General features: G+C 42.7%; 2 protein-coding genes across 2 annotated transcripts in view; both read left to right on the forward strand.

Moving 5' to 3' along the window:
• The first annotated feature begins 3,254 nt into the window (after positions 1-3,254).
• FGF5 (fibroblast growth factor 5) lies at positions 3,255-31,699 on the forward strand. Its single transcript, XM_034772482.1, has 3 exons — positions 3,255-3,567; positions 19,564-19,667; positions 31,316-31,699. The coding sequence occupies exons 1-3, from the start codon at positions 3,255-3,257 to the stop codon at positions 31,667-31,669; spliced, it is 771 nt and encodes a 256-aa protein (XP_034628373.1). The 3' UTR covers positions 31,670-31,699.
• A 27,115-nt stretch (positions 31,700-58,814) lies between these two features.
• Positions 58,815-72,089, forward strand: part of CFAP299 (cilia and flagella associated protein 299) — a 399,775-nt gene continuing 386,500 nt past the window's right edge. Inside the window, exons 1-2 of the mRNA XM_034772927.1 lie at positions 58,815-58,948; positions 65,777-65,907. Coding sequence (XP_034628818.1) covers positions 58,829-58,948; positions 65,777-65,907 — 251 coding nt within the window. The 5' untranslated portion in view covers positions 58,815-58,828. The remainder of the gene's footprint in view (positions 58,949-65,776; positions 65,908-72,089) is intronic.

Below are 72,089 nucleotides of genomic sequence, written 5' to 3' on the forward strand. Positions count from 1 at the left end.
ACAGTTATTTTGCCACCACTTACAAGCACAACAGCTGTGTTATCAAAAAGTTAACACGGCGCTGAAAAATCACCTTCCAGCGCTCTATGCCTGATCTGACTTTTCAAAAGGAACTTCTATTCTTTGCACCAGATTTACTGTTGCAAAATGGGATTCAGAAGTGTCCATTCAGAAATGGGTCTGATTTACTTACCACTGCATCCTATGCACATCCAGCTTGTTTATTTTTTGTAAAGCAGACCACGCAGGTTGAGTTTGCATTGACGTGTGCTGCATGTGAACTGTGGGAATGAAAGTGTTTGGGCTTCCCTTTGCCCTTCCCAAGGGGAAATAAGACTTTGCAAAACTTTGGCGTTTCATTGTGTCGCTGCTAAGTGGTATCCCTGGAGGGTGGCACTCTGGGCCCCATTAAAATCGAAGATAAAGATCCCATTGGCTCCACTGTGGGGCTGGGAGGGGTTGTGGAACTAATCCAAACTGCAGTCTCCTGGCTTGTGACACCTGGTGTCTCTGTAAGTAGGAGCTTCCATGACAGACAACGTTAACCTTGGTCAATGCGCCCCATCTCGCAGTCCTCAGTCGGCTAGTTGGTCAGGGCTTGCAGAACGGGCTGCAAGGTACGGAGGGCTTGATCTTGCAGTCCTTACTCAGGCAAAACTCCCGCTGCAGTCGATGGGAGACTGGTCTGGGTCAAGATTTCGGATCGGGGCCTCTAGGACTAATTCAGTTGTATCAACTACATTAGCTGACTTAAAATCAGGGAAGTGGGAATAGAAGAAACTAAACGACTCTGCCTTACAAAACGGCTCGTCCTGGCCCTTCCCCAGGCGATGGGCCTTGATTCCAATTAATAAACACACCTGAAGCAACCCTTGGCGGGGGGTCCGGGGTGGTGGTGGTTACACTTTCCTGGATCGACTGTGCAAAAATCCCTTTCAAGCGCTGCATAAACAATAGACACGAGAACACTCCTCCCGGGGGCATACTTTCATTGCAAGGAGCTTTGTGTTTATTTTATTTGCATGAGCGTTTCTGAGCTGCTTAAAGCCGTAATATTCAGACCATACCTGTTGTTCAGAAGGACACAAAATCGGAAACAGACTGCAATGGAAAAACGCAGACTTTTTTCTAGGGGGGTAATTTTGTAGAGGGGTGTGTGTAGGCATATATATCATGTGTGTGTGTATATATACACACATATTATACATACATATATCTGTATACAGTATATTATATATACAGACACCATACATACATGCATATATACTATTTATATTGTATTTTAATCTATCTATACTTCATATGAAATAATAATATATACATATATACATATATACTTCATACATCTGTGTATATATACATATGCATGCATATATACACACACACACATATGCATACATATATATATATATATATATATATGTATACTTACATATGCATAAATAAATATATAAAATAATATAAATATAAAATAAATACATATATAAAATAAAATAGAAATAATATATATGTATGTATGTATGTATGTATGTATATGCATGCATATAGAATATATATATAACTATAACCTTTGTGAGAGTTTGGTGTGAGAAACGTGGCGTGGTATAGATGTTCAGGTATAAATTATTACATATGAATTATATTACACCTATAACACGCCACGTTCCTCACAGCAAACTCTCACGAAGGTTGGGATCCTGCATTATTTCACACTGAAATACCCACTGATATCCGTGAGTGCAGGACTGGGTTTCTCCTTTTCTCTAGCTACACACAAACGAACACACACACGTATTCTCCGCCCCCCCGCCCCTCGCTTTCCGACAGCAGCTTTGGCGCTTCGCAAGTACAGGAATGTCTTTTTATAGCTTGGTTTACGTCAAGCACTCTGCCAACAGGAGAATTTCGGCTCTAGAACATCGGTATGTCTTTTATATGCTTTTCTTTATTGAAATGGGAAGCTTTAAATCCGTGCTTAATAATGCATCAGGCCGTATCTGAGTATCAGCCATGGCTTCTGTGCATTGGCGTATTCCGTCAAGAGCATGCCCTTTTCACTACCGTGCCAGAGGAATAATGGTTCAGAAGTACGGCTTCAAACTTTCAGCGTGTTTCCAGGCAGAGCCATTCCCAGCGTGCCAGGAAGGTATATTTCTCCGGTAAATGACAGGCGGGCGTTGCATACAGAGAAACGCGCTATTCTCAGGTTTCTTAAGGTTGAATCCCATGTGCGCATTGTCATCAATCATTCAGTGTGGTCCCCGGAACTGCAGAGCCGCAGGGAGAGACAGCTCCCACATGCCTGCTGCCAAGGGGCAGCGGGACCAGGCCACGCACCGGAGTGGGGCTGTATGCCACGCACGCCCACGGGGGATGCCTGGACGCCTGCCTCTCCGGATGGGCACGCGCTGAATAACCACTTGCACGGATCTGTGACACGGAAGGTGAGCAAGGAGCACTTTCCCCCGGGAGACGCACCAGTGGCGTATCTAAGTGCCCCTTGCCTTTTGCAGGCCACCCCCAATTCCGAAGTTAGCCCCCCCTTTCCCATTCAGGCCCCCCCCTCCCAGCCCCAGGCAGCTTGGTAGAGCATCGCCCGCCGGAGTGGAAGCTCTCCCTTGGGTCCCTAATGCACAGCCCGCCCGAGCATCGGGAAAGCCCCATGGGACCCCCACTCCGCCGCGGGTCTCTAGGAATCATTTGGGGCCGGTGCTTAAAATCCGAGCCGGCATCTTTAAGGGGGAGGAGGGGAATGAATCCCCCCCTTCACCTCCCAGCCCTATGGCAGCGACACAATCCGCCGCCGCCTCTCCGGGGAGCCCATTTTGCCGTCCCCGTTATGAATTATTTGCAGCCTTTGCCCTTGGATAGGAATTAGCCCGCTGGTGCGTGAAGAGCCGCTGGCGCAGCCGGGCCTCTGGTGCGATCCGCACCCCCCGCCCCTAGGGCCCATGGGTGCTGCTTCCCCTCCGCCCTTCGCCTCTTCCTCGCGGGGCCACGCAGAGCTCCCCCAGCCCCGCAGCCGGGAAGCGGCGGATGGAGGAGAGAGCCTCCTTTCGGCTCCAGGCGTGCACCGACCAGTGAGATCACCCGGGTTATAAATATCTCCGTGTGCCAGCGCTGCGCTCCGGATCTCCCTCGCGCGCTGCAGCCAGGGGAGCGATGCCTGCCCAGCGCAGCTAGCCCGTGCCGCGGCGCAGAGCGAGCAGGAGCCTGGCTCGCAAGATGCGCTGGGCACCCTCCCGGCTGGAAGAATGAGCTTGTCCTTCCGCTGCCTCCTCTCCCTCAGCCACCTGATCCTCACCAGCGCCCTGGCGCAACTGCCCCCCGGAGCGCAACGCGGGCAGGCGGCCAGTGCCAGCAGCACCAGCAACACCTCCTCCGCTTCATCACCTTCCTCCCCCTCCTCCTCCTCCTCCCAAGGAAGCGGGCCGGAGAGAAGCAGCTTCCAGTGGAGCCCATCCGGGCGCAGGACGGGCAGCCTCTATTGCAGGGTGGGCATTGGCTTCCATCTGCAGATCCACCCGGATGGCAAAGTCAACGGCTCCCATGAAGCCAATCTCTTAAGTAAGTTCAGTTCTCTGCCCTGGGACGGCCACTGGGCCACGGGGGGACCGACAGCACCAGGGGAGCAAGGAAATCCTTCCCGGCGCCTGGGTCTTGGGTAGGATTCCCAAACCCTCCCCATGCGTGTAGCTGGATCTATCCCTCCCCGTGCGTGTAGCTGGATCTATCCCACCCCATGCGTGTAGCTGGATCTGTAGCGTGGTTTGGGCTGGGTGGGGGCAGAGGCCATGTTCTGCCTTTATGGCCTCCTAAAGATCAGCTAAACCTGAGCCCAGCAACTGGAGCGAGCAAAGGTAAACATGCCAGATTGTCTTCCCCGAGCTGGGGGCTCTTTTCTGTCCTCATGTGAGCCTTTTTTTTTTCACTCCGGGCTAGAGATTAAGCAAAACAACAGAAATCTGCGTCAAATAAATGGTAATTAGAAGAAGTTGTAAACATACAACTATTTGATGGGACAAATACCAGCAGTGATGGTAATTTAAACCAGGTTGAACGTTCTAACGAACAGGGATGCGAGTGCAGCTAGAGAGAAGCTAAGTGCAGTTACCTTGGGATGGCAGCAGTGTGTGTGTGTGTGTGTGTGCGCGCGCGCGCTTTCCTGTGCGGGAAAGTTGTGTGTGTGTGTGTGTGTGCTTTCCTGTGAGGGAAAGTGTGTGTGCGCGCGCGCGCTCTTTCCTGTGAGGGAAAGAGTTATAAGAAAAGTTCAGAGAAAGGCCAGGCAATAGAGAGAAGCAAAAACGTGTATTTGAACTCCTGAGGCATAATGCTATTTGCATGCAATAAGGCTGGTATGTCATGTTGCAAAGTTGGGCAGAACTATAAGTACTATTAAAAAAAACCCAATAGAATGGATTTCACCCTAATTTCTCATCCTCACCGAGTGCATTGCCCCAGGCGGATACGCTCATTGATATGTACTGTGGGTAAAGGCACAGGGTCTGGCCCTGCAACTAGCCTTGAACAAGTGAGCCTGGGTTTCATGTCTCCGTTTCACTCTATATTTAACGTTGTGACTTTACCTTTGCCACCGCAGTGTGTCTCATTTCATTCATTTTGACTCGTTAATAATGGATTTGCTGCGCAGAGGCCGGATCCCATTCCCCCGGAAATCACTGAGATACACCTATGACTGTGCGAAGCGATGGGTCGGGCCCCAGCCTCTTTGCCTCTGTGGGGAAGAACTTACTCATGTAGCCAACCAGGAAGGTTTATTCTACTGTTGCTAGCTGAACTGCACATGTGTGTGTATTTTATACGTGCAAACTTTAATTCCATAGCTTCATCTAATCTATCTTCACACACACACACACACACACACACACACACACACACACACACACACACACACACACACACACACTTATATATATGTATATTACATGGATATAAATGAGATTAGTGGCTATAAATATACATAGATTAGGTGTGTTTATATAAAATATTCTCAGGCCTGTGATATGCAGGAGATCAGGCTCGGTGATCACACTGGTCCTTTCTGGCCTCGGAATCTGGAATCTAGATGATGTGGTTATAATGTAGATAGACACTGCGGGATTAGATTATATGGGTGTGAATTTGGCTTGTTGCAGACTATGTGAGTATAAAGAGCTAAAGACGACTGAGATGCAGGCCGTGGGAATAGGTTCTGTGCCCCTACATCAGCTCGAGACTAGGTGGCTCTAGATGATTGATGTCCATGTCACTCGGATCGAGACTCGGTGGCTGTAGTGAAGCTTTGCACTGGTCACTAGCGCGCTGTCTGTATGGCCTGGTCCTTCGGGCCTCCTGCTCTCCGAGCGGGTTGCTCCCCCGAGGGGCAGGGAGTCGAAGAGAGCTCGGGACAGTAGCTATTGTAGCTACTCTGTGAGCGGCCGGGGCAGCGGGATACAAGGAGGAGAGCCGAGGAAATGCAGCGGGAGGACAGGACTGGGGGAGCCCGCCCGCTGCCTCTGTGAATAAAGCAGCGTTACCGCGCGGTAATTTCAGAGCTCAGCCCCTGCGGTGGGCTCCACATCAGAGAGCACCCGGTGACCGCGGGCCCCAGGGTGGCTTTCAGCCGCGGGAGGATCGGGCCCGGGGCCCCAGGGTGGAGCGAGCCTGCGATCGCTGGGCAGGGAGCCGCTGCGAGGTTGGGGCGGTTGAAGCGGACACGGCCCCGGACAGGTGCAGCCCCTGTAGGAAGCCAGGGGCGCAGAGTCCTTCCGTCCGCCAGAGGCCTAGTGCAACTTTGTTTGGGTTCAAGGCTCTTCCAAATGGAGCAGGGGGACGCCTGATGGGTGGCTGGGGGGGAGGGAGCCCCGTTCCCTCCCCACGAAAGCACCCACCCACCCAGCTGTCTGCCTTGCGCTAGCTCAGCTATGACATCCCTCCAGTCCTCCCTCCGCCGGTGCCTCGCCCTATTGCCACCGGCCCTTGTCTCAGCCCCCTATTCCCCCGCCCCCAACACACGGAGAGAGGCCCCTGGGCTCCTTGTAGCCTAGAGATCCCTATGAGGAGAGACCCCAGAGTTGTAGATCTAAGCCAGGGCTCCCCGCGGTGAAAGGCTCTGGCAAAGCAAGTTTAAGAGGAGGAGGAGGGAGCAGACCATGGGGAGAAAGGGTATATAATTGGAGTGAGTCCCGCAGAACAGCTGGAGAGTCACCCGGCCCCTTTACCAGCCTATTGAAATAAGGGGGCGTGCAGGAAGGTGTCAGCTGGCCCAGAATTTGACCCACAAAGAAGAAAACGGTCTAGGACTACGGGGCAGGATTTTCAAAATAACTCAGTGTTGGCTTAACTGCTCCCACTGAAATCACTGGTGAAACTTCCCTTGATTTTAATGGGAGTAGAGTTAAGGCATGGTGGACCGCGTTTGAAAAGGCCACCCACGGGAGTTAATTTATTTCCTGATAATGCAGCGTTTTCACCTATTGTCCAAGTCCGAATAATACTCGACTAAGCCTTGTTTTAAAATCTGTCACGCAATGGGGCTCCCATCACTTTTCCTGAGACTTTCCTACAGTCGAATACGTTTCATGGTCAGCATTTCATTTATTTATTTGCTGTTACTCATTCTAAATTTTTCAGTTTCTTGTTTTCATTTTATGTCTCTCTCCAACTGAGTGCCTATTTTGGATTCTTTCCCCTCAGCTGTAACAGTTTACCTTTTCCCAAGATGAATCTCTGCATGTCTCTTGGGATTATTATCTCCCCTGTCTTTACTGGTGTTCACAGTTTCACCCAATTCATCTGTTATTGTCATAAACCCACTGTTTATTCCTTCATCCATATCATTAAAGAAGAAACTAGATAATATAGGATTTAGTAATACCTAGCACATGTAGATAGTGCTTTGAAAATGTAAAGGACTATAGGGTATTCAAAATGTCCTTTAAAAAATGTGACTAGGTAAAATATTACCTTACTCAACAGATCTGCTCTCCTCCAGTATTCAAAATCATAACTAATTATTACTCCACAAAAATAAGTGTGTACTACTTGTTAGCTTTGGACAGCCAATACAGCTAAACCAGCAGGAATTGTGTTCTATTTCTACAAGTGCATCAGCAACAGAATTTTGCTCTAGGTTCCAATCAGTTACATCTATGCAACCCCAGTGAAAGCAATGGTGTTACACACTTGTCACCAGAGGCAGAACTGGCAGACAACCTGGCTGCACAGGTATCACTGAGGGAAGAATTTTGCTGCCAGAACCTCTATTACAGATGATTGTGCACAAGAGGGAAAGAAACCAGTTTGATTTTTGGTTCCCAGGTTCCATCTGCAAGGCTGGTAGTAAGAGAAAACATCATTTTAATAGTAAATAGTACACATTTGATATGGAAATAATGAAGCGACAACAAACCTGGTACCCTTCATATTGTCTTTATAGTCACTTTTCAGAACAGAACCCCATTTCAACTAATTAATCCTCTGAGCAGCCATGTGATGAAGCAAATATTATTAGCCGCATGTTAGATCTGAGAAAATTGAGGTAGAACGTTTAATAGCTGAGCAACTCCAGTTGATGTCAGTAGCAATTGTGAGTGCTCAGGACGTCTGAAAATGAAGCTACAAGCAAGAGATTTTCAAAAGCACTCTGCACTGGCTTAGCTCGGCTCCCATTGAAGGAAATGAAAACTGAACACTTTTGAACATCACACCCCAGATGACTCACCCACCCCTACGTCACAAGCCAGTGGCAGTCACTATTAGACTTTAGGAGTTCCTGATGTCTATTTCCATGCTCGAACCACTAGACCATACTGCCACTTAAAATCTGAACAGATGAGTCATGTTTTGTCCTGTCTTTCATAACTTCCTACTTATAACTTCGTCATTCTTTCCTTTTTTATGTTTCGTATTGTTTGAGTGAAGCAACAAGATACTTTTGTTTAAACCTAAATCTCAGGAGAAATGCGAATACCCATCTCCTCCTGGAGGAGCTCCTGTCTTGCTGTTATTGGCTTTGACTACTGTTCAGGTCTTACTATTACTGCGCAAAAGTCCTATTATTGGAAATCAAAATGGCAGAAAGAGCTGGTGGTGCTTTAAAAAGAACATTAAAAACATAGGGTGTGGTTCTGTATCACCTCTGGATGTGGAATGCTGGTTGATTCAAGTGGGAGTTCTGCTCAAAGAGCACTTACAGAATCTGGCCCATAGTAAATAATTTAGGCCCTGATCATGCAATCAGTTCTATTCAGGCACAGGGCTGCACCTGGGCATAGCTGAGTGCCTCGCATTCTATCCACATTCAGTGTAATTCTTCCTAAAAGAAAGGATAATTTTGCATTAATTAATAGCAGAACTGTACTAAAAACTGTGATACCATCTCATATTCTGTCCTTAACTCATCACATTTTCTGTCCTTAACTCATCACATTTTTTTATAGCTATTGCACCTTACAGAGGGCTCCATTTGGCCATTTTTGAGGCTCATTCACAAAACCTAGAAGGTTGTATGCATGGCCAGGAAAGCCAAACTTATACTAGATTCTGTCCCTTTAATCTTTTCTAGGCATTGGTGTGTGGATCTGCCGGTGGGTGAAGTTATTAGGTCTCTGTTTCAACTCATAGAGTTTCCAGCTAATGAACCGCTTGAGGAGACAGTGTTGGGGATTCCAGAGGAGGTGGCTGGGGACGTCAGGCATCTGAACCCATTGATTCTCAGAATCAGTGGGGAAAGACGCACTCAGCCAGCAAAGGAGCGAACTGTCCACTGTTCTCTCCAACCTTCCTGTCCTCCTGGGAACATAGGTACTCCAGGAGTCATGCTGTCATTGGCTGTCCTGCCTACAGTTGCGCAAAATCACCAAAAGGGGTGCAGGTGCAGAGTGGAAATTAATGCTGCCAGGCTCAGCATTAATTCCATGTGGATAGCCACATGGATAACCAGCTGCTCTTTAGCACCCTCCTAAACATGTTTCTCTTCCTCCCTTTCTCTTGATTCACAGACCCACCATCCTGGTGGCCAAGTTGCTTCCCCAGGCTCTTGTGTGTGGCAGCGAGCATGTAGAAGTGTGAATCCTTCTCCTTCCTGTCATCATCCACTCTTCCTCTGCAATCCCCTCCTTCTGCACAGGTGGAAAAGGGGAACCAGCGTCAGTGTTTGACCCATACATACATATACAACCCCTCTATAGCCCCGGCAATACATCTTAGATTGATGCTTAGACAAACAGAATCTCTAATTTCCTTCACTGGACATAATAGACCAACTGTGAATAGTATTCTCTGGAGTTCAGCCTTGTTTGTTCTGTTGCTTCTTACTTAGACAGGAACATCTTTAAAATGATTTGATTAAGACTTGGAACACGTTCTCTTGCCCTGTACCCACAAATAAGGCTAAGATTTTGTCGTGGTTATTTTTAGGAAAAGTCACGGACAAGTCACAGGCAATAAACAAAAATTCACAGAAGCCGTGACCTGTCTGTGACTTTTGCTGCTGTGGCTCCATGGTTTCCCCCCACCACCGTGGTGGCTGGGAGCTGTGGGGTTCCCCCTCTGCCTATGGCAGCTGGAATCTTGGGGGGAGGAGGGGCTCTCCGCCAATGGTGGCTGGGAGCTGCAGGGTGGCCATATTTCCCAAAGAGCAAAGGGGACACCCCCAGTCGCTTGCCCGATGCATCCACTCCCCTGTGTGAGGGTGTTGCCCATCGCTGGAACCCTGAGGAGGGCCCCCTCAGGAGTCTGTCACCTGTCCCTGGAACCTTGCAGGGGGCCCCCTGTTGCCTGTCACTGCTGTTGCTTGTCACTGGGACCCTGCCAGGGCCCTGCTGGCTGCCAGCTCCAGTCCTGCAGCCCCTGGGGCTGAAGCAAAGAATGTCATGGAGGTCTCTGGAAGTCACGGATTCATTGACTTCCATAACCTCTGTGACATAAACATAGCCTTACCCATAACTGAGGCTTCATCACACAAGCTGCAACATAGGAGAGCATCTGAGATACTCATGGCCAAAGGGATATTTTGAGTGACTGAAGCTCATCATCAGAATTCTTCATCAGGGAAGTTCCAAGATCCAGTGTTTTTTCCTGAAGCCTTCTGGGGAGATTTGAGAAGAGGGTCATGAATTTCAGAGGCATTACACAGTCAGGGTTGTTCACACAAAAAGTAAAGGTCCGTAGACTTGACAAATAACTGTGAAGGATCCAGGAGCAGAGGAGGGCCCCTGTGCAGAGATCACACTGTTCTCAGGTGGAAAAGGGGCCGTAAGCTACTTCCACAGCCACATTCCCACCTTCTCAGTGACCCGGGGAAGGAGGGTTCAAAGTTCTACAAGTGGGGAAGGTCTGAGCCAAGGGAGTGAAGTCAAGAAAACTCAATAGACATGGGGTGTGAGGAAAAGTACTGCCATGCATTAAAAACTGGTTAAGAGACAAGAAATAGGGATCAGTTCTGAACATGGCAAAAGGTTAATAGAGGGGACCCCAAGGGTGTTGTTTAATATATTCATTAGGGAACTGGAAGAGGGGTGGACCAGCAGAGTGGCATGTTTTTCAGCTGACCCTAAATTATTTGAGTATATCAAGATTAGAGAAGATTCTGAGGAACTTCAGCAGGACCGTATGCATCTAGATTAATGGGACATATGAAAGATGGTGTTGACAAAGGCAAGAAAATGCACATTGCAAGGAATGGGTTGAGCATTTCTGGGTTCTGAATTCAGTGTAACCACTCCAGAAAAGAGACCTGGGTGTTATTGGGGGAAATAACCTCAGCTGAATGTGCAGCAGCATTCTAAAAAGGAAACAAAACATACAAATGGATGAAGAATGGGATAGAAAATAATACTAAAAATATTATAATGACATTTTATAAATTGATGTTCTGCCCTCACTTGGAATATTGTGTTCAGTTCTGGTCACACCATATTAAAAAAGGAGTAATGGAAACAGAAAGGGTTCAGAGAGAAACAACAAATGATCAGAGACTTTTTTATGAGGAGAGATTGAAAAGACTGATATCATTAATCTAGGGCGGAGATCAGAAGGACCTTAGTCTCAAAAGCTTTTCCCTATAGGTGGACCTTAGGGCTCCCCAGGGACACAGGGGTTCACTCACATAGAGCAGTTTTTAGGATGAGGGCCTAAGAGGTAGCATTATAGAGGTACACAGAATAACCTATGATCAGGTGCTCTTAACTATCTCTTTGGAGAATTCAAGAACAAGGCAATATTCAATGAAACAGAAAGGTGACAAATGTACAGTTGGTGAACAGAATTTGTTTTAAAAACAGCGACTAATTAATGGGTTGAGTTCATTGCCACAACACATCACTGAGGCCAAAAGTTTCAAAAGTGACAAGTGATATTGAGTGCCCAACTTGAGACACTTGAAAGAGGTCAGATTTTCAATAAATGCTGAACACTCACCCCTCTCTGAGGTGTCTCCAGGTGGGCACCCAAAACTTGAGGTACACAATATCACTAGTGACTTCTGAAAATCTCCACCTAAGAGTTTAGTAGGATTCAGGAGAGGGTAAGATGCTTATATGGATAATGAGCACATGCACAGTGACCGCCGATAGGTTAAATACATTTTTTTTAATAAGCAAAATACCACATCAGGTATAAATCACCCACTAACTCATGAGATTTAGGAAGCAGATTCCCAAATGAGCAGGTAAATCCATAACTGTCCATTGATGGGTTGTTTCAACTTCATCGGAAGCACTTGGTATTGGCTAATGTCAGAGACAGAATATCAAACCACTGGTTTGATCTAACTCCTGTGTTCCTAGGCATTGGCTGGGCGGGACCGGGTGGCTTGAGGGGAAGTGCACCTTGTTAACCCACATACCCTGCACAAACACAAGGGGAAGGGGTTGCATTTACTTCCCAAACCTCTCCATGTAAGCGAGGCCCAAGAACAGATGTAGTAGAGGAGCCTCCTGCAAAGAGGCTCCAACAGAGCTGTGTGGCCAGGAAGTGGTGGGGCAGCACTGGGGACCCACACCTAGATCCTCAAAAGTATTTAGGCTCCTAACTTCCATTGATATCAATAGAAATTAGGAGCCTAAATACCGTTGAGGATCTGAGGCCCAGACCCAAAGGCAGGCACAGAGTCTCAGTGTCAATGCTGCCTGTGGACCATGAGGCTTGAGAGGTAGAACCACTGCTTGTTCTATGCACCTTGCAAAGAGTTTATTTCCCCTCTGAACCTTCTTCTGCGGGTTTTGGACATGGGAAGTGGTGCCCTGGTCCTGTCTCCAGTGCGTTTCATTATGGCTACAAATCTGTGCTGGTTGTCACCCATGAGATTGGCAACTGCTTCCATGTCACTAGGCTACACGCTATCTCTGATCCACAGCACAGCTCCTACATAGAGTAAAAAAACGGACTGAAGGCAGCAGATGGCCTGTTATATTGGCTCAAAAACTGTCTGTTTCAAACAGCAGCATGCAAATCACTTCTCATGTTAGGTTATCTGTGCCTTTTTGGGTCACATAAACCATAAAAGCTGAGAATATGCAGCACTGGGAGGATGGAAGAACCCAAGTGAATCAACAATTCTGTGGTCTACTCTTCTAATGCAGAAGTTATGCTAAAGATAGGAGAGCTGCAGTGTGACTGTGAGGTCAGAAGAGAAAATACAGGGCCCCCTTCTAGCCAGAAATATGCTTGTGTCTCTCCTATTGAAATCTGTGGAAGGATGTTCTAGTCCAGGGGTCAGCAACCTTTGGCATGCGCCTCGCAAGGGTAAGCACTGTGGCGGGCCAGGCTGGTTTGTTCACCTGCCACGTCCGCAGGTTAAGCCGATTGCGGTGCCCACTGGCTGCGGTTCGCCGCTCCAGGCCAATGGGGGATGCGAGAAGTGGCGGCCAGCACATCCCTCGGCCCGCACTGCTTCCCGCAACCCCCATTGGCTTGGGACTGCGAACCGCGGCCAGTGGGAGCCGCGATTGGCCAAACCTGTGGATGCAGCAGGTAAACAAACTGTTTTAGTCAGAGAGAGCATTGGACTGGTTCAGTTCTTGGCATAACTATAGACTTCCTGTGTGAACTTGGGCAAATCACTTCAGCTACCATCTGCCCCAGTTTTCCTTCTGAAAAATGGGCATAATATTTCCCCAACTCATAGTGGGGTTGTGAAGATAAAATCCATTAATGATCATGAGGTGCTCAGATGCTACAGTAATGAGGCTATAGAAGTACTTAGATAGACACATCATATATCTGAAGTTGGAATTGGGCCCTTGCTATATAAGATATCTACATTTCTAGATCATACAGGTTGCAATTCTTAGGCTGAAAAAGGTTAAGGATGGGACAGGTACTGTCTGAACGTGCTTCTGATACAGAACTACTCTGTCCTTAAATCTGAATATCCTTGCTGATGTGGGTTCAATCAAATCTCAAAGGCCCGATCTTGTATTTTTCTTGTATACCAGAGCTCCCCCTGAAATAAAAAAGAGATGTGTATGCTCAGGGATTGCAGGATCAGATGGGAACATTTATGATATTCCAAAATAGCTTTATAAAAGTGGGTTTATTTTATTCATTTTTCAAAGCATATTGTAACCCGAATATTTCCATGGGCAAAGTTCTCTCTTAATCAGAAAGGCGTAGCACAGGGGTTCTCAAACTGGGGGTCGGGACCCCTCAGGGGGTTGCGAGGTTATTACATGGAGGGTCGTGAGCTGTCAACCTCCACCCCAAATCCCACTTTGCCTCCAGCATTTATAATGGTGTTAAATATATAAACAAGTGTTTTTAATTTATAAGGGGGGGTCGCACTTAGAGGCTTGTTATGTGAAAGGGATCACCAGTACAATAGTTTGAGAACCACTGGCGTAGAAGCAAGCATAGCACGTTCCTCACATATATTTATGTACGATACTATACACTATTATGCAGTATTGCACCATTATGTAGTTTATATAATTTCTTCCGGTACAAATTATAGTGGGATCAACAGTGCTGCTGATCAATTCATTCAGTGGCTCTTTGCACAGTGAAACTATTGATTAGGCTTTTAGAAAATGATGATCTTATATAAAATGAATTGTCAAGCAGGCCTGTATTTTGGGGTTCAGATTCTGATTATTTATGCCAGTTTGAAACTGAAGTAACTTTATTGACTCAGTGGAGTCACTCCTGATTTAGACCAGTGTAAGTGACATCAGAATAAGGCCCTCCGTGTAGTGGGTCAAATTCTGATTCAATTAATTGAATTAAGGATAGCAAGATTTGGCTCAACTGGAGTGACCTTTGAAGGTAGAAGTTGTACGGGGGACTCTGGCCTCATATGCCTTTAAAGTGAAGTATCCTAATCATTTTAAGAATAATTGGCATAGTTGAATTAATATACAGTTAGGATCAAATTAATCCCTTAACTGATAAACAGAACTCCCATTGTCATTAGGCATTGAAATCATGGATGCAGGCCAAATATGGTCTTAATTTTGCGTCATATTGCATGAAAAACTCGTAAGAATAATATATTTTCCCGGTCTTTTTTAATAATATTTTTTGTTCTTAAAAATTTGGCATAAAAATGTCAACTGACATCAAGAACTAATCTCCCATTTTTTTCTCTGAGTTTTGGGAAGGGAAAAGAAAATCTGAAAAAACAATTTTTTTTACCAGCTCAGTAAATGTCTTTATAGATTACATTTTTTTCATGTGCGTGTATGAAAAATCTGTGTACAGCAAGCTGAAAAGTTACAGTCTCATAAACTGTCAACAGCCAAAATAAGATAGCCCCTGCCCAAATGAGGGTGTATGGATGTAGAACAGAAAAAAGGAAATATTATTGATGAAAATAAAGGGCCTGATTCTCCTCCAACTTACACCGCATTTACACAGTTGTATGTCCATTGACATCAATTATGTTATTCTTGATTTACACTAGAGTTAATAAGTGCAGAATTATTTCCAAATTGTATATATACCCATTTGCTTTTATACATACATATGTATTTTGGTTTGTTAATATATAAACAGCTCAATTCACTTGCAGGGAAACCTGGGCTGTAGTTCCTTACTTGTGGAAAGTCCACCTGAAGAGGAGAATGGGGAGATTGCAGAAATGCATGGTGACTAAAACCTCCATTCTCCAGGGGACCCAGAGCTGGTTGTCCCAAGCAAATAGTGGATGGTGCTGGGCAGAGAGGGAACATGGATAGGATGCTCAGGACAACTGATCCAGTCCATTTCCAGGGCAGCTGGGGGGTTCCTATGGAGACATGGCTCCAGGATTTCATAACCGGAAGAGGTGGGGCCTTTAAATCCCTGGGTCCTTTAAATCAAGATTTAAAGGGCCCGGGGCTCCAGCTGCAGTAGTGGCGGCTAGGAGCCCCTGTCCTTTAAATCATCTCTGGAGCTACCAGCTGCAGAGGCGGCCGGGAGCGCCGGGGCTCAGGTGCAATTTAAAGGGCCCGGGGCTCTGGCCACCGCTACCTCCCCGGGCCCTTTAAATCACTGCTGGAGCCCCCGGCTGCCGCTGCTACCCCGGGGCTCCAGTGGTGATTTAAAGGCCCCGAGGTTCCCCGCAGTGGCCGGAGCCCTGGGCCCTTTAAATCACCGCCCGAGCCGCTTCCGCTAGCCAGGGGCTCTGGCAGTGGGGATCTGGTGGCAATTTAAAGGGCCCAAGGCTCCGGCCATAGCTGGGAGCCCCAGGCCCTTTAAATCGCTGGCCTGGGGAAGCCAGTTCTGGTATGGCACGGCGTACCAGCTCTTGCCGGTATGCCGTACTGGACCGTACCAGCTTACTTTCACCTCTGCATGGCTCTGAATTAAAACTGCCTTCCCCTGCCAGATTCCAGCACCTTGCTTTGGAGATAACTTCTCCATCTAAAATGAACTGGCCAGACCTGGCACAGAAGGAATCAAATTGCAACCTCACGACCCAGCAGGAGTGACCCAAGTCCATTGTAATTAAAATAACAAAAAGCACCAATGCACAAAAATTGTTGTATGCTTATAAGTATTTTAAAGCAATCCCTTTTTTAAAATCTGGAGCTGGGCAAACAAAAAAAGAGCACCAACAATTCATAATAAAAAAAACCTCACTGAGGTCAGTATATCTACTTTTGACATTCTATAACAGTGATCTTCTCTTTGCAGAGCACTTAGTCAGCCTAGAAAGCCACAACGTCCTCCGAGGGCATCCTGACCTCTCTTTGTTTGGTCTGTGACATTGCATCCTCACAACACAATGTCATCACCTATTCAGGCAAAGCAATGAAGCAAACATTGCAATGCAATGTCAAGTGCCTACTTCATGGTTACTTTGTGGCTCTCTGGGATGCCATTCCAAATAATATCTCCTATAGTTCTCCACTCTCCAGATGCTTGAAGGGACAATGAATGACCCCATCCATTACTCAGTATGCATTACACTGTTTCAGTGTCTCAAGCGGCACTAGTAGCACTCTGTGGTAAGTACTCTGCTAATTCTGGCTAAGGTCAGTCTTGCAACTTTCATATGCGCTCCAGTGGTCCAATCCAACTCCCATTTAAATCTTCCATTGACTTCAGTGAGAGTTGGCAAGGGCTCTCCCTGGGCTAGACACAATGCCCTGAACAACCACATGGTGCTCTAGAGCTATAGGGGAGGGTTGCTTTTTTATGTTTTTAAAACCATTTCCCCACCTACTGTTTTGCAAAGGTGTGTCTAAATTATTCCATCTCAGTGAAAAGAGGATGCAGGGAAGGATTGTTTCAGGTTTGGGGTGTATACTTTACAGATGAGTCACAATCCAAACACCAGATCTGAACATCCCCCAAGTTTGCAGTATTCAACATTTGGATCCAAATTGTGAGTCCCGAGCACGTAATTTATGTATTTATAGAGCGAGAGCTAGAGGTGTCATATTATTGTTGTTATTGTTTTAACCTCAGAAATAAAACAGAATTTACAATTAAACTGATTGCTCTGTATACATCAGGTAATAAACTCACTCAGGGCCCAACCCTGCCCTTTAATGAAATTGCAGGGATCTCTACCCTGTACAGGAAAATCCCTGGCTGGGGTGGAAAGCTCAAAGCCTATCCTAGTACATTAAAAAATGTGAGGACCGTGGGAAGACTGCAGGAAGCTAGATCAGTCACAGATCTGGAGTTATTAATTTCCTTTGTATGACATCCTATGCTGCCTAACCATATTCATATCGCTGATTTCTGGGGGGTGGGAGTGGAATGGGCAGCAATCCCATAATTCCTTAGCAGAGGATTGGGTGACATGCACACAGAGTGGCATCAACATTGGGTGATGCACTCTGGGATGTCCTACCACATCTAGGAGGAAAGAGAACAAGTTCACAGTCAGGGGAGTCTTGTCCCAAGTGAAAAAGCAGGGTGCCAGCCTGGTCACAGGATGCCAAATGTGCCAATCTAGGACAAACACTGTTATAGCTGCCATGGTTACTAGCCATGTGGACACAAATAATATTTAAAGCCAGTTATGTCAATACCTGGTTACAAACTCAAGGTATGTCTATACTGCAATCAGGTGGTGTGTTTACAGCTCATGTATAGATACCTGAGCTTGCTTTGATATAGCTAGATTTAGCTGGCTCAAAGCTAGCTTGAGTAACAATAACAGGGAAGCTATGGCAGTGCAGACATTGGCTGCTCGAATGTGTACTCAGGGTCCTCAGCGGGTGGGTGCCACCGCGGCTTTGCTGCTACTGTTACTTGTGCTAGTTTCACTCTAGCTAGCTTGGGGATGTTTACATGTGCTGCAATCACATCTCTTGATTGCAGTGTAGATATACTCTACCTCAGTTAAAAGTTCTAGTGGGTCACGACCTAAGGGCTGAGACTTCCACCCCAGGAAGTAGTTCTAATAGTTTGTAAGCCTATTAGGAGTCCGAGGGTCAGTGCCCGCAATTCCGAGTGAAGTTGTTAGATCAGCGATGTCCTGAAGCTTTGCAAAGAAGTAGATCCATTTCTTGGCACAAACAAATCTGAATAGGTCTGAAACTTTACACTTGTCTGCCCTGGAGACATCCAATTTTATGAATAGGATGAACAGAACACCAATCTGTACATCTCATTGGCTTCAATGGGATATGAGCACATGCTTAATGGCTTTGCTGAATTAGTGATGGGATTCCCTATGTGCTCAGGTGCCCAAGTCCTCAAGCATGAGATTTCAGTAAATAAAGAATTGAGCCCAGCGTATCTCTGAGCATTCAAAGGCCCAAATATGGCCACAAACATTGATCCCTTACTCAAAGAAGGAATTCAGATACCCTGGTAACAGACGGAGTAGTTCCATGGAAGTCAATAGGGAAAAGGAAAAATAAATTTTATTCCCTTACGGCCAGATTCTGCTATTCTCAGTCAAACTAAATAGTGTATTATTCCACAAAAAGTCCCACTGAAATCAGTGGGAATGCTTGCTGAGTAGGATTCTACTCAATGTGAGTAAGTGTATTAAAATCTGACCCATGGGAATCTTAAGAAGACATGGAATTTAATCCTTTAGCATAAATTATATTTGCTGTAACTTTATTTCCATAATGCAATATACCAGTGAGTAAGGAGACCTGGTTTCATTTTGGATAAAATGGGGCAAAATTTAAAATGCTTTATTTTCCCTTCTTTTCCCCTTTGCCAAATTTAATCTGCCCTAGTTTTGCATATGTTAAAATTAGAGACATACCCAAATAGCGTGTCTTGAATGGACACAGTAATACTCGCGGATGTTATCCAGCTAGATAAACCCTGCCAAAGGAAAAAAAAAAAAAGATTTTGAACTTGTGAATGCTTCTCCAGATCTGAAGTAGTTAAATTTCATCTGAATCAGAATGTGTCATCCAAACTTCAGATCAGCTCTACTCCTGTATTTCTGGTGCAAATCCTTTATAACAATAAATGTGAGAGACTAAATTTGTGTGAACTGGTGGGAAATTTGGGTCTGAAATAAGGGACATCACTGAAAAACAGGGACAGTTGAGATGTATTTGTCGAAGAGGTCTCCTAACTGTATAAAAATAATTGCTGTAATGGCAGTGGCACAGTGTCAAGGAGCCATATGGTTGAAATTATTGTCTTTTGCTGATTTGTGTTATAGTCTACTTTGAACAGAGCATAGGATTTTTTTGTTTGTTTGTTTTGTTTTTTGGATGTGTTCATAGGAAAAGAGGTCTGTTAAGTTTAATAGAGAAATAGGTTATTGTATGGGCATTTAGCCCTGATCCTACAAAGACCTATGCATGTACTTAACAATATGTACATGACTAGTCCCAGTCACATCAGTGGACTACTCATATGTTAAAGGTTATGTACATGCGTAAGTTTTCGTGGGATCGGGGCCCAACAAAAGGCATCCTCTGCATTTCTAAAGATCATGTGTCAGTCCTTTGAAAGATGACTTAAGGTTTTAAGACATATATAAATAAATGCACATTTCCAATAAGCAAAGCAGTAAACAATCAAACGTGAAATTATTGCGAAAACCAAGGAAGATGAGAATCGGGGTTTTTCAAAAGGAAACTACAATTTCTTTTTGTCACAGTGATCTGAAAAGTATTGTGATTTATTCTGGGATTTCTGTCATCCTAGGTATTTTGGAAATATTTGCTGTGTCTCAGGGGATTGTAGGAATACGAGGAGTTTTCAGCAACAAATTTTTAGCGATGTCAAAAAAAGGAAAACTCCATGCAAGTGTAAGTAAAAATTGAATTACTAGTATATATTGTTTATTAACGGTATTGTGGCAACTTCACATGTACACTGTAGCAAAAGCAGTTTTCCTGGGGCTCAATCCTGTAAGGTACTAAGCACTTACATACTGTGCTGAGTTTCTTCAACCTCCATGACGTCAATGAGGAGTGCCTTTCAGGATGGAGCCACAGGTAGGTAAAAAGACAGACAGACAATTAGATGACAGGTAGATATAAAAACTTGACGCTCCAGATAATATTTATTATATTTTTACCAAAGAAAGATTTTTTTTTTTTTGCAATCAGATTTCGGTCTTCAAAACAGTAAGGCTCTTTGTTCTCATTAGACAAAGGAAATAGATTTTCACAGAAAGTTTTATCTGTGTGTTTCCTTAAGAAAAAGATGAGGAGACACAGAACTGGGGTCTGATCTGTGTTTATTGAAACAGATGGAAATTAAGATGCAGACTTGGCACTTGGGTTCAGTTTGCTCTGATGGCATATGATGGAATGGAGACATCCCAGTTGTAATAACACGTAATACCACTCAGAGAGAGAGAGAAAAGGAAAAAAGAGAAAATTCCAAGTCCCCAGTTCAAGTAGGTATCTCTATTCAGAAAAGCTAAGTCACTGAGGGGCCTGTATTTTAACCTGGAGTATGTGCTTGACCTTAAGCACACACTTTAATTTATCCACATGCTTAGATGCTTTCTTTAACTGGGGTCAGCATGCACGAATCCCCTTACCATTAGCCTCTGATTTGGGGGCTGGTGATTGGCGCAGAATACAGCACACAAGTGCGCATAGCCCTTCCTTCCACCACCTTCCCAAATTCCTCATACAGCCACGTAAGTATTAAGTGGGCCCCTCTTGCCCCACTGAATATAATGGCAAAACTCCTACTGATTTCAATGGGAGCAGGAGTAGGTCTGTGCTGATTGCCTGTTTGCAATGTGTCATGTGACCTTAATTTCCATCGACTTCAGGTGAAAACCATGAGAGTTGAGGGCACTCGGCACCTTACAGGATCATGCCCCAGTAATGTAAGCTGTGAGATTTCAACAAAATACAGGCTCCCAACGTGGGAGCATTATTTCTATTTTTTAAATCGGTAACATTTGACTATTTCATTTCATGTTAAAAAATATTTTCCCCTTTTGTTTTTCTACATATTGGTTATACTGTGGGTTCCAATATGCTTTTCCAGATACCTATAGCTTTTTTTAAAATCAAGGATATTCTGTTCTTTTTGCTTTTGCTGTTATTGGGGACAAGGAAATGTTTGTTAAAGTATAGAGAAATCATAACATTTACTATGCTGATGTAAAAAGAACTCTTCCTAAAATGTATATATCCTAATGGGTAAGTCCCGAAAAAAGAAAATTTCTTTAACACAGAGGTGTCATACAAACAACCCGGGATCTGGATTCAGCCTAGATGATGCATTTATGTGACCCTCATAGTACATCCAAGATCTGCAGAATCTAAGTTTTTATTTTAACAAAAAGCAAGTTGCTAGCTCTCAAGGTTGTGAAGAAAATCTCCCAAATAAGAAGCAAGTGTTACAGAACCAATTACACTGCCTGAATCTGCAGACAGCCTGAAACTTTTAGAGGTTTGAACCCCCCCCCAACCTTCCATTAATGTCCCTGGTTTGTTAACTCAAACCTAATGCGGGTCTAAGCATTTCATTGCTTATTTGGGGTTGGGAGTATAACTTACAAGTGAAGAGTGAGGAAATGGGAGTTAGTGCAGGGAGGGAAATACAGAGGGAAGAAAGAAGGAGAGACACAAAGTCAGGGAAGAGGAAGAGAAGCATACAGAAGAAGATAGGGAAGGAAGAGACACTTAGAGCAGAAGTAGTGGTGATCTTAAAGGGAGCAGATTTTCCCTTTGAGTGATACTGACTGCAAGGATAAGGTATCGAACAAATAATAAAGAACAATAATGACTACAAGTGTAGTTTTTTACCTAAAGGACACATTGCATGTACAAATCTCCCATCACAATCAGTGGGAAATTCATAGTGGATTGAAAGGAGTCTTCAAGTTTTACCCCATTCAACTGACCATTATTTAAAAAAATGAAATTCATAGATTCCAAGGCCAGAAGGGATCACTGTGATAATCTAGTCTGACCTCCTGTATAACCCAGGCCAGAGAACTTGCTCCAAATAATTCTTAGAAAAATATCCCATCTTGATTTAAAAATTGTCAGAGATGGAGAATCCACAACAACCCTTCGTAAATTGTTCCAATGGTTATTTACTCTCACTGTTAAAAATTTACGCCTTATTTTCAGTCTGAATTTGTCTAGCATCAGCTTCCAGCCATTGGATCATGTTATACCTTTCTCTGCTAGATTGACGAGCCCATTATTAAATATCTGTTCCCCATATAGGTACTTACAGACTATAATCAAATCACCCCATAACCTTCTCTTTGTTAAACTAAATAGATTGAACTCCTTGAGTCTATCACTATAAGACAGGGTTTTGAATCCTTTCATCCTCATGGCTCTTCTCAGAACCCTCCCTCTCCAATTTTTCAACATCCTTCTTGAATTGTGACCACCAGCACTGGACACAGGATTCCAGCAGCAGTCGCACCAGTGCCAAATACAGAGGTAAAATAACTTCTCAGCTCCTTCTCGCGCTTCCCCTGTTTATGCATCCAAGGATTGCATAATCCTTTTGGCTGCAGCGTTGCATTGGAAGCTCGTGTTTAGCTGATTATCCACCACGATACCCAAATCTTTTTCAGAGTTACAGCTTCCCAAGATAGAGTCCCCCATCATATAAGTGTGGCCTACATTCTTTGTTCCTAGATGTATACATTTACATTTAGCCATATTAAAATGTATATTATATGCTTGTGCCCAGTTTACCAAGCGATCCAGATCACTCTGCACTGGTGACCTGTCCTCTTCATTATTTACCACTCCCCATATTTTTGTGTCATCTGCAAACTTTATCAGGAATGAGTTTATGTTTTCTCCCAGGTCACTGATAAAAATGTTAAATAGCATAGGACCAAGAACCAATCCCTGCAGGACCCCACTAGAAACACACCCGCTCAATCGAGTCCCCATTTACGATTATATTTTGAGACTGATCAGTTAGCCAGTTTTTAATCCATTTAATGTGTGCCATGTTAAGTTTATAGCCTTCTGTTTTTTTAATCAAAATGTCATGTCGTGCCAAGTCAAACGCCTTATAGAAATCTATGTGTATGACATCAACACTAGTACCTTTGTCAACCAAACTTGTAATCTCATCAGATTTGACCCTCTTCCCGAAAGGAGTCTGACACATCTGCCGTAAGGAGACCAAATCCACTGGTTTCTAGCAAGGTAACAAGGTGGTGCTCACAGCAGCAGAGCTTCTTCATTTAAGCCTGATGGGGATATCGAGTGAAACAGATGTTTTGTATCTGACTCTTTGTCAGTGTGTTCTCTGAACTGAATGAAAAGGCAAAGATTAGTAACTGAATGCTGGGGGCTGATTCACCACTGGCTTCTGCAGACAATAGCAAGAGAGTGCAGCCGTGCCTAGAACTTGCCATTGCATTTTACAAAGGACTACAGTATATCATAGGTATTTATACGGTTCTCGTCACGGTAGTGTTTGAGCACCTCACCATCGTTAATGTATTTATTCTCCCACTACCCCTGTGAGGTCAAGAAGTGTGATTATCCCCATTTTATAGATAGGGAGCTGAGGCACAAGGAAGTTAAATGACTTGTTCAAGGCTGCACAGGAAGTCTGTGGCACAGGAGTGACTTAGCCCCAGGTCTCCGAAGTCCTTCGTTAGTGCCATACTCCCTGGAGCATCCTTCTCCTCTGTTCTGCCACCCTTACTCCCACTGAGAAGTCTTTTACTGCATGGGGAGATGTATTGATTTCGGCAAGACTACAGAGCCAGGTATTACTTAACATGAGAAGAGTGACCAAAGTGTGTCAGGCCAGCCAGGGTCTGCCCAGAGCCAGAATACCCTGGAGTTCTCCTAATCCAGGGTTCAGAATTTAAAGCTTGTCCTCCCCTAGTAGATGGCAATGGTATCACCTCTTGGCCTCACAAGGTGGGGCAAACCCTTGGTTGAGCGCCGTTGCCTCCAGGGGAATACCAATTGCATGCATGCCACACTCCATGACGCAGAAATCAAGCCCTGTTTTTTTTTTTATTTGTAAGATAGGCTGCCTAGTACCTGCCAGGCATAAACATGAGTATTCTCTCCTTTTATTTAATCATCATGCAATAGGAAAATTCAGCATGCCTAGGAAACATATGCTAAATAGAACCATTCCTCTCTATAAGGGGGATGGCCTTTTGCTTTAAGTAAAACACAGGTGCTTTGTAAAAAGAAGAGTCTTCAGAAAAGAAAGATAAAGGCACCTACAATTACCATAATAGGTTTTCCTTAACTGTAGCTTCAATGTTAAGAGGATGTGGAGAATAACACTTTTGTATAAATCTCAGGACAGTCAAGTAACCACTGGCTAGATTATGCTTAAGAATCTGTTCTTTTTAGTGGCATCCAATACCTTCATTATTCCGTTTTAAGTTTTGATTTATGTCCCGGCATTAGCAGAAATTAAATTAAACCCTTGTCAGCATATGGTTAATTGTCACTAAAAAAACCACCACAGTGTTATAAATGGACACCAATTAGACAGGTCAGACTGAAAGGTTAGGACACATGAGTCCTCAGTCAGATGAAAGCAACAAATTTGTAGAAACTTGACCCAAATGTCTAAAGATTGCTGGGCTAAATAATGCAGATAATGCAAAAACAGCATCTGTTGTTCTTTCCTGTCTTGGCAGGATAAAGTTATTTCATGGCCTAATGAGTTTTAACCAGTACAAAGCAAATCCTGCGCCTGTCACTCACTGCACCTCTTTGATATAAAAGTCATTCTGATGACTCTGAGCGAACTGTAGATAAAAGTAATTCCTACAATTATTTGGGGTCCTTCTAAACCAATTCTCTGGGACCTGTTTTCTCTTATCTGAGCTTAGTGCTTTAAATTAGCCCTCTTGCTTTAGATGGCAACTTAATTAAATTATAAAGTGGTTCATTTTTAAGGAAACTGAATTCAGAAATAATATTAAAACTAGCAATTATCAGTTCCGTGCACAGATGGGTTCTTTCTCATTTTTAAGCCCTCAGTTAGATGTTTAAACATTATTATCATTAAATGGCTGAGCTCGAAAGAGGGTTTGGTATTAGCATAAATGCCGAAATATTTTCCTACAGGGTTTAAGGTAATTTTCCTTTGTTAAGAATTGTTCTAAATTAATAATTATGGGCTAAGTGCTTCAGTCCTCACTCAGGCAAATCTCCTATTGAATTTCATTTTAAAATGTAATTGACTTTAGGATTTGTCCCTATAGTTCTATTTGTATTTCCAGTTTCCGAACACGTGACAACATTCAGTGACCAAATGATATGTAGAGTTGAATAGAGTTGGTTGCGGTTTTTTAGATGGAAAGTGTTTTAGTTAAATATATTACTTTTCAAAATTGAAAACTTCTGGTTTTGAAAATGCAAAATGTTTTATTTTTGAAATTTCAATTTTTGAAAAAGAGAATTGGAGGTGGGGCGAAATCATGAAAAATAATTATAATAAAAAAAAGAAAAACCAGTGAATTGTGAACCCTGCAAAATGAAAACAATGTCAACATTTTTCAGAAAATTGGGTTTTCCTTTTTTTGACCTGATTTAAAGTTGTAAGCAAATCTACTTGGATAAAGCCCCTCCCTCAGGAACATTTTTGTTATTCTTTGTTGAGATCCTCATTGTACTCCCATAAATTTATTTATGGAATCTACTTAGAATCTAAACTTCAGTTCGTGAAACCTGACATATTAGGTAGTGATCTAAAAGTCATTTCCATTCAAAAGCCTTTCTGAAATGCATTGGTGGCCACAGACTAGTTCTTAGGAGGCAAGCATTACTATATATTAAAAAGAAAAAGCCACTACAATTGGCAGTAGCTGGCACCCTTGTTAGCATCTCAGAAGAGAAGATTAAACTGACAAAGAGACTGAACACCAGCCCATGCTTGAGACACATAGGAGAAAAAGGATGGTCTTGTGTTTAAGGTACTGGATTGGGATGCTGGAGACTTGTCTTCAGTTCCTGTCTCCTGTGTGAATTTGGGCAAGTCCCTTACATTCTTTGTGCCTTGGTTTCTTCATCTGTAAAATGGGAATAATAACTCCCTAGCTCAGAATGGTAGTGTGAGCATACATTTGTTAATATTTGGAAGGTGCTTAGATATCATGGCCCAGCCCTCAGCTGGTATAAATGGTCATAGCTCCATTGAGGATCTGCCCTTGTGATGCGGGCCATATAAGTACCTAGATAGATGGCAGTTTGGGCTAAGCTTGTGCTTGTGATGTGGACAGTATGTCAGCAGCAAAGCTGTTTACTGAGCAACTTCCAGGAGCACCAAAAAAATTAAGAAGCCTGACATATTCCTCCTGCCTCCTTGGCATTTCAGCTCCTTGCATTGCTGAACTGCAGTCCCATCAATGGCTTTTCAGTGTCACAAAGGCTTTCGTATTCAGATTTCAAAAATCAGTTCAAGTATATGGACTCCGCATTGAATCTCTCTATTGACATGTGATGTTACACTGGAAATCACTGGGTAGCTGGCAAACAATTCAAATGCTGTATCTGACCCCGATGTTTTTATCAGAGGAAAGATAATCAGATTGGAAATATGTTTGTATGTGCTTGTTTGTATGTTCTCTTGCCATATTGGACATGGAGAGTGGGACTTTTAAAAGCACTCAGCATCACTCTGCCCACATGGAAATGTCCCTTTGATTTCACAAAGGGGGAGAGAGTGCTAGGGAAAATAAGGGAGAGAAAGGAGGGAAAATTGAAACAAACCAAAACAAAATTGAAAAATCAAACGAATCATTCATTTTGAATGAAAAAGTGAAAAAAAAATTGTTTTGACACCATTTGATTGGAATGGAAACATTTTTTTTAGCTGTGCCATCAACAAAATCAGAAGGTTCAGTGAAAAATTTCACTTGACATTTGTTTGAGACGTTTCACAGAAAAGAATTCCCATTTTTCCGTTAGCCCTAGTCATCCCCTCTCAGGAGACATGCAAATACAGCGGTGATGGGTGCCAGTATAGGAACTGGACAGATTAGATGGGCATGCATGGGGATAGATAGAACCTTTTATGCCATAGGTGTTTCCAAAGTTTTTAAATCAAAGTTAGAGGCCCTTAGTGAAGTGACTATATATTATTGCTCAATGTGAAAGTTAGTATATACTCAGCAACAATAGCTTACCCAAAACCTTGAACAATGCTAGCTCTTTTTTTGAGAAAGAAAATGTTGGCAAGGGCACTGGGATTATTCTTTACTCTTTTTTCCAAAAGGTGGCCAGGTGTTATCTGGGAATCCCAGTTGGCTTGGGAGTCCCAAAGAAATTCCAAAGGAACAACAGATGAGATTCCAAAAAAACCCAGACCCCCGAGATCTTTAATTTCCAACTGATCAGATTTCCAAAGGACAGATTTAATTATTCAGATTAATTATTCAGACAAAGGACAATGTTGGGTATCTTCTTGAGCCCACGATCTTTTAGCCATGCTCTAATATATTTATTAAACTTCCCAGTTAACAAAGCTATTTTAAGCTTAATTTGCACACGTCTGGGTGTGTGTGTGTATTAGTATAGTAAGTAATAAGCATCCACCAAATATTCGCAACAACTCATAAAAAGAAAATTAAAATTCAGGTAGAGGCCTCCGTATTTCAACCTCAGGTTCTAAGGGTTCTGTCATCATTGATTGCAAAGGCAGCTGAGCAAATGTAATGTCCTAAAACACAAAGGGCTTGTTCTTTTAGTTTCTTCAGATCCTGGCAGGAAACAGAGGACCTGCTTCAGTGCCCTCATACAAGATTGCATCAATACTTTTAATTCCTTTGTCCTAGCCTGTATGGCCAGACTTATAGTAGAGAAAGAAAGGCTCTGACCTTCAGAACACATGTCTGGTGTACTGAATGTAACCACCTCTTATACTCTCTTGGGGTCCATCACTCAAGTTAGGATAGCGTTAGAAATCCCAGTAATGTATGTCTCCGGCCTTGATCTCCCCTGCTAGGAAATAATAAAGCTGCAACAAAATTTGGATTGTGATAGTAGGCCAGAACTAAGTTGATGTCCAGAAAAAAAATAACCAGGTGATAAAACAACCCAGGAAAATGTCTCCAAGTACCCAAACGCTCTGAGTGCAATAAATAAAATACTGTTTTATTAATAATACTAACTAAAAGCACAGGTAAGTAAGGGCTTGGGCCTGCAGTACAGTGATTTCCATCAGTGTTTTGTCTGCACTGTGACTCTATGGTTTCAACTTGGATTTGATCCCAGAAAGAAAGAGGGCTAGATAGTATGGCCAGTATTACTCAGGTGGTTCTGCTTGCCTTTTCCCAACCCTGGGAGAACGATTCATGGATATGGAGGGCTGAGGATGGAGATTGGGTAGGCCGGGTGAATAGAGGCTGTGGAGGAGTGGTTAGGGCAATGTTGGGCATGCTGAGCATGGGAGAATATTGTCCCTTAATCCAGCCCTGTGGAGAAATGCTGGTGAGGATGATAGCCCCAGGCAGTGCTAACTTTTCTATGCCCCCACCCCTGGAACTCCCAGTGGCAGCTGTTGGCGGCGATCTGCGTCAAGACCTCTGCACAGATAGCCCGGACTTCCTGCATGGATCCCTGGAGCCTACCGGCAGCGTTCATGGGCCACAGGGTCTTTTCTGTGGGGTGCAGGGCACGCGCCACCTTCTGAATATGCAAAGTGGGGAAGTGCAGAAATTTCCTCCTCTGAGACACCACTCCTAGCCCACCGATTTTACCATGACAATGGATAATCTGGGCCTTGCAAGTGAGTGCAGTTTGTCTCCCCCTAGAAACTAGCAGTGTGGAGGTCTCATGTCTCCACAGTGGCTTCCAGGTGCCTTGGAATGGACCCATGCTGCCTGGCTTCCCTTGCTGGTGGATGCACCCAGAAATCCCCATCCAGGGGTATACCAAGAGCAGAAGTGATTCTTCACAGCAGTTGGTGCTGTCCCAGAATGCATTGAGTTTTACTTGGATTTACCACTGGTATCCTCTGGGATTAACCAACACATGGCCCTCTGTCCCTCTTTTCTCCTGAAGTTCCCTGACCCCATAACTGTCTGGGTTGGGAGAGACCCATGCAAAGACAGCAACCTCCACAAAGAAATCTTCAGGGGATAACCCTCCTCTTTGGGGATTTGTCTCTTTTCCATCTCAATGCTGTATCCTTCTCAGGGCAACAGACAACCCATATAAGTAAGGGTTCCAGGATTAGGAATTTAGCTCAAGCCTTTATTTCTGGAAGAGGAATATTCATTTATGTATGGCACATCATATTGGATAACAAAAAGCAGAGAAAGCAAAAATGCATAATTAAAATAATTCTTTCTTCTTTCAAGCAAAGACCTAAAAGAGATTAAAGTGAAGTTGTTATGGAAAAGATGCAATACAGGTCAAGGACGTTGCCATTTGAATTCTAGAATTCAACTCCTTTAAACAAAATATGGGTTTAATAATGCAATATCAAGCAAATCTGACCATTTTCTAATTGATTATAAAACATTGTTTCTTTTTGCTTTCCACTGCATCAGACTTTTAAGTTAAAAAGCCCAGCATCCCTTTTAAAATAAATAGATTTGAATAATCTACTTTGAAGTCAAACTTTGATGCACTTAGAAACTTTTAGAAACTATTTTAGATGATCTCAGGACACCAATTAACACTCTCATCATCAGATTCCAGAAGTGGCAAATTCCTTGAGGGCTGCTGCTTAAGAATATTAATAAATAATAATCTTCAGACACACACTTTTAAGATTTGTAAGGCCCTATTCTCTCTTTTTGTCTTTATATGTACATCTCATTATCCAGCCCTTCCATTAGGAAAAATGCACTATGATATCCTGTGGTTTCATCTAGGTGGAGATTTGTTTAGCTTACATTTCACAGCTGCCCTGATGTCTGACCATGGCAAAACGTCTACGTCTCACTTTTTATGGCTGATGAACTGACTGGCCTTATTCCTGCACTCTGTTCACACACACAAGAAAGGACCTGTTTCAGTGTTCTCATGAAAAATTGTTGAGACTAGGGTTGATATTTTCAAAGTTTACTAGGGGATTTAGCCACTCAACTTAATGGGAGTTGGTGATTGAATCCCCCCATCTGCTTTGAAAATCTCTGCCCAGCTCTAGAAGGCCCCGATTCTGCAAAGAAGCACATGCTTAACTTTTATGCCTTGGCCACATGCCCCCATAAGGGACTATTCCCAGTGTGTAAAATTAAGGATATGCATAAATCTTTGCGGGGTCTCAGCCCAAGAGAGAAACTCTCTTGGGACAACTGCCAATCCTAGGGGCTGATCCAAAGCCCACTGAAGTCAATGAAAGCCAGGGGTATTTAGATGCCCAACTCTCATTGATTTCAGTGGGAGTGAGGAGCCTAAATACTTTTGAGGATGTGGTCCTTAGTGCCTCTGGCAAAAGATTAAGCACCTACAATTTCCTTTATATGTTTATTTTCTGGAAAGGAACAAAACCTGCCTTTACATCAACAACATGGGAAGTGAGCTGAGGCACTCTGAGATTGGCTTTTCAGTGGAGTAGTATTAGAATTATACACTAGAACAGATTAATTTCCACGGAAGTGTAACATTTTCCATACATCGTTTTCTTGTTATTAATTATAATTACCTTTTATATAGCTATATCTGGTATTGTATAAAGGTATCTGGCACCTTACAGACACAACCCCAATCCTGCCATTATGCAAAGGGAATTGTGTGTCTCTGTGGATTCAGAGCCGTCTGTGGACCTTAATCTTGGATTGTGCAGGGTTAGTTTCTCAGTGGGATGTTCAGATTTACTCTGACAGTCTGGGGCCTGATCCCTGGGCCCTGAAGTCCATGGAAGTCTCTCCGCTGGGAATTGGTGTGCAACAAATACAACTACTCTGTAAGGAAATATGCTGTTTGACCGAAAGGCATTTTTAAAGGTTATCAAGAGACAACAAAACACCCAAAGTTAAAACAACAATGTGATCAAGACTATGTGCAGTGAAGCAATGAAAATCTGCATGCAAATTGTCATTCTGGATTATTAAGCGGTGACGCAGCAGAAAGCAATTTTTGTGAGGGCAGAATATTAGACACACTACAGAGCAAAAACTAATATTCATTGAAGGAGCTGCTGCAAAGGAGACCAGGAGGCATTTTTCCTTTTGGTGGAGGATAACAGAGAAGCAGAATGGGAAGGTTACTCCTCAGGCAGATGATAGATACCTCCAGCCAAGATTTTTAATAACGAGTGCCTCAAGTTAATCTCCTAAATCTATATTTAGACATGTAAATGGCCGATTTTCAAAAGTGCGGAGCACCCGAGCAGCATCAATCAGAGTTGTTGGGTGCACCTCACTTTTGAAAATCAGGCCACTCAACTAGGCAATTCTATAAGAATTGAGGAACCTAAATTATAGGCAGTTATTATTGACAGTGTTGGCCCTCCTTTCTTACCTGGTCAAACAAAAACCTTTCAATAGATTTCTGTTTGTTTGTTTTCCTAGGCCAAATTTACAGAAGACTGCAAGTTCAGGGAGAGGTTTCAAGAAAACAGCTATAACACATATGCTTCGGCAGTTTACAGGACCGAAAAGACTGGGAGAGAATGGTATGTGGCTTTGAACAAGAGAGGCAAAGCCAAAAGAGGCTGCAGTCCCCGGGTGAAACCCCAGCACATCTCCACCCATTTCCTTCCAAGGTTCAAACAGTCTGAGCAGCCAGAACTGTCTTTCACCGTCACTGTTCCTGAAAAGAAAAAGTCACCTGCCTCCACCCCAGCAAAACCAAAGGTTTCATTGTCCGTGCCTCGGAAGAACCCCAACACTGTTAAATACAGGCTGAAGTTTCGCTTTGGATAGCGGTTAAACTGATGGCTAGAGAGGAACACTTTTCTCAGGAGCTGCTGCGTGCGTGTGTGAGTCCTTTGCTTACAATGGCAGATAGGGCCTTGATCGCACTTAGCTGTATTAGGAGGTCAGACAGGGAGATACCCATTTGTTTCAGTTTGACCCCAGCCAAATTGCTTTTTGATAGTCAAGAGTGTTAACTGAACTGGAATTCTTCATCTAGCCCTAGGGAGGAAAGCAGTGGTTCAGGTCAAATGAACATAAAGGCTTTTGTTTTTTGCCTTAAATAGCATTCTCATTTTCCTACTCTCCAAAGCATTGAGACGGGACTGTACATTTTGAAACAATGTCTGATGGATCCGTTTAATTTTTTGCTTTCCAAAGAATACACTTTTGGTGTCGAGAAACTATTTTATGAACTTCTGTTTATTTTGGTTGTCGGAAGCAACAAAAAGGTACCTCTACACTGAACATATTTTCTTACTTTCACTGTTTTAATAAATGACACTTTTTACAATCATGTTCATATGAGAAATTTGTTCAGAGTCAAGTTATAATTTATAAGGATTTTTTTTCTGCATCTTCTCTTTTTGCTGCACTTTTTACTTCTGACTGTACCTCAAACTCGTATATCCAAATCTGTCTTTTTTTTAAAGTTTGATTCCTCTCCTCTTAGAAATCAACTATTTTTTTTTAAAAAACCCACAACAATCTGTACATTGTAATTTGGGCCATGATGTTGAATCCTTTCTTTCTTTTTTATTTGGGAAGGATTTTCTTTTATCCAAGGGAGATAATGCATTTTAAGTTTATGGAGGGGAACGCTTCATTTATAAATGACTCTGATTCCAGTCCCCCACTCCTACTCTTTCTTGAACAGCTGGAAGAATAAGTCTTATTCTGTCCATCAAACTATCATTTCGAAGTCTGTGTTTAAAATACCTCTGTCATGACCCTGTGGCATTCCTGCTATTATAGGTCCACAGGGATGGAGCTGCTTTTCAGGGGAAACAAAGGGAGGCAAAAGCCATTCCATAGGTGTATCAGATAACAGCCATCAATGTCATGGCCTGTTATCAAATGCTGTCATCATTATACTCAGCAAGTAAAACCCTCTCCCGAGACTCCTACTCCAAAGGTAAATGATTCCTGTGAGTGCATCTGCCTTTTGTAACAAAACGATGGGCGGTGGATATAAGGCTGGTCATGTACTACAGGAATCAGTCCTATTCGAAGAACGTGTGAGTTGCTGTTGACATCCAACCAGTGGGCCAAATGGGGTGCACGGGTGTAACTAAAAGCAGAATTAGGTTCTTTGGGTTGGATCCTAAACTGGTGTAAATCAGCCTCGTTCCCATGGACTTCAATGGAGCCACGTTGATTTATTCCAACTGATCATTTGGCTCATTATCACTCCAAATGGAACATAGTTCTGCAAATGTTTTAACTCATATGATTTCTGCGATTTATTTATTTAATTGATTAATATACACGTCACACTGAAAAATGTTTTATTTGATCTTAAATATGGCAATGTGGCAATAAACAATATTATAGCTACTTGAACCTTTGAAAGTATTTTTTCTAGTTATGGTAGAGTGGTGTAGATTTTAAACGTCAATAATTATTCATTTATATTTTTTCTAGTAACTAATTATGCACATAAAAGACTTTTGGACATACACACAGATCTAGCTGTGTTGTGTATGTACAAAAATACTAGAGTTGAAACTGATCACCAATTAAGCCTTAATAGACTTTACAATGGCTTGCATTAGTAGAACCAAAACTCTCATATTAATTGTACTAACATATTTTAGTTGCATATCAGTAATAACAAAGCCATGTGCTACTTTCAAATATTTTACCAAAAAATCAATAATCATACAAAATATTATTTCCATTAAAAGCTTGGCTTTTCATCCATCATTGTTTTGAGTGAGTTCAAGGCCTTTTCCCAAACATTTCATTTAATACAGTTGAAATATAAGCATACTACATAGTGTCTTTATTTTAAAGAGATTTTGCCTACATGCATACACTATAGATACCGCAAGAGATGGTGATGCCATAATAAAGTATAACTGTGTTTAATTTTAAAACATAGTTGTGTAATTTCTCTTTTCTTCTGTCAACTATCCTACACTGTTTTTACTGAATATGAAGAATGGATGTTGCTAAATTAGCTACTACACATGTTTCTATTAAAGGGTTTGGCAGGAGATAATATTGTTGACAGTAAAGAGTGAGGCAAAATGAGCATACATGCTCCTTTTGTACTGCATGCTCCACATATTTTACAGGATGACAAAAGAACCCAATCACTTATCTTGTACACTTATTTTGACTTGATTAGCAACAGCAAAGTTAAAGCAGAACAACACAGATGTGTTATGGGGGCCCATGCTCATTAATTTCAAATGCTAAAGCCAAACTAAAATTAAAAAATTCAAATTGCACTTCTTATCTACAGTTTACCAGCCATACACAATTACATATAATTAATGTTCAGTGAAGCATAGGGCTACCTAAATTAACTAATTGAATGAACACATATGCAGAAGACATATATAATACAACACCTTCCTAATCCTCATTACCCAGGGGATCTACACATACAATATGTGGATGGTTATGTCTGATGTCAATAAGCAGAACTGTCTTTAGCGGTAGAATAATAACAAACAAAATATAGTCAGGATTTGCTATGAAATGTAATTGTCTTCTATCACAAAACACAAATTAAAAAAATTACATTTAGGGAAGAATCTTTGCAGATAGCCCAGCCTGTACAACAAAGAACATTCTTCTCTTTTATCTATGTATTGCCCCTCATAACAAATCCAAAATCCAGCTGTAACTTTAGTGTCACATTTTAGTAACAGCAGCTACCAGAATAAACAGATCTCTGTGTCCCTGGCAAAAGAACACATTTAGAATTCTTTCAGAGATAGCCCATATCCTGCCACAAGAAGGGCCACCAATTTTACCAACTAGGTCCCCAATCCTGCAAGCACTCATGTGCATAACTTTACCCATGTGAGTAATCCAATGGAGATAATTATGATTTCTATGACTATAAGAACGTCAATCAGGGCTGAGGGCACCGTGGTACAAAACCCCCTGCACAAAGACAGTTCCTGCTCCAGGGAGCTCACATTCTAAGATTAAACCATGCTGTTTCACTGTCAGACTGGCATCTCTTTTGTTAATAAGATTTGGAGTCCGAACAAACTGACCACCACTTGTGGAACAAAACAAAACATAGATTTTGAAACCAAACAAAACATAGATTTTGAAACCAAATGAAAATTGACTGTTTTGCCTGTTTCTACTCACAGTGAAATTTCCATCCCTTCATCAATCCACTGGATTGTTGCCAATGCTTGGATTCTATTTAAGAGAGCTTGATTTATAGGGGCAACCTATTTATAGCAGAAAGGACAACTTTTATCCCTGTATTAGAGAGCTCATGTTAGGCTATAATCCTGCAAACATTTAAGCACATGAATTACATTACTCACGTGTGCAGTCCACTGAAATAAAGGCTCTGACCCTGCAGCCCACAGGAACTTGGGCATGACTCATCATCAAGGGAACTCTTTCTAATGGTTTTAATAGGAGTTGTTACCCTGGGACCTGAAGGAGTCCCAGATCAGTGGGACTACTCCCATGAGCAAGGGTTGTAAGATTGGACCCACTATCATCACGATATCTGCTTTGTTATTTTGCAAGCCATATAAACAGTTCTATTGGAATATCAGAAGGTGTCCGAATAAATTTTACTTTTAATTCAGTAGTCAATGTGGTTAATTCCACTAGACTAGACGCCCCACAGCACACAGAAGAAGGGATCTCTCTATATCCTACAGAGAGATTAGCAAACATGTAATCTCACAGTTATAGGTCCAGTTCAAATGTGTTTCTCATTAAATATTTTGCTATTCCCTCTGTGGGAAGTGGAGAATTTCTCAGATTTCAGTGCAGTCAGGTGAAATTCTGCTGAGGAAGCAATACCAGGCTTCTTTTTTCTCCAGGGTACAATTAAACCAATGCTTCCCTAGCAGTATTTTACCTTACTGTGGGGTTCTTTCTAGTGCATTTAAATTCCACAGAGTTCAGTGCCTTTTTACTGGATGACGGCTGTTGTTGATCCCATGGTTCTGTTAATCCGGAGCACACATGGGATTACAGGTGGGGTTTTACGAGATTATTAAAAAATGTTTAAACAAGAATTCTAAACCCCGCAAAATGTATCATGAATAAAATTGTTAGGGGCACAGGAAGGCTGTCCATATGGACCCAATGCCTTCACACCACCTCCATTTCCACGCCTGGAGTGTTTGGCTCTGTTGGAGGGCCGGGATGTGAGGGCTTCTCCCTGCTAAGAGCTGTGCCCAGAATCCCTCTCCAGGGAGGTTTCTTAACTTGGAAGGGGTCCTCTCTGCACTAAAGTTAATGTAGTTTCATGCAGAGAGGGTCACTCCAAGCAGAGGAACCCCTGCTGTCCAGGAGAGGGATTAGTACAATCTGTGGGAGATGATGCATAGTCTATAGTAGCCCTACCCCCTCCCAATCACTTTCCTTGTATGGATCTCAGGGCAAGGGATGTCCGAATACAGAATATGAAGTTTGGGTGCAGGTCTAAAAAAAAAGTTTCCTTTGATATCAGAAGAAACATTTTTTTTTATTTTTATTTTCTTGCTTTTGAGGCTTTAAAAATGATTTAAAAAAATAATAAAATAGTGAGAAATTCTGAAACCAAATGTCTTTCCAAAATGACAAACTGAAACGGTTCGCTTTGGAAAGGCTGAAATGAACTGTTTTGACATTTACGAATTTCCCCGCATCCAAGTAATTGACTCTAATTCATGTCCATCTAAATCCACATTCTTCAGGGAAAAAAGGGTTTGCACGAAAATTTTGCCCAGCTCTACTCAGGACCCGAGGAAGGCTCTTGGTGGGAGGCGGAGGGTGGGTGGGGGGGGAGGGAATTGTGCCATGGGAGGCATCTGATACACCTTGCTTTGTGAGGGGGAAGCCGAGGCAGTACTTAAGACGTTGTGTGTGGCAGTATGCTGTATATTTTATGAACGAATTCATGTTACCGTTTTGAAAAAAAAGCAAGGACAGAGATTTCTCCCAGAAGCACATAAAATTCACAGAGCCAAGCAAGAATTCAGCAGAGTTCCCTGTCTGGCGCCTGCACTGAATTTGGTCCATATTCTTCACTACAGTAACTATTACTATGTGATACTGAATAAACAGACGTTTGCATCAGCAGTGATGAAGTTAAGATCCAGGGCCAGATTTACTAAGTCCCTCAGCATTGCCCTGCTTGGTGGTCTAAGGTACAAATTTCTAGGGAATATATTACCTAGCTGTATTTGCATACCGGAGCCAGGTAGATGTTAGGAAATGGGGACATGTTAAAGCTTAATATCTGAAATTTCTGAAAGCCCCAGAGTGAGAGCTGGCTGCCAAACTGAACAGTGAACTAAATAAAAGTGGACTTTAAGCGGTAGGAAGCAGGTCGGTCCCTCTGCACCAATGTCAGCCTCAACCAATTGTCTTACACAGTTTATCACCAGCTTCATCTGTTGCAGCTCTGGCCTGTACAAGGACTTTCTCACTACCCAGCACAGTGCTGGAGACAAAAAAGTAAACTCTTTTCCCTCTGGGTACCCTAGTAAGTCCAATTGGCTGGGGTAATGAGATTGAACGCACTCGTGTGCCCCTGTTCCCTGACTGCTCAGCTTTATCCACCAGACACAGAATGGTGAGTGAGTTCTCCCTCTGTGCTGCATTACCTGTACATGGGATCCAACGGGGATAGGGGAAACTTAAAGGAAAACAGCCCTCTATTCCTAGCATACACAGACCAAATCCATTGCCTTAATTCTCAGGCACAAAGGATCTGTAGAGAGCAGCAGAGGCAACTCTGAGGGAAGCCCGTCTCCACAACATTCTGAACACACTCCACCTACGTCGAGGGGCAACCTTGAGCTATGCAAATGTATGCTGTCCCTGGAGATCCTAAAGTGATGGAAAGGAAAGGAGGAACAGGAGAACCCTGCCATTGGGGCTGGTGATAACCCTGGGACATTTGGTGCTCAAGAGGTACATGAGAATCCTCCCCTCCTCCCCAGAGACTGGGAAAATGGCCAACAAGTTGCTGAACTAAGCCAAACAGTTCTCCATGCCCTCACCCTATCCCTGCTCCTTAGCCCCTCAGATTCCATCTCTTCCCCCCATCTCCTCCTCATCCTCTCTCCTCTCCACCACCAGACATCAGCCCCCACTGCCGACAGACAGCTCCCCTGACTCAAGGTGGATTTGTAACTGTAGTAAAGTGGTCATGATAGGGTTAACTAGGTTCTCCAGAGTATTATGGCCTTGAGCCACCCTCCACCCCTCCTTTGCTTCTTGTTTTGTGGGTGGGAGTTTTCCCTTCCCACTCTGTTCCCAGCCTACCGTCCAGTGCACTGAGCGGCCCTTTGATAGCAGTAACCATCTGCACAACACTCATCTACCCTCTGGGCTGCTGCCGCCAGGTGCCTGGCTGTATTTCCAGATTATTTTTTACCCCTTCTTTGGCTGTGGAAAGCAAAGAATTCCCTAGGGACCGGAGCCACCGATGACTTTGCCCACAGAATGCAGAAGGTGAATGCTACCATTTCCCATAGTGCTGAGCTTTCCCCTTTCCCCCCCCATCCCTTGTACAACTTTGTCCATTTATTTTCAAGGGAGGAGCAGTTTTTTCTCTAAAGACAAAATCTTTTAGCAGAGTCCAGCTGCCAGTCTGAGCTTGGCACCAAGTTGTATTTTTCCTTTCAGATAAGTGGTCAGGAGGGGCTGGAAAGTTGTGAGCGGGGGCTGAGGTGTCACTATTTAAGACAGAGAACAGTCATAGCCAGGCCTAGGAGATGGTTGATTCAGCTCCACCTTTAAATTTCAAAAGGGAAGCTTCTCTCTCCCTAGGCACCTTGAGAACTGTCTTTCAGGGCCAGCTAGGCAGTGGGCAGAGAGGTGATGACATATGTTCGTTACCACATGGTGCCAAAAATCGGGCAGAAGGGTTCTGAAATGGGCCTTTTCATCCTGCCCACTCTTACCACTCCCCAGCAGAAGGCGAAGTGGCAACATCCAGGTCAGAAGTGAGATGTCAGTGGCAGGGCATTGGAAGAGGAAGAAGGAACATGCTTGCAGCAGGATATTTCCAGCACAGAGATCGATATCATTGACGAGTTCATGAGCAAGCAGGACCTGAACCATACTGGTGCCACATGAACAATCTGTAGATGACCGGGACAGGCAATAGGAGGAACTGTGGATGAGGATGACTGTGGTGGGTGGGCACAGGAGAGGACACCAACATGAAGTAGAAGTTGCCACAAGAAACAACAAAGGGAATTCTGCATGAAATTGCACTGGTGGAGCGGGGCCATGTGCGGAAGAAAAATGGGTAGCGCAGCTACTTCCAGGATTATGGGTATGAGAGTCCATTATTTCTATCAAAGTCACAATGGATGAAGGAGGCCTGGCAACCGCTCCAATGCAGAAGAGGCCAGACTGTAAGTCAGAATCACAGTACATACTGCACCAGAGAACACAGTGGATGTGTGTAAACACCACAGTTTAGTATTGCTGTGCACAGTCACTTGAATCAGGTTTTACTAACAGGCACAAAGATGTCACTTGTCCCATGTGCTGTTTGAAGTTCTTGAAAATCAGCACCCACTTCAATCATATGCTAGTTCAGTTATCAGGCCCACCCTCTACCCTGCCCCTCTGAATTCTCCCCTGGCTTTTCCAGGACAGAGGTGTGAAAAGAAGTTTATGCTCTCTGTGATACCACATGGCACTAGAGCTCAGGTTGAAGGGTCCGCAGCTTCCAACAAGCACCATGGGTCTGGTCCAGCTCCACAGGGTCCATGCTGTTCAGATAGATTAATAATATTTTTCTCATACTTAGGACAAAGCCCTAGAAGAACAAAACCCATCTCCTGATGGACCCCCAAGAGCAGTAGTGCTGAAAGAACAAGTAAAACAGAGAGCCCTAAGAAGGAATGTGAGAAAGGTGGATCAATTTAAAACAAAGTGATTGAAATCATTAATTTTAATCATTATGTAAATTGATTTTAATATTCTTTTGTAGTTGTACTTTGCAGCTATTTCCCTAAAGAAAGATTGAGTCTCATTGGTTGGTAACCATTAAAACATGTTGATTTACAACAAAATATAGCCTTTGTGCTAAATTTGGTATTTCTTTTTGCAAACCAGGAGGATACACTATATCTATACACATTTATTTAAACAATTATGTAGCTTAACTTGCATTTATTCAGATTTTTAATTTTTACATTTATGTTAGAAAATGGTGACTGGCGCTGTTCTAGATGAGGATTAACTCTTTTACTTGTGGCTTGTGTCAAGCTCTATTTGGATAAAACTTTAAATTCAATAAAAATGCAAAAAGCTAATATTTTTAATTTTTTTCACTAGTTAAATGAACAACCTTAAATATTTTGTACCTAAGGAGAAAATGCATATAAAAATGTATCAAAACATGTTTTGCATTTAAAACTAACTGAATTACTATAAAAAAAGACATATTATTTGTAGTTAGCGAATTGAACTGATTGTTCCTGGTCATGATGCCCTTCAAGATTTTAGAATTAGTAGATCTCATCCTCTTACACCTAGTTTTTATTCATAAACTGGAAGAGGAAAGCAAGCCTTCTTGCTTTTGCAACTCTCTATTGCTTTCTTAACTTTGAATCTACTAGTCATTGAACTGAACTAGTTGAATAAATTGAAATGGAGAAAATATTCTCTCTGCACCTAAAGAAGAGACGACTGCTGTCAATGGCTGGTTTAGTACTTCAATAAACTCTGGTTCCAGTTGCTTAGCCAATGGCTTCCACCACTTCAGTGATTTGGCTTTCTTTAAAATTTGGCAGCAAATTTCTAATTTTAATTTAAATTTAAATTTAATGTAATATATTTATAAAATTAACTTGCATTATTTTAATGGAACATAGCAAATTTAGTCCTTAACACAGATTGCCATAATTTCACATTTAATTTTAAATAGTTTTTTTTTTAAATAAACCCGTATTGAATTTAAATAAAAAATCTGAGTTTTTAATAAAAAATGATATATTTTTATCCACCCTGAAGGCAGGGACTGCAATTAACTTTGGACTGTCTCTTCCAGCCTCCTCAGCACTGGACCACCCATTGCCCAGAGAGCAGGATGCAAACTTGCCACAAGAACAGCAGCATCCTCCCAGGAGACCTTTACACAGCAGTCCTGCAGGCTCCCCTCAAGAAAGACCTGAAACTCCTATGCCACCATATAAGGCTAAGGAAATCCCACTCCTCTATCCTTGCACACCTCTGTCTCCTGCATCTGTATCAGATGAGGGCAACTGGGACTAAGTACCACCCAGGAAGAGCGAATTCATGGAGATCCTAGTTACTCCAGATGAGTCCATAGTGCAGAAATTGCATAGATGTTCATATAGTTGCTGGAGTGCATGGATAGTCCAATAGTGTGACCAGTGTGAGCTGTGCTGATCTGAGTGGAGTGAGGCTATTTCTGCCCTACATGAGAAGCAGGACAGTCAGACTGCAGTTCTGACTAGAAGAGCAGATGCAGTCATGCTAGTGACTACCCTGTAGCCATCACTACGCAGTCACAGGTGAAAACAAAGTTCCTTGAACAAGATGAAGACCAGCCAGCCTTCCTCTCAGGGAGAAAGTCCTTTAGATGAGTTGAGATGAGTTGCTGGCAGTTCAGGGGATGAGGTGGGATGCAAAGTGGGATGGGAAATGAGAGGGAGATTTGAACGGATCTGATCTGAACTGTATGTGTCTTTTTTCAAAGTCTCTTTCTAGGAACTCAAAAAGGGGAAAAGTGAACATCATAGTTCATGTCCCTCATTATTTTGTCCACCAGTTAGGTCTAATATCCATCACACCAATTTTGGTCTATTAACTTCCACATCTTCTTCTTTACCAAGCATAATTTCAACAGTCCTTAGATTAGATCAACGTGGCCTTTTGGGGTTAGACTAATCCAGCTTCTTTGTCTGTCTCTTTTGTACTTGTTACAACATTCCACGTTGTAAACCACTTGCCCTATTTTCATGGTTATATTGTAACATCTTGTGAACTTCTGCATACTTTTAGCATTTTAGCTCACAATAAGGGTACAATTTGTAGCCCCAATAGTCACAATAGTGGGGATCCATTTCCCCCTCATTGCCCGGGGGGTGGGGGGAGGGATAAGCTTTGCCATCTGAATGGTAATTATTTAAGTCTGAATGGCGTCTTCCTGCTAATAGGATCCCTAAGCTAAGCACTTTACATGCTGTCTGCAAACTGTGGGCCGGATTGTGCCTTTGAGGCACAAGCCCATGCTGGTGGTGGTGTGGAGTAGCTCTGCCTTGCCCAGAGCTCCAGGAGACATGGTGCCTCAAGCAGACAGAATCCCCCCTTCCCGCCCCAGCTTTCCCCTGTGTGTCTAGCCAGCTCTGCTGGCCTATGAGAGGGGACAGGAGGCAGGGCCCTGGCCATGAGTGCTAGGATGGAGCTCAGGAAAGTGCAGGGACTGCACTATGCCTTGCTCAATGTGTGGTGGGAGTTCAAAGGGGGAAATCCCACTCCTCTATCCTTGCACACCCAAGCAAGAATAAGCACACTCTGGCCCGGTGTATAGGAATACAAACATCTCCAGGGTGCATGTCAGCACTGGTAAGAGAACACTGCAATGCTACCTAGCATTGTAGCACATGAAGAATTCTTTAACTAATGGAAACCAAGTGGGGGAATTTCATTGGGCAGAATGTACTGGAATTGCCCAAACTGGAATCAGGACATACATTTGCAAACGTCACCGGTAAGCATCACCTCAACTTTATGGATCTTCCAAAAAAAAAAAATTATATTTATGGCTGCATGGGGCCTTACTGCCTCCTTAGATGATGGCACATCTACCCCCAGGAAAAGGGCTTTTCTGGGTTAAGTCACATTTATATAATAAGGAAACAGATGTAAGTGCTCAATTTAAATAGCAGTGTACAATGGAAGAGGTGTTAACGGATCTGGCAGGTGTTAGGACTAATGCTACTTTATAGTTCCTCTTGTGCAATGTTTCTGTGGAATATATGAGCAGAAGGAGGACTGGGATGTACAGAGAGGGAAGGTTGATGGTGAGAGATGGGCTGGAGCTTAGGATTGGGAAGTCCTGAGTACAAGCACCAAAACACGGGCATTTCATGGTCTCCGCCAGTGTTGATGTACCAATGCCTTAGTGAGGCACAGTCTCAACACTGGGGCCTCCCAGACTCCCCATGCCAAGGCATTGGTGCACCAAGGGCACTATGGTGCTGGTGCTTTGGCTACTCCCAAGCCCCTATCCCAACATCTCAGCCCCGCTAACCACCAAAAGCTCGCTTAGCCACCATCTCAGCTTCCCCACCCCTGAAGAATCCATTCCTAGTCACAAAGTGGGGACCTGGCAGACTTGTGTGAAAGCTGTTCTGGGGTAGGAAATGGATGAGGTCTGTTAAATCTAGAAGAGGCTGCAGCTCCACTCTGATGAACGACCTGTGATTCGTGAGAAGAGAACAGATGTCTGATGAACCACGGGAGGCTCATCAAACATGATCTCCAGCTTGACAAACTACAGGAGATTCATCAGACCAGAGATCCTCATTGATGAGCTTCCTTCAGTCTACGGGATTTCAGCTTTTAAGTGAGGAACCACAGTTGGTTAATCAGACCAAACCTCTATCTACTCCACTTCTGACATTCCTGTCCAACTCCATCCACCATCCCTACATCCTGCGGAGGGGGTGGGAGGAGGACAGGGCCACATGGGCCTTTGTGGAGGTAGATCTAGGGTTCCAGATTGTATTTTCCAGCTCGAGTCTATGTCCTGACTCATTCCCATTTAGATACAAATTTTCCAGCTAGGCTGCATATAGCTAGTGGCCTAGGTCAAGATCCACACAGGTACTTAGGCATCTAAACCTCAGTTTTGGCTTCACTGGAATCCACAAAACTTCCACTGAACCCTAAACTCACTTGGTGCCTAAGTATTCAGGGCACATGTTCTCTTGATGCCTCAGTTTCTGCCTGCGGGCATGCGAACTGCAGCCCCCACCAGGCGTCCAGGTGCCTTTCTAGCTCCCACCAAAGACAGACGAACCAGAGCATTCTGTCACCTAAGTCCTGTGCAGGGCCCAAGCTGGTAGGTGGCCTCTGAGCATGCCTGCCAGATCAGGCCCCATTCAAAATCTGGCCACTACAGCAGGAGGTGGTGGTGCCGCCAGTGTCCTCCTTATGACTTTTAGCCCAGCTGTTAAAGCACGTACTTGCAATGAGGGATACCCATTGCCAGAGGGGGAGAAAGGATCTGAACTGTCCTCAGAGAGTGCTCTAATTACTCAGCTATGGGATTTTGCAATATAAGATGCCCTTTATCTCTCCCATTGAAGCTGTTCTACTGTGGCTAAATAACAAAACAGTGATTGGAGCAGGAGAACTGGACCTTATGGTCCCCCTCACTGTAGTATCTATCTTAAATAACTCAAATATTTATAGATTTATAGTCATGCTGTCCTTGTGAGGTAGGCAAGTATTGGTATCCCCTGTTGGCAAATCAGCAGCTAAGGCCCACAGAAATTAAGCCCCAGATTCTCAAAGGGAACTCCCCTTTAAATCAATGGGAGTTAGGTGTCTAAATACCTTTGAGGATCTCAGCCTGGGACCTGCCCAAAGTCACATAGTAAATCTGTTCAGAGCTAGGAATTTAACTCTAATCTCCTGAAACCCAAGTCCAGTGCCTTTGCCATCAGACCATCCCCCTTCCCATTGCCTCAATGTGCAAATAGAAATAATAATATTTACTGGGTCTGTGATTGGGTAGTCATGTCCCTTAAGCGGACACCTGTTTGTGTGGTGTAGTTCATTGGTTTTGTTTTAGGAGGGAGGGGGTATGTGGGTGTGTGCCCTCTTCCCTCAGGGGTTAGTTTATAGGTTTGGTTGGTTACAGCCCCCACTCACACCTGAGAAGCAAGTATTGTTATCAAGGGCCAGCAATAGCTGCAGCAGATTAGCCTGTTAAGGCAACAGGAAATTGTATAAATGGGATATGGAGTAAAACAGAAAGTCAGTAAGGAGAGGGGGATTAATCAATAAGTGCTGATTTAGCTAGTCAAGCTGTTAATACTGATAGTGGTAGCTTCTGGGATGTATGTTTGTTGGCTGGGTGTTTATGGTTCTATCTGCCCTCTGCTAAGTTATGGAAGGTTCTACTCAGTAAAGGACCTTTACTTTTCTTTACCTGATATGCACCAGTGTAATAAGCCAGCTGGTCTGTTCAAAGTAGAAGGAAGAAATGCTGTGATGTTATTTTAAGCTCCACCCAAAAAGTGTTGCAAGGATTGGAGCTTCCACCATTCCCCTCGGGAGCTGTCTCCCTTGAATTTACAGGTATTGCATCCCTTATAGTTCAAAAACCCAATAATGTTGTGAGATGATATCCAGTTTAATTATCAGTTACAGAACTGATAGTCACACACTGGGATTATGAAATGGAGTGTTTATTTCTCAGCAAAAAGCTACATCTCTTTGCAAAGAGGAAAATGTTTAGAGTTTAGCATCCATGGAAAGTGTTTATTGGGAGAAAAAAAAAACCATAGATACTAAGGCAATAACAAATAGTATCTTGTTTCGCTCTAAAGTCTGATAGCAGCTTTAGCCTATGTTTTAAGGAAGAATATAGCACTCATCACACACAGTATTCTAGTCACTGTCACTTGTATAAAGAGTAACTCAGGCTAAGGCTGAAGACTTTATTTGCCTGATACTTTATTTTATGTTCAAGAGATTCAGAATTAGTATAAATGGCTTTTAACTGTGTAAAGAAATGTCTCTGTAGCTGAGCTGGGATCTGTGCTCTGGCATCATCTGCAGCTCTCCTCTCTCCCTGTGGAAGTCTGTAGCAGAAGGAAACCTCAGGTCACATACAGCAGGGAAGGTATCTCTCCTTATGACTGAGATCCTGGGTGTTATTGGAGGAGGATTGTCTCCCTCAGAGTGGAGGAGCTAATGGTGCCGGACTAATGTTGACTCTGGCCAGCAGAATGGAGTTAAAGGTATTAATGTGCCCCTGCATAAGGAAAATAGTTATCATTTAAAAAATCTCAACCTCCTCTTCTAATGCAGAAAAATGCCAAGTACCTGTGGTGCCCATGTTAGACCTGGGGTCTAGAGGTTTGACTGGGAATCCAACCCTGGTCTCTCGTGTGTTAATAATACAGACTACCTACTATAAAACCCCCAAAGAAAGTCAAGTACTCTTTAATTTCTTATTTTTCATGTTAAATTACTTCTGGGCACGCTGGGAAGGGTTATAATAAATTTTCACCAGATTTATCTGGGAAAAGCAGAATAGCGTTGACTTTACTACTAATGCTAGATGATTCCCAGTTCTAAGCTTGATGTAAAATTTGTTGCCTTATGAACTAATCTTACTTCTGGTCCTCTGAGAACCACACCTTAAGTGCTGTAATTAAAGACTGGGTTATTATGACTGGGAGTCTGTGAGCTCAAGGAAAATCTTGAGCAAGTGGCTACATTCCACTATTAATTTGAAAACAGCCTATTTAATCCCTTTCTAAATCAGGATCATGTAGATATGGTAGAGACCCTGGGGGGGAAAAGGAAACTATTTGGGTGATTGATCTTTCACTAGTTTGAGAACTTAGAAGTTTGTTTGAAGCTTTGCAAGAGGATCCCTGAAAAGGTGGTAAAATCTCAGGAATGAAGTAATTGTGTTTACATGTATGAACCCCTGGCTAGTCAGCAGTTTGCAGTTCAAGGTTTTCATGGACTTGCAAGCAATGAAGTTAGTTTTTTAACACACCAGTATTGTTTGTTTTTTTAAAAAATACAAGGGATTTTTTTTCTTATCAAACTTAGTTTATTTATAGCTGTAAAGGTGATTCTGTTATGTTCTATTAAGGATTTCTTAAGAAATCCTTAAGTAGTGCACATATCACATTATCCACAGGAGGTCCTGCCAGCTGTTCTCTGAATGCACAACAAATAGTCTGACAATTGCCAGGAAAACACTTATTAACTGTCATGTGTGTTGCTGCTTCTTCTCGGTGTTCTAGTTACAAATGTCTCAACAGATGAGGAACGTTGTGGGGGCTGGGAAGGAGTGTAGGGTATTAATGTGCAAAGCAGAAAAAGAAAAGTTTCAGTGCTTGATGTCAAGGTTGGTTCTATAGAAATGGTTGGGGTATTACTGTTAATTTTATGAAACCAATCTTTTTAGGATTGGTGTATTAAATATTTTGAGCTGTTTTGAGGAATTATTGAATTAAAATGATAGAAGAAAAGACACAAGGAGCAGACTTTAAATCCCAAAGTATAAACTACTGTGGTTTTTGTGTATTTATTTGGGTGAAACATCTAATTATTAGTTGTATTCTAGCAATCAAGAGGCCCCAACTGTGATCAGAGCACCGCTGCGGTAGGTGCTGTACATATACAAGGCAAGAGACTGTTCCTATCCTAAAAAACTTACTGTCTAAATAGAGGTTGTTACTTTCTTCCGCCCTGTGTCTTATCCCCATTTTACTGATGGGAACTGAGGCACAGATGAAGAGACTTGACCAAGGTCTCAAAGGAAATTCGTGGCAGAGCCAGGATATAGGATTGCCATCTCTGAAGTCCAAAAAACCCAGGACATCTGGGATGATCCTGACAGCATAAAACTAGATAGCTGGCAATGTGCACTGAGCACCCTTACAGGTTTCCTGGAACCTACCTCATGCAAAGGGACAATCCTTGGAAAATCTGGACTGGTTGCTAAGTAGCCAGTACCTGCAGACAGAGCTTTTGAATTGCCATCCAAGTTCCTTAAACACAGAATATCCTTTCTTTCTGTTTACTTAGATTTTCTCTCTGGAACTTTCACAACAGGCGTTCAACCTCCAAAATGTTGACAGTACCTTTATCTCTATAAAGAAAAATGCCATGTAAATAATCTAAAAAAATACATTTAAAAATTTCACAATGACTGTCAACCAGAACAATATTAGCCAGCTATAGACTCCATCCCTGACAGGTACCTGGCAGGCAAAATTACATTCTACATAATGAAATTCCTAAAAGTATAGCAATAAAGCCAAGAAAACTGACGTCAAGTCAAAGTTGCAGTGTTTGAACCCGGATCCTGAGAGGTTCTGAAATAATTCCAATTTGCTAGTGCTCAGGACCCTGCAGGAGTGAAGACCTAAAGCCCCAATCCTGCAGCTAACGCCATATAGATGAACCTCAGGTCTTTAACTTGGAATAATATTAAAACATATGCAGAGATAGTAAATGACTCATTGGTTTGTGAATGATTGCTGAGCACTCTTCAAAATCAGGTGCCTTAAGTGACCAAATATGGATTAGAGTGAAATCCTGGTCCCGTTGAAATCAATTGGAGTTTTGCCCCTAGTTCCGAAAACATTGACCAGACTGTACATATTGTAAATGACTGCAATAATATATGTTGTACACATCATAGTATTTTGCGGAGTGTCATAGGTATTTTCTCTATGCCATGGGGGTTGGTTATATTTCTTTCAAAATACACATCAGAGAATGGGACTGGGGTATTTCTTGTATTTGTTACTCAACTACATTAAAATGTAAAGCTGTATTTGGCCACCGATTTGAAGCAAGTAAGGGCTTGTGGTGGTGATTTTTAGACCGGAAAGTAGAATAACATTATTTTTATTAGCATGATGGTAAAGCAAAACTGATCAGATTTTGTGCATGAGCAGCTAATTATGATAATTTTTACTGCAGGCACTATTGCAAAGGGATCCAGTCCAAACCTACAGAAGTACATGTGTTTGGGTTTAGTCCATCAGTTATCAACTCATTATGGGCCTAAGGTGAACTATGCAGTTGGAAAGGTCACAAGAAGTGATGTGAAACGGAGCTGGAATTCTTCAGAGCTTTTTTTTCTGCAAACAGATGTATAAAACAAACCCTTTCTTGGGCATTCCTGTGTCCATACTTTCTGGACAAATGTTCTACTTTTAAAAAGTTCAGTCGAAGCATAAGTAATGTTTTACCTCAACTTACAGCAGGTATATTTTCAAACCAATTGATTGGAATGCTGAAGAGTAGGGTATATATCATTAACTAGCATTGGACTTGTATTTTCCTTGCCACCAAACTTTCTACTTGTAAATCTAAAAACTCTGCTAATCGCATGAAGTCTGCAAGAACCTCTTTCCACAGTGTTATGAAACCAGTGGGGGGAGAAACATCTAACAAACTTCTTTATTACCTTCCATTCTGTCATCTTTCAGCCTGGCCTTTTTCAGATATAAAATATCAAAAGTCTCAAACAGATGGAGTGACAATAGGAAATCTGAGATAGGGAGAGACTGCACGTCTCTTACAATTCAGCTATAACTACACTGATAGAAAAAGGTAATACAAATGTTAATAAAAAGTACAAAATTAAGCATTTGAACTCCCTCTTTGCAATATAATGCTAGTATTTTATCCACCCACTGACACTTTTCAATTAATATTCATGAGAATTTAGACTTGGTGTTACAGGCTGCCCTATACCTATTCTGTTAATTCCCCCTGAATGTAATGTCCCTTATCTTGAATTTCTCATTCATCTTTCACTCAGGTAAACGCTGGCTGAAATTGGTAGGAGTTCGTATAAATAAGGCCTTCAGGGCTTGGCCCAATGGAAATCTTGAGTGCTCAGCATCTCTTGTGATTTGGCATTTTAGGAAAAATAATACAAAATAAATGTAATGGCTACAGTGTGTAAACCCAGGACCCAATCCTGTAACCCCCTTAAAAATCATTTTTGACTTAAATGAGAGTACCGATGTGCATGGAATATGGGATTGGGCCCTAAACTTGCACTCCAGTTCATACCAAGAACTGCATGCAAGCAACGTTCATGAAAACTCTATTTTACTTACAGTCCGGTTTGCTCCTTCAAGTGTGGCTGTTCATCCTGTGTTTTAGTAAGATTTGTGGTTAAACACTGAGTTTACCCAACAACTCCGCTGAGTAAAAACAGAGTAGGGACTTCAGGATATCACTTACTCAGTTGGAGTTGTGGGCTTTCAACACACCTCATGATTCCCTGATGTTACTACTAGTAGAGTTCTAGTAAAAAGAGGAAAAGGTCCATTCAAAGGGTGCACTTTATGGGCTATATCCAAGGCCCAGGTAGTCCTCTAACTGATTTTAATAGGAGCTGGATTGTGCTTTATGTCCTCGATTTTTCAACAGTGAAACAGTATCGTTCTCCAGAGATTGAGACTCTGAATGTATTAAAGCAAACTCACAGCTCTATTTTACAAGATATTTCATATTTAAAATGGATACAATAAATTCCGTGTTGAAACCATTCCTTGCTGAAACACAATTGGGTTATTAAGTTGAATGTTGCAGATGTCTTATTGCATTCCACCCAATTAGTTTGTAAGCGATATTTAGGGGTATTTGTCACATTAGCAAACCTATTAATATGTTGTTTGCTTCCAGATAAAGCAACCATTGCTGTACTGCTCAGGATACAGAAATAAGCCATTAGAGACCCTAAGGAAGGAGAATATATACATACTTGAGGGCTGATTCATTATTGCTCTATGGTCGCTTGCACTGGCATAGGGAATCTCTGCATTGCCCCTGCAGAAGCAGTATACCGAGGTAAGTTGTAGATTGAATCAGGATTTGGCTGGAGGAAGGAGAGGGTAAAGAGTAGGAGGATGGGTGGCCAAGGCAGTCTTGTGACCTGGCAATTCTCTTTCCTGCAAGCCTTGAAGGCTGCATGAAATCCAAATGTTCTTTGTCCTTGCATCAGCCCTAGCAACCAGGCTGGGACAAACTTCCCTTAGTTCCTGATCCAAAGTCCATTTAAAATAACCTAGTCTTTCTATTGACTGCAGTGGACTTTGGCTTACGCCCTTAGGAGGCCATTCTTACTACTCTTATTTACGTGTATATCCTACTGACATCAATGGGATTATTCACAGAACTTCATCTTGAAGACTTCCCGTTTCATCAGGTAGTGTCTGAATAAGACCCCGTCTTCCTAAAATTTCTCATTATTGCTGCTCCTTGCAGCCAGCCACCTTCTAACCACTGTCATCTGACTCTGCTCAGAGCAAGCCTGGGTGACGTGGTTGTTAAAACACCAGTGGCTGCTGGCCATCTGTCTACACCAGCTGTACAGGTGATTAAATAGTGGAAAAATTTATAAAATAACTGTTGTGTAGATAAGTCCAGAGAATGAGGTTGGCTGGCCCTACCAGAGGCAGATGAATTTTGAGACTGCACCTTGCATAGATTGCAGGGATGTAAGGCAAAAGTCATGAAGCCCAGAGAAGCCTGGGTAGGATCCATGAAGGCACTTAGGCCTGGTCTATACTGGGTGGTGGTGGTGGGGGGATAGATCTAAGTTACGCAACGTCAGCGACGTGAATAACGTAACTGAAGTCGACATACTTAGATCTACTCACCAGAGTGTCTTCACTGTGGTAAGTTAACGGCTAACGCTCCCCCGTCGACTCTGCCTGCACCTCTTGCTCCGGTGGAGTACCGGAGTCGATGGGAGAGCGCTCGGCGGTCGATTTATCACATCTAGACTAGACAGGATAAATCAACCCCCGCTGGATCGATTGCTGCCCATCAGTCCGGCGGGTAATGTAGACAAGCCCAGTTTTAGTTCCATTGCAATCCACAAAACTCATGCCAAACCCTGTAGGTACCTATGTTTTTCAGACTAAAGTTTCCTAGGTGTCTATCCTGCCTCCAGGCATGCTTATTGTTATCTCCCTCTATAGTCCAGTGATTAGGGCATCCACCTAGAATGTGGTAGATGCAGGCTCCAGTGCCCCTGCTCCAATCACTTTTTCATTATTTATCCACAGTGCAACAGCTTCAATATGAGGGAGCCCTGTAATGGTTCTTGGAATACCAGGACTGAGTCACCTTGTTACCCCCTTCCTCTAGGGAGATGGTGTCTTGGCTGTGGGAGCTGGGTATTAGCTTGCTTACCTCTCCAGCCTTTCAGCCACTCAAGCACTATCCTCTGAGTTATGGCACCCCTGTCTATGCCTTTCAGGTTAACAAGAGGTGCACCTGAGTCCCTTGAAATGTTCCTCTGTTATATCCAGCCACTGACACTAGCTACTCTGAGATCCCAGATCCTCTGTCTCCAAAGGAGCAGTGTACCCCAGTTTACTAGTTCTATCTTATGTCACCCCCCCCCATATAACGCAAAGCATGTATAAAACAAAAGGTTTATTTAAGAAAGGGTAGAGGTTTCAGCAGAAACTAGCGTGATGGAAACGGTTACAATACAAAACAAAAATAACAAAATGAGAAATAGGGTCTACTTTTATTAATAGCTACCTTTCCTATCTAGTAAAGTAGATTTATTAGTTCAGTTTATTGCAGAGCTGGCTGGTTTCCCAGGATCCAGTCGTTCACGAAACATTCCCGGCTCAAGGAGATGTCTCCATCATGAATGGATGCTGTGTGTCTTTCTCCACCCTGTGATATACTGAATGTCTCTTGTCTTTATTCACAGACAAGGCAATCCCCTGTCTGTTCCTTTTTATCTCCAAGTGGTTTTGATTGTTTATAATTTGGCTTTAATGGTTTTCCATTGACTTTTCTATGTTGTTGCAAGGGCAGACAATTGAGCAATAAATTATATACGGTAATTCACTAGCTGAGGAAGGGTGACAAATACCTCTTGCTTGAATGGGCCAGACATACTTGTGACTCAATATCCATCCAAGACCATAAGGCATAGTTCCCATTGTATAGGGAGTCTATGTACCAAACTCAGCTTTGTGGATTACCGTGTTGTTCCTGTGATTTTTCTAGGTGCCTAAAAGTTAGGCATCATGATGCTCAGCATTGCAATGCCTAAGACCTTTCCATTTCTGCTGCCATAATTAAGAGAGACTTCTAATTTATTAAAGGGTGTGTTATTTGTAGCATATGTAACATGCTTCCTGTCTTTGTGAACCCTTCCTGGTCCTCTTGTCAAGAGTGGAATGTTTGTGGCTTGGGAAGAATTCCAAATCTCAGGTTTTAAAAATTGTGGATCAAAACCAAGGATACATGTTCAAAAGAGAGCCTTCCATGGGCTTCTTTTTTGTGCAAAGGTTTGCAGCGTTCTAAACTAAGAGTAAGAAAAAGATCCACGTACAGGTCATGGCAGGTAACACTCAGCATACTCTTCCAGACATTCATGCAGCTCCCATTGGCTGGGGGAGAGGGACAGAGATACCATCACTAGTCACCGGGCAGTCAGCCATGGAGACAGCATAATTAGTTGCCAGGCAGAGTCAGCCATGGAGGCATCATCACTTTTTTCCACAAATGAATATAAACAAGTCAAAATACTGAACACAGCTATCTGATGCACACCTTGCTGCAATCCTGAAGGTTTCAACTGCTCAGTCACGGGATCCAAACATCAACAAACTGACAGAACTGAAGTGTTGCCAGGTGTCTTGCAAACACTAAAAACTCTCTGGCAGGCAAAGAATTGTATAAAGTTGTATGACAGTTTCATTATTTCTAAGAAATTCAAAATAAAAAATACAATATAAACATTTTCTTTTCTGAACACCATCTTCAGTGACATTATTGGCCCGCTGGATTTGAAGACTGGCACTGGCCCTAAGGTAAATTGAGTTTAATGGAGACCCCTGATTTAAGCACTAGTATTCATCAGGGTTCAGGCATTTCTGCAACGTAATCACTAGACAAGTTTTAAAACCTCAAGAAGCCCGGCCTAATGAGTATAGCTGCCATTTATTTCACCAATATATCCTTTAAGGAACAAATGTGATTGTCAACCTGATTAAGTTTTCCTTGAAAAGAAAAATGGAAAGGATATAAATAAAAAGATTCTTGCACTACTCACTGAATGTCTGGATGGTTCTTGGGATAGCCAGGACTGAGTCACCTTGTTACCCCCTTCCTCTAGGGAGATGGTGTCTTGTCTGTGAGAGCTGGGTATTAGCTTGCTTACCTCTCCAGCCTTTCAGCCACTCAAGCACTATCCTCTGAGTTATGGCACCCCTGTCTATGCCTTTCAGGTTAACAAGAGGTGCACCTGAGTCCCTTGAAATGTTTAGATTCATAGATTCTAGGACTGGAAGGGACCCTGAGAGGTCATTGAGTCCAGTCCCCTGCCTGCATGGCAGGACCAAATACTGTCTAGACCATCCCTGATAGACATTTATCTAACCTACTCTTAAATATCTCCAGAGATGGAGATTCCACAACCTCCCTAGGCAATTTATTCCAGTGTTTAACCACCCTGACAGTTAGGAACTTTTTTCTAACGTCCAACATAGACCTCCCTTGCTGCAGTTTAAGCCCATTGCTTCTTGTTCTATCCTTAGAGGCTAAGGTGAACAAGTTTTCTCCCTCCTCCTTATGACACCCTTTTAGATACCTGAAAACTGCTATCATGTCCCCTCTCAGTCTTCTCTTTTCCAAACTAAACAAACCCAATTCTTTCAGCCTTCCTTCATAGGTCATGTTCTCAAGACCTTTAATCATTCTTGTTGCTCTTCTCTGGACCCTCTCCAATTTCTCCACATCTTTCTTGAAATGCGGTGCCCAGAACTGGATACTATACTCCAGCTGAGGCCTAACCAGAGCAGAGTAGAGTGGAAGAATGACTTCTCGTGTCTTGCTCACAACATACCTGTTAATTCATCCCAGAATCATGTTTGCTTTTTTTGCAACAGCATCACACTGTTGACTCATATTTAGCTTGTGGTCCACTATAACCCCTAGATCCCTTTCTGCCGGACTCCTTCCTAGACAGTCTCTTCCCATTCTGTATGTGTGAAACTGATTTTTTTTTCTCTAAGTGGAGCGCTTTGCATTTGTCTTTGTTCCTTTGTTATATCCAGCCACTGACACTAGCTACTCTGAGATCCCTGATCCTCTGTCTCCAAAGGAGCAGTGTACCCCAGTTTACTAGTTCTATCTTATGTCACCACCCCTATATAACGCAAAGCATGTATGATGCCTCCATGGCTGACTCTGCCCGGCAGCTAATTATGCTGTCTCCATGCTTGACTGCCCGATGACTAGTGATGGTATCTCTGTCCCTCTCCCCCAGCCAATGGGAGCTGCGGGGGGCGGCGCCTGCAGCAGACATTGGGCAACCCAGCGTGTCTGCATGCGTCTCTTTTCCATGGGACGCAATGGGGAGGTTCTCGGGCTGCAGATGGCCCGCGGACTGGGACTTTGAGACCCCTGGCCTAAACAGTAAAGAATGTGACCCTTTTTTAACAATAAGGGGACAGTTCCATCCACTGTCTCTTTAACTATCAGGAATTAAAATTTCTGACAAATTACTTTTCAAATTCATGTGAAGCATCTCTCCTTACATATAATGACCCTCTCCTCTAATTGCTACTTCACACTTGAATAGCACCTTTTGCGTCAGATCTGGGGCTGGTGTCAATCAATATAGGACCACTGAAGCTGGTTGAGGACCTAACTTTACTTTCAATGATCAACCAACATGAATTCTAACAACACTCAGAAATTAAGCTATTGTTACCTCATATATATTCTTTTTTATACAAGTCATCTGAGTTGTAGAGGGAGTAAGTGACTTATTTAAGGCACACAGCAAATCTCCATCTTTGTAACCAAAATATTCATGCTTGAATGTCTAATATTAAAGTACTTACATAGTGTGTGTTTTGTTTTAACTACCTGTACACTCACAGCATGGGGTAAAAGATGGTGGGGCCTATGAAGTTCTCCCTGGGAGCCACTGGATGTTTAAGATGGAGGTATTTGATAAGTGTCTTGATTTAAGAACCCAAGGACAAAACACTGCCTCCCTAATTGGTTTCCTTTCATAGTTGGAATGGATTCATATTCTGCATCAAAAGGCTGCAGCAGTATTTTTACCTCCCAGTAGTCCTAGTGGGGAACATTACTTGATGAATGACCATATAAAGTTGAAAATGTTAAAAAAAAAAATCTGTATAGCCCTCCAGCAAAAAGTTAAAAGAAAAAGGCATCAGGAGTAGCTGGTGCACTTATTATTAATGGGACAGCCAATGTACAATTCCTCTAAAAAGTGAACTACCTGTTACTAATAACATAGTAGATAGGCTTACATGTTTTGTTATCTTTTACCATATGCAGTCAGAGTCTCTTACATGTCACTCAGCTTAGACAATGAATCCACACTAGCTAACTTCATCTTTTGCTTGCTAGTTTCCCAGTCTGGCTCTCATGCATTAGCATAAACAACAAGGAGTCTGGTGGCACCTTAAAGACTAACAGATTTATTTGGGCATAAGCTTTCGTGGGTAAAAACCTCACTTCTTTGGATGCATTAGCATAATATCGCTGGGGATTCCTAGGGGAATGTTCAAATGCATTGATAACATTATGAAGACCTTTCTCTTCATATAAAGCTTCATAACTATTTATAGGGTGTTTAATCTATTTTGGGACCCTTAAACTGCTTGACACTGTCCTTTTAATTGAGCATCATGGATGGGAGAACAGATAAAAGACTGAGACCATTCCTGGCTTTCTCTGGTGCTGTGCTGTGCACTGTTTCTAGCATCCATCATTATTTGATGACCACCCGTAAAAAGTTCTCATTCCTAGAACTCCACAAGCTTGCACCACATTAAGGTGATTCACTGGAAACCTACACTTTTCTTTTTTAATCAAATGGTCAATAAAATGTATTTTGATGGATTAGATAACTCTTCCTCTGGGTAACCTTAGTGCTGCTAAAAAAGAGCTTGTCTTCCTTCTCATCATTTTATATCAACCAGCAGCTTCCTCCACCTCAAGATGATTGCTCCCATTAAGTTTTACAGCGCTGGTATGCAGGGCTTTACCAGCATCTGTCTGACTAGTGCAGCATCTAAATCCTGGCTTTCTAAAACAAGGCATTCAGTTCTGTCAATTTAAAAGTGTAGTGACCTCGCACATCCAGCAAAATCTAATCTAAACACATCTCAATGACTCTCGTCTAGGAGCCATCTTGGCTTGGCCAAGATGGGGAGTGGAGATTGTTTTAGGAGTCTTCCCTTTCCTCTTCCCCAGAAAGAAATAGTTTAGGAATTGTCAGCTGCCTCATAAAGCTCATGGGTACCATCTTAAATTCCCTTCATAGTCCTTGAGACATGTTTGAAGACTTGGATGCTTTGGGACAAAGTGTACTGTTACACCTGTTTCAATTCAAAATAGTTCATTTGCTTCAGTGGATTTATACTTCGAGTTAAGCATGTGCTTATAGGCTTTGCGGAACTGCGGCCTAAGTAAGGGCATGCTTTGGTTTTAAGGTAAAAAATTCTGTTTAATGAGCCAGTTTCAGTTGGAGAAGAAAGAAGATGCATATATTTTAAGGACAGAAGAGACCACGATGATTATCTAGTCTGACCACCTGCATAAAGCTAGTTGGGGAATCATTCGACAAAACAGTTTTTTGTTGGAAAATACCAATTCATCAAACCTGAAATTTTCCTTTGAAGGGGCAGTTTTGATGAAACTTTTATCAGGAAGGTTTCTTAGGCTCCAGGATGGAAGTTCTAGAGACATCAATGGTTTTGGCCCTCATCTGGGATGCAGAAGTTATGGAGAACCCTGTTCTGCCTGTTTCTGAGGGAACTTGAACCTAGCTCTTCTACATTGCAGGTGAGCACTCTAACAATTGAGCTACAGGGTATTCTGGTGTGAGACTCCTTTAATTGTTTTTTGGAGTTGCTCCACTTTGTATTAATTAAATATTTGTCAGGCCAAAGGAGATTGACTCTATGGTCCAGTAGCTAGCTCCCTCAGCTGAGATGTTGAATACCCAGGTTCCAGTCCCTGCGCCATTGAATATTTTATGTAATTATTTATACAAAATCAAACAACTCCATGAGAGATAGAGAGAGAACCCATCCCAGAATTAGCCAATGTCTGGGTGGTTAGGACACTTGCGTGGGATAGACTCCCATGTTTCCTTTATCCCAGGGGAGTGTCCTAAGCACTCAGGCTATTGTGGGGTGGATCTCCTCCGTTTTTGTTTTTTGTTTTGTTTTGTGAACAACACCAAAAGGTCTTAGTTTCATACCAACCTGGAATGGAGACTCTTCCTGCACCTATGTCAGATCCTAGGTCCACTGAAGTCAATGGCAAAGTTCCTATCTATTTCAGTGAAGAAGGATCAAGCCCCTGTTATAGTAGACACTTGCCTAGTGGGATGATGCATGCTTTCTCAACATCAGCTGTTCAATGTAAAACACATGCTGACCTCAGTGGCATAGCGAATCTGAAATCCATGTTCCAAATTCTTATTTCATAAGGGTCAGAAAACTAGTGGAGTGGAGTAGCCAGGTTTGATACTTTTCTGTTTTGTTTTCAGACAAAGAGGGTGAGGGCTAATACTTATGCCACTTGTATGACTAACTACACATAGGGTGACCAGATGTCCCAGTTTTATAGGGACAGTCCCGATTTTTGGGTCTTTTTCATATATAGGTTCCTATTACTCCCCACCCCCTCTCCCGATTTTTCACACTTGCTGTCTGGGCACCCTAACTACACATGGTGATGTGTAACTGCTGTAGAACTGGGCATGTTGCTTGAAGAAAGTCCAAACACTTGATTAGCCCTAGAGGGAGGGGGGAATTTTGGCGGACTTTTGAGACTCAGCACTACCCCAAAGGGGGATCAGTATGTATATACATACACCTATTCCTCTTTACACAGATGCCCAAAGGCATATGCAAGTAATACATAGTACTATAACCCCAGCACTTAATTTGCACTGAAAATGCAATTTTTTTACTTTCATAACTGACACAGCAAAAGCCCTGAGGGGCCAGGGCTCGAATTAAGCACTGGGTACAAGGTTAGATACTGCTAGGGGCGTGCCCCACACCGCACAGGCGGAGGCCGGACAGACCGCGCTGCGCCTCGCGCTCATCCAGCAGCAGCCGCGCAAGGCCGCGGGGGTGTCTCCGCACAAGGGGCGGGGCTTGCCGCCGGGGGTGGGCGGGGCCTGGCCGGTTGCTAGGGACGCGGCGGCCTGCGGCGCGGATGGCGGCGCTGGAGGCGGACGACGCCGGGGCCGCCCTGGATCATCTCATCACCCAGTTCAACAGCTACGACGATTACTTGGACTCGCAGATCACCACGCAGGACCTGTTCTACCTGGAGGTGGGCGGGGAGCGCCGCAGCCGCGGGGCGTCCAGAGACGGCACAGCTGGTCCCTCCGTGCGCCCCGGGCAGCCCCCCGTGCAGCCCTTCCCCCCGTGCAGCCCCCCCGGCAACCCCCCCCCCCCCCCCCCCCCCCCCCCCCCCTCATTTCCCCCCCCCACAGTCCTTCTCCTAGTACAGCCCCCCCCAGCCCTCACCCATCACCCCTTCCCCCGCTGCAATTATTTTTCATCAAATGTTCCCCCGCAGTGTTGGCATCACTAGGTTAGGGTTTCCAAGGACCCCGCATGTGAAATTGACTATAAACAAAAGTGAAACTGACTCCACGGAGTCTTTTTCCCCCCTCCCACTGAGATGAGAAGTATAAACAAGAACATATTATAATGAGGTATAAACTGGATGGCTACAATTCTTTCACTCCCTAATCTGTGGTGTTCATAATAACAGGGACAGAAATTTGCAGCAGGTGAAGGACCTTCAACATGTTTCTTTACATTTTAGAAATTGTTGCTTGTTTATAGATGTTGAGTTTTATTTGACGTTTACTTTCAGTTATTTCTAATATATTTATTCCAGGCAGCTGCCTATGCTCTCTTGGCCTGTGGGGATTCTATTGTTGGCCATGTTGCTCTAGCTGTGTTGTCCCTAGGATATTAGAGAGACAAGGTGGGTGAAGTAATATCTTTTACTGGACCAACTTCTGTTGGTGAGGGAGACAAGCTTTTGAGCTTATACAGAGCTCTTCTGGCCCAGACCTGAAGAAGAGCTCTGTTTAAACTCGAAAGCTTGTCTCTCTTGCCAACAAAAGTTTGTCCAATAAAAGATATTACCTCACCCACCTTGTTTCTCTATGGGAATTCTGCAAATACATAATTTTAATAATGGGCTTCAAATTGGTGGGCTGTGGGGAATTACTGGTTATTAGGATAATTTAATAGTGAAGCAATTTTTCCTCTTAGTTTCATGCTTATCATTAATTTTAATTAAGCCTACTAAGGAACAAATATGGGCCTGATTCTGTGCTGTGGAAGTTAATGGCAAAACTCCCATTGACTTCAGTGGTGAGAAATCAGGGACTGTGTTCCAACATCACTCCTGCATCCCTCTGAAATTGCTGGAGGTGTTGGATGTCTTCCTGAGAACTGTAATAAAACATGGGGAATAATTAGTATTAACGAAATGTATTTCACAAACCCTCACCACTATGTGTGTCATCTCCCCAATGTATTTTTTTCCCTTTTATTCGCTGCCATGTTTATTCTTAAGTTATCTTTCTTGACCCCCTTTTCCATTTTCTTTCTTTCTTTCTTTCTTTCTTTCTTTCTTTCTTTCTTTCTTTCTTTCTTTCTTTCTTTCTTTCTTTCTTTCTTTCTTTCTTTCTCCTTTTGGTCTATGATTTTTTTCCCCCACTACATTTCTTCTTGTGGAAAAATTAACCTTCTTTTTACATGTCACAGCAGCATCCCTACCTTTTGCATTATGTTCTCTTGCATTTCCCTTGTTTATTTTCCTGTGTTCTATTTATTCTCCTGTTTTCACTGCATGCCCCACTCTCTCCATTTGTTCATTCTTCCCTCCCTTCTCCCACACTTACTCTCCGAAACTATTGAGTGCTTAGTACCATGGTGCTGAGGTCAGTGGCTAAGACACTAGTCTAGAAGGTGTTGATTCAATTCTGTGTTTCCTCCCCCCCCCACTGCATAGCTTATCTTGGGCAAGTCACTTAGCTTTTCTGTGCTCCATTACTCGTCTGCTAAATGGCAGTGGTAGCACTTCCCTACCTCACAGAGGTGTTATGAGGATAAATACATCAAAAGATTGAGGCGCTGAGATAATATGGTAATGTGGGCCCTATAAGTACCATAGATAGCCAGGGACAAGATCAGAACATATGGGTTTGGGAGAGTTACATAAGGTGGAGGGAAGTAACTTCATGGACGGAGAGGACGTGGCCTAGGAGCCAAAATGGAAGAGCAGATGGGAGAGTGAACAGCAAATGATAGCTGAAGAGTAGTGAATTGAGCTAGAAATAGGATGGAAGGATAAGAATTTGGTAAATTCAGCTGGAACAGGGAGTTAAGAGCTCCACTAGGAAGCTAATTTTCAAAAATAGATGTATTGCAAAATTAATAAATCTACCCAGTAGCTCCTCCCCAGGAGAAATATCAACCCCTTGACTGAGATACAAAGTAGAAAGGACATGAGGGACCATTGACTGGACTGTTTTTGCCTTTATTGTTGATTAATGGCATATTTGCTTTGAGCATTCATCATAAGGATCATTCATGTTTATCTTCTGTTTCAGGTAAACACTAAATCTAACTGCATCTCCACTATCATTAAAAGTTATGTCCTCCCATAGAGAAGGAGCCATAATGCTTTTTGAGTACCTGTTTGGTGGAAAAAACAGATCCTCTTTCCAAGTCAGCAATAGTGCTATCATGTTTCAGTGACTTCCTTGAAGTCACAATCTGTGATGTTAGCAGTAGCAGTTCTTCTGTGAAATCCTTAGTTGCTTTCTGAGTATTTTCAGTATTTGATACATGTCATAGTCATTCATGCCCAGCTTTCTTGTTTGTTATAAAAAGTATGCAAGTTTATTAATGTTGGCATGGGAAATGTCAATACTGCTAGAGCAGTAAAAAACAGAGGAGGAGCTAAAGCTTCTTTAAATCCCAAATATGCAGCTCTTTATTTTGTAGTTTTAGTAAACTTTCCAAAGTCATTACGAGGAACTTACCTATCCTACTTCTGATTGTGTTTCTTGTCCTTCTAGCAGTTATTTTCTGAACCCATCACCAATAAAGGAAGCCAGGCTGTTCTTTCAGATAAATGTTATCAAGCATTAAATGCTAAAATTTGTGTAGCCCCAATGTTACGTACATTACAATAGAGATGGAAAATTGCAGTCTTTTGTTGGTTGCAAGTCTAAATGCTAGAATGACACTTGGGTGAAATGATTTCAGCAGCTTGTGCACGCGTACCATGCTATCTCACCATCATTTTAGGGTGCCCATCAGACCAAGAGAATCTTAGGCAAAGTCAACACCAGGCATGCGTTGCCAGTATAGTAGTATACCAATATACTGTGCTGGCAAAGCACTCCTAGCATGGACGTAACCGACAACTGACTGTGTTGGCAAAAGCCCCTAGTGTGGACGCAGCTTATACCATAAAGACCGTGCTTTTTGGAGGGCTAGCTTACTCTCGTCTCTCCCTCTCCGAGCAATATAAGCTATATCAGCAAAAGTGTAGCTTTGCGAATATAAGCTGCATCTACGCTAGGGGTTTTTGCAAGGACAATTATGTTGGTTACAAAGTCACATCTCCTCAACTGCTTGCTGGCATAGCTATATCAGCAAAAGTTTGCAGTGTAGACATGGCTTAAGGCAAAAACATTGAAATAGCAGTTTTTCTTCTTACTTTGTTTAAAGGTAAATTCCCTCGATCTAAATGTGTTTTTTTTTTTTTTTTACCAGGATAATTATTTTGGTTAGGGCTGTAATGTTTTACTGAAATACTCTTACCAGTGTGGAGGTACTTTATATTGGTGCCTTATACAGGTATAGTTTATTTCCCTTACTATATAGGTATAAGCAATACTGGTATAAAATACCTTACCATTGTAATTGCATCTCTATTAGAGGTGGGGTGTTATTGTACCAACTAACTACGTACCGTTATAGTTAAAGCAATATAACTTGTGTGTAAACAAGCCCTAAGGACAGTATTGAAGCTTGTCAAGTCCAGTTTTGTGAAGTAGAGATGGGGTGAAAAGACGAATGTTAATGGCCTTTTCACCCTCTTTATCTGTGAAGCTGAGTGTGAGACAGAATTAGCCAAAACAATGTTTTATTCACTGGCTAACTTCAGGGTGCTGAACTGGTCCAGAAATCCTTTGCAATGAACATCGGATTGTTTGTTATTGTTTCTGTATGGGCTCTCCATTTAATGTGATTATCATCCAACTACAGAAGAATTGTATGGCCCCAAATACAGGTATCGGTCCGCGGTTGCAAACTGAGACGACGCTTTGGGGCTGACTTGTGCAGCAACGTTTTCTGATGTGTAAAACAGCAGCAAACTGATTTCTTAGCATGATTTTGTCTTATTCCCCTAAGTAGATCTTCTCATGTCCAGTGCATGTGTAGAATGATTTAGGCTGGAATTGTCGAAGGGGCCTATCACAGATTCATCTCGGTTTGCAACTGTAGGCAAACATCTCTGTTTGTTAAAAACAACAAAGAGTCTGGTGGCACCTTAAAGACTAACAGATTTATTTGGGCATAAGCTTTCGTGAGTAAAAACCTCACTTCTTCGGGGCTTTCACTCTATGCATCCGAAGAAGTGAGGTTTTTACTCACGAAAGCTTATGCCCAAATAAATCTGTTAGTCTTTAAGGTGCCACCAGACTCTTTGTTGTTTTTAACAAACAGAGATGTTTGCCTACAGTTGCAAACCGAGATGAATCTGTGATAGGCCCCTTCGACAATTCCAGCCTAAATCATTCTACACATGCACTGGACATGAGAAGATCTACTTAGGGGAATAAGACAAAATCATGCTAAGAAATCAGTTTGCTGCTGTTTTACACATCAGAAAACGTTGCTGCACAAGTCAGCCCCAAAGCGTCGTCTCAGTTTGCAACCGCGGACCGATACCTGTATTTGGGGCCATACAATTCTTCTGTAGTTGGATGATAATCACATTAAATGGAGAGCCCATACAGAAACAATAACAAACAATCCGATGTTCATTGCAAAGGATNACTTGTGGCACCTTAGAGACTAACAAATTTATTTCAGCATAAGCATCCGAAGAAGTGGGCTGTAGCCCACGAAAGCTTATGCTGAAATAAATTTGTTAGTCTCTAAGGTGCCACAAGTACTCCTGTTCTTTTTGCGGATACAGACTAACATGGCTGTTACTTTGAAACCTTTCAAAATTGTAATACATCATCCAGGTACCAATATAGGTACTCATCCAGTGCTTTGTGTGTCATCCCTTCCCTTTAACATAAAAAGTGGCAGAAGAGGAGAAAAACTAATACAGAACTCAATTAGTTCCACGAGTGGGAATCGGGACCTATTATTCCCTCAAGAGGATGGATTAGCACAGACACTGAAGGGTCAGAGATTTACCAACACACCCAACCCAAGAATCCACAGGAAATCCCATCCCTGTGAATCACTGGAACACCCATATGGAGTGCCTATTCCTGTGCTCTGTATCCTGAGCTTTCCTACCCCTGGCAGGAAGGTCAGCTGACTGGTTGTGCTGCCACTAGCCTCCTGGTCCACAGCTAGACTCTTCTGCCACCCTCCGAAGGGAGTACGAAGCAGTAGCTCAGAAGCTAGTGTGGGGAGCAGCACTAACTTCCATGGGGGATTCCACCCCATATTTTACTTCCCTCCTCTGTTACTCCCTAGTTCTGTTCGATTTCCTCCCCTCTGCACCACAGAACAGAGGGAAGTATCTTCTTACCTATTGTGACTCAAGTATATGAACTGTCTGTTGGTAGATTGTTCTGGTCTCTTGCCACTAGGTGGAAGCATTAGTTCACTTTTGTATTTTGTTTCAAAGCTCATACTAAAGGAATGGAGGACACACATACTAGGGTGACCAGACAGCAAATGTGAAAAATCGGGACGGGGTGGGGGGGGGTAATAGGAACCTATATAAGAAAAAGACCCCAAAATCGGGACTGTCCCTATAAAATCGGGGCATCTGGTCACCCTAACTGAAGCAGATGTAGGATGGTGACTGTTGTGTTTTACAAAAGTATGTGCTCATTGGGTCTAACCTACAGCCTTAAATGAAGTTTTGTCCATGTAAGGACTGTACATTCAGACTATATATGCTTTCCCTTTCCTCACAGCTTTTCCCCTTCTAGACCTTATGGATAGATGAGGTTCTGGGGTTGCAAACTCTGCAGAAAAGGGAGCAGCAAAATGCACCAAATTAGGGGACACACTTTCACTGACAGAAAAGCAGCTGTGGTTAATTTTGACCCTTAGCCCTCAATTCTATGAGTACCCCTTCATATTGGTACCACAGTCCTGGGAAGCTAGAAAGGGAGATGAAGGAGCCAGAGAGCAGCCACTGGGTATTGCATAATCCCCTTTCTGAATGTAAATCACCCCCAAGTTGCATGTGATCAGATCTGCAGCTCAGTTCTTCTTTATACAGCTACAAACAACCCCAGCTGAAGTTTTGGGCATCCAGCTCTGTAGAGTTTTGTAGCTCTGGTGGAATGTGGAGTTCAGGGTGCTGTGCAGAGACCCGGCACCGCCCCCTGAATTCTCCTTGCCCTGCAAGTGGCTGGGGAGCTACATAGATCCTGAGATTTCCATATGTTTAGGGGACTGAACTCCTTGCCATTTCCCAGAGATGGGAAATTTCCACTCTAGAGATGATATTTTAATAGCAGAAATAATTGCAATTAAAAAAACAGCGCAAGGTATGATGTATAAACAGAGTTTTCTCCAAATAGAATGTCTTTCCCCAAAGCATCAGCAACTCTTTAACTGTAGAAATTGATTAGACGCAACTAGAAATCTTTATTTACCCATCAAAAGAGTTTATTTCCTGTTCTGCTTCATGGGGCTATCCTTTTCACACAGTCATAATGAGGATGATGTGGACATAAGAGAATGAAAAATCACTGATAGAACGGATGGATGCTAACCTGAAGTGATGTTTCCATACCTTGCTTGTAGACTTTTAATTTTAGAAGTAAAAAAAATCCTTTTTTCTAGAGATTTTGTTGTTGTTGGCGTTTAATTTATTGTTTTCTGAGAAACAGCTGACTCTTCCTTGCTCCTTCAGAATGAGGAGATGGCTCGCCAGCTGGTGGAGCTGGGATTCCGGGGAAGCGGTGAGGTCCTGAAAAGGGAAGAGTTTGAAGCAAGAAAAGCGGCTGCAGAGGCTTCAAGGCTCTCTGAAAGAACCCAGCAAAAGTAAGTGGATGCATTTAATAGAACATCCAAAGTGTAGGATGGGGAAAAGAGCCCTCTTGATAATTTTTTATGGTTTTTATAATGTGCAAGGTGGGGCAGGTCAGAGTTTATGATTTCTTAAACTTGTATGAAGATTAGGGCGTGGAAGAGCTGGAGTCAAGTTGCTGTAAGGCCGCACAGAAGTTAGAGCTCCTAATTTTTAAAACATAAATAAAAAATATAGACATATAAGGAGAATCCAGCTATAAAATTGGTGTAACAAATGATTAATCAGTATCAATTTCCCTACTTGCATCCTGATTATATCCTGGACTAAAGCAGAGCTGACATTAAATTAACTTGGAACTCCACGCTGATGTTAATTGTAACTTGTTTCTTGCAGAAAAATCACTTACCCCGGATTTTAAGGCTGGGACTTCTCAGAGGTCTCTAACTGAGTTAGGATCCCAGGTTTTCCTGCATTTCAGTGGAATTTGGGAACCTAACTTCCTTAAGTGCTTTTGAAAATCCCTTTTCTCCTTTTATTTTGCAGCACCAGTACTTTCAGTAGGTGTTACTTCCAATAATAACAGGTCCTGCATTTGGGCAAGTGTAATGTCATAATTCTACCTTCTAGATTATAAATCTTAGGTAGTCCATGATAGGTCTGTCCATCACCATGAAGTAAACTAACATAGTCAAAGTACAAGGACATATGAGGATAAAAGGCAAGACTAACAAATCTATATATATATATAGAGAGAGAGACGGCAAGAGCTTGCTCTTTTATTAGAACATTGATTTTTCAAGTGTTATGGATAATTGATCTTTGGACATGCTATGCTTCCATCAGTGCACAAGGGGTTTACACAGAAAGTGCTTTGGAGAAGACAGTTACCACACTAGTGTGCACTAGGAAATAATAAAAGCTGCCATTAAAGCTCATAAGAACAACGCACATGCACTCTCCATGTGCTAATGGAAGATCAGACTTAAAAATCGTGGTTTAGCTCTGTTAGTTAGGGGGATATAAACTTATTCTCAGGATATAGTCCATTTTACCTAGTAATGCAGATGTTTTTCACCAGATATTTAGATCTTGGAATTAATAAACTAGGACTCATAATTAATATGAAGAACTGCCAATTTTTATTGATCACTTTCCCTCTAGGTGGATGCATAGTATAGTGCAAACTAAATATCTAAAAATCATGTTCCAACATTTCAAGGGTTAGTTTTATAAAATCTGAGATTGCATCTATGGGCAGAACCTCCCTATTACCTTTCTTTCAAAATCTGGTCAGGAATATGGATGGGAGCTGAAATGAACTTTGTTTTTGAGTGTAATCTCTAGTATTGTCTATTTCATGTAAAAGATTGAGGAAGTTTGAAAAGATGCCTTTTAAGAGATATTACTTCAGCAACAATTATAATACTCGATGCATCAATCTTTAATTTATTCTTTCTATTACAACCCTGGCAACAGGTACATCCACACTTTAAGAACTGAATGGGGAAACTTCTTTGGCTAGAGTGTCCCTGTGCCAGGAACAATACCTATGGGACAGGGACATGATCACTGAGAGAGAAGATATGGTCTCAGGGAGCTGGTCTGGGGGAACAACCCTTACTACTGATTGTTTTTTAGGGCCCAAGACTGAGGTTCTGTGAGTAGGATAGGTTGCAACTCCTCTCCCTTCAGTAGTCATGGACAAGGACATCTCTGCCAGTCTCTCCCTGAGATCCAGCAGATGCAATTACTGGGAAATGTAGTTCCCTGAGCAGCTGTGACATGAGCTCTAGCCGGGGCGAAGCATGCTGGAGTTTAAGGGGACTACATAAATAGCATCCTTCCAGCAGACAAGGGAGGGGCTGGTGGTACTAAGGCATCTCTGCAGGAAGTTATGGACAAGGAACCCACTCTTTTTCTTTATTTTTTTCTTATGAGATAGTATTTTTACTTTGTAAAGACTTTGAGATGGACCTCTTGGCAGAAGAGCCGATCTAGTCTCAAAAGACTGGAAAACAAAATCTCTAACAGGAGAAGTTTAGGCATGAATGTGGCTTTATTTTTATATATATATTTTGCCCTGCCCCATCTGTTACTTAGAGTTGTGAAAGTGCATGCTGCTGTGTGGATACTTGGATACCTGATCATCTCATGTACTTGGCCTTTTTCCTTTCTGTTTTGCCTCACTTTCTGTCCATTTGGACAATCTGTAATTCTTCATCTTAACCCCTTACTGACTTGTATTTTACTTGCCTTAAGAAAACAAATGAAAGCAACGGCTCTCTCTGGAATTTAATCAAATCATGATGTAGTGTATAAGTTAACTGAAGTACCACTTATGCATGATTATACAATACTGCCCTGTACACATAGATATTCATTAGAGATATCAGAAGTAAGATAAATTTGCATTAATTACTGCCAAATTAAGAATTCCGGTATTACACTTGAATGGCTAATCTTACTGTAATAAAGAAATAACTGGACAACTTAAGTATACAGTATATAAAGAGAAAATGCTAGTGGATGACGAAAGTTTTGGCTTCTTCTTCTTCTTCTGGTATCAAATAGAATTCCCTAAGACATTTCCTACACTAATTACTTTCCTATAGGGTAAAGTAGTGCCTTTCTAAACCGTTACAAGACATAATGTGAATAGCCAATTTTGTTATCAAAATGGTAGTTAAATAACTCAATAGTGTGATGTTTATTCTTGGTAACTTCACTACGTTACTGAAAGGAAAAAGTGGCATATGATAAATTTGTTGCTAGATCATTAGATCGTTTTTATAACTTCTGTGGGTTAAGAGCATCTGTGCTGCATACTTACATACTATTGCACTCTGCTCAACCTGGTGGTGTTATACAATAGTTTCCTGGAAGTTTGTAATTATCCCAGTCATAGGATAACTTTTTTCAAATGAACCAAGTTCATCGTGTTGCACATGGAGGAATTAATTCAGGGTCAATAGGGAGGTTTTAATGTTAGTGTAAAGACACATGCGCTATGCTGCACTACAAGCTTGGAGAACTCTTCAGCCTGTTAGGCACCAATGATCTTATTGTGCAACATGTGAAGTCAATAGCAACATTGCCATTGACTTCAGTAGATCCGGGATTGAACCCCAAATAAACGTCCTATCTTTATTCAAATACTTCCTGAAATCTTGCTTATCTCCCAAACCATTCAATAGTAATCACCATGGAAAAATGTTTCACTTGGAGAGATTTATAAAAGTAAATTTGAAACAAGAAATCTGTGCTCCTACTTTTCTCTCCACTTCTCTCTTCTCCCCTCCACCTCATTGCATAATGTCTATCTTCCATCACCCTGATCTACCATGGTCACTGCTGCCTTTATTGTTTGTTCAATCTAACTTCAGTTTGTAAGCCTCTCAGTGGGGACTTTTCTCAGGTCGGAGCTGGCTACGTTGCACTGCTCTGCTTGTGTAGAACAAATGGAAATCTAATCATTCTGATCCTCCTCAAGCTTCCTCTACAAGAATCCCTGGGTGGTATGGAACCAGAGCAGTTCCTCTACATTACTTTTCTCTGGTCCCCAGTACCTAAGGTGTGACTGGGGCATTTTTATCTTCTTATGATTCCCCACTGCTGCTTGGGACAGTGGACTGCTGGGTCTAAATTAGAGCATTTTAGATTAGGCTTTTTAGAAAACAGTACTTCCTGCTAATTTTTCTTCTACTGCTTGACAAATATTGAGTACAACTGCATAAAACTCTCTGGCTACACAGAGTTATTTCCGGTGTTGTTTTGTATATGGAATTGTTCTCCTGGAAACCCTTAGTTTCATCAATAAATAAGTCTATCAACTACCTTGAAAACTCTCCCTCACTGGGACAGTGAAGGAAAAGCAAAAACCCTACCATTTCTCCTACAAGCACCAACTTTGGTGAGGTATGACATATGCATGGGCTTTAAGTTAAAATATAAAAATATTTTTCTAATGAGTTCATCCAAAACCCCCACAACTTGATGTATCTAAACTGCATAAATAGCCCTAGCTCTTTCACTCAAGGAAACCCTCTTACCTTTGTACAAATAGCTAGCATGGAAATGGAAGCAATGAAATGAGCTGAGAGAAAGCATTTCATGCTGTGTTGTGTGAATTACTGCTGGGTTTCTCACTTTAACTGTCAGTGGGGGTTAGGCACCCAATTTCTTTAAAGCCCTTTGAAATCCTCAGCCTACATGTTTCACACTGGTGGCCTGACAGCTAGCGTTTTGCTTAGCCGTGTGGAAGGTGCGATATAGAGAGTTTGCATTAGATTCGGGAGTGCAGTGTGGGGAGTTTTAGATACTGGCTAGCCATGCCTGCACAGGCTACCTGAAAGAATTCAAAGTGATAACATTTTCAGCAATACCGGGAGAATCTGCTTGCATTGGCAACATTTCTTACTACAGAAATGTTACAGGCACGGCTATATACAAGACTTAATACAAGCAAAAATAGAAGCTTGAAATGGTGGTTGGATTGAAAACATCTTGGTTTTCTCAACTGTCCACTCATGGTAATATAGGGTGACCAGACAGTAAGTGTGAAAAATCGGGATGGGGGTGGGGGATAATAGGAGCCTATATAAGAAAAATACCCCAAAATTGGGACTGTCCCTATAAAATCGGGACATCTGGTCACCTATGCTAATATGGCCATGAAGATCCTATGATTCAAAAAGATTCTTGTTTGATATGAAGACAAATAATAGAGGTATTAAAAATATGAAGACTTACATCTGGCAATCCTTGTTATGTAAAGTAGTAGGTCACTAGCCGGAATACTTATCTGACCTTCTGATAGCTCAGAGTGCTGCACCCACTTGTTGCCTGGAGGGAAAGGGTGATTTTTTTCTCTTCCTCTCCTCACTGACTGCTTGGAAGGAAGAATATAGATCCTGGTGGGCCTGATCCACTAACTCAGCACTTCCTCACAGCCAGGGCCGGCTCCAGGGTTTTTGCCAAAGGAAAAAAAAAAAAAAAAAAAAGCTGCGATCGCTATCAGCGGCACCTCCACCGCGCCACTTTCTTCTTCGGCGGCACTTTGGCGGCAGGTCCTTCCCTCCGAGAGGGACTGAGGGACCCGCTGCCGAATTGCCGCCGAAGAGCCCGATGTGCCGCCCCTTCCCCTTGGCACCGGCTTGCTGAGCTGGTGCCGGCCCTGCTCACAGCCTTACATATGTCTAGCAGTATGTGCTGCGACTGGTACTTCATTTCCTCTATCAGGTCTGCGAACGCCTATATCTTTATATATATTAGCTTAGTTTCATTTTTCTAGGGGCTGATCCAAACCACACTGAAATCTGCGGAAAGGCTTCCATTGATTTTCAGTGGGAGTTGGGTCAGTCCCTTAGAGCATAGGCATCAATTTGACTGTTTATAAACAGACTTATTTAAGTTCTTTGAAAAGTCAATGAATAGTCCCATGCAAACTTCTACTATGAAACTACTTATAGTGGCAGTAACATTATGATCCTCTGTACAGCATGAAAACCAGCCTTTCATATCTCTCAATGAGTTCCCCAGAAACGGGGAGATATTTCCCAGAAACAGAGAGATTGCCATATTATTGAGGTTGTCTGAGTTTCTGTGGCAGTAGATCACGTTCGCTGCTCCTTGTAACTGCATGCACTTGCATAGTTGGACTGTAAAATCATGTGATGCTGGTAAATATTACAGCTTCTTGTGGTAACCTGGTGTAACCCACACACCTCTGGGTGTGGTGTTTTGTCCCATCTAGTGGCACCGAGACCACTTAGCGCGAGAGAGATAAATGAGTCTGCTCTACAGCCTTAGCTTTTAGCTCATGCAGTAGAGCAGGGGTCGGCAACGTTCGGCACGCAGCTCGCCAGAGTAAGCCAGAGAAGCTGCGGCCAGTGCATCGCTCGCCCGCGCCGCTTCTCGCCGCCCCCATTGGCCTGGGACGGCGAACCGCGGCCAGTGGGGGCCGCGATGGGCCAAACCTGCCATGTCAGCAGGTAAATAAACTGGCCAGGGTGCTTACCCTGGCAAGCCGCGTGCCGAATGTTGCCGACCCCTGCAGTAGAGGCTCATGCACTAAGCTGCAGAGGTCCCAGGTTCAATCCCGCCCGCCGATGACCAGGGTCTCTCAGTGTTACACTGGCACATAGACTGAACATCCCCAAAGTGAGTATCCATTCCTGTACCAGTGTGTAGTGAC

This window comes from Trachemys scripta, chromosome 5 (genome assembly GCF_013100865.1).
Source record: "Trachemys scripta elegans isolate TJP31775 chromosome 5, CAS_Tse_1.0, whole genome shotgun sequence".
In the NCBI taxonomy this organism is placed as follows: domain Eukaryota; kingdom Metazoa; phylum Chordata; order Testudines; family Emydidae; genus Trachemys; species Trachemys scripta.

What these genes read in the sequence shown, in the direction of transcription:
- FGF5 (XM_034772482.1), top strand. Translation starts at nt 3,255, where the DNA reads ATGAGCTTGTCCTTCCGCTGCCTCCTCTCCCTCAGCCACCTGATCCTC. An exon ending in CCATGAAGCCAATCTCTTAA is followed by an intron (nt 3,568 to 19,563) that starts GTAAGTTCAGTT and finishes CTGTCATCCTAG; the next exon opens with GTATTTTGGAAATATTTGCT. An exon ending in AAGGAAAACTCCATGCAAGT is followed by an intron (nt 19,668 to 31,315) that starts GTAAGTAAAAAT and finishes TTGTTTTCCTAG; the next exon opens with GCCAAATTTACAGAAGACTG.